General features: G+C 38.4%; 1 pseudogene; it reads left to right on the forward strand.

Moving 5' to 3' along the window:
* The first annotated feature begins 488 nt into the window (after window positions 1-488).
* Window positions 489-46,481, forward strand: LOC128572118 (Na(+)/H(+) exchange regulatory cofactor NHE-RF3-like; annotated as a pseudogene).
* The last annotated feature ends 25,608 nt before the right edge of the window (window positions 46,482-72,089 follow it).

Here is a 72,089-nt window from a genome sequence, read left to right on the forward strand (position 1 = left end):
TCCTTTATTTTATTTCTACAATGCACTATGGGCTTCCAGAAAAGAGTCTCATTCCAGAGACTCGTGATTGCCATTTCACTAGACTCTCTTGAATGCATGCAATGTAGCATTCAGTGCTGTACTCTCTTCACGATGACCCCAGCCAAGTTCATCACAGTGAGACCTTCAGCAATTGCTGGGCTACAACCTGCTGAGGGCCTCACTGATGCCAGGAGACAGCCTCAGTGCTGACCAGAGGTATGACTGTTCTTAGGACTACTTCCAGTACCCAATGTCTCCATTTGAGTTCTCCTGGGAAAGGACTTTGAGGAAGATGTTTGTATGCAGAGCTTGTGGTGGTGGTGGTGGGGTGTTAGTGCTCTCCAGAGAGATGCTTTTTTAAAAATTTCATATTATTATGTGGGTAAGCGAGTTTAGGCAGAGGGAGATGTTCAACTGTCCTCAGCTCCTTCAGGGAGCTCTGGAGCTGCCATAGCCCAGATTGAGTCATGGGTCTGGGTCTCTGTGCTCCTGTGCTATCCAGCCCCTGTGACTTATGCCCCTCTCCTCGGCAAGGACACATACCTGTGGACAAGGAAAATTCCTTTGGCCAAGAGCAACTCCTGGGGAGGACCAGGTGGGACTCACCAACAGCCAACATCCTGGAGGAGAAAAGGTGCTTTGGCTCTTAAGGGGAAGCTTGTTGGTGTCCAGTAGAATAAACTGCACACCCCCTGATTGGGTGATGACACCCTGGACAGAGAAGCAGGAGAAGTCAGCTGGAACTAAGCATAGGCTGTGGATTGGGAGGTCTGAGATCCCAGCTCTGCAGCAGGCTTGTTACCAGCAGCAGCAGCCAGAGAAGGGCAATAACAGCATAATGCACACAGTAAGTGTAGAGTAGGTTAGAAAATAATGGCAGATCCTCCTGTTTCTAACATAGGATCTTTTTACAGTAATCTGTACGTTATCTGGCACCCATGAGGATTAGTAGATTCCTGATAAATGTAGTTTATGGTTGCTTGAGAGTTACTATTAAAAATAGGCCTAACTCAAGGGTACATGTGAAATTAGTATACTAAGTGTACAATATAAATGTCTTCACACAATAACTAAGAAAATGCCGTGAAGGCTATGTTGACCAGTTTGATGAAAATGTTTCAAATTGTATATAAAACCAGCACATTGTACTCCATGTTGCATTAATGAACACAGCTGTGATTTAATAATAAAAAGGCCTGATTCTATACCCAATACTATGCAGTGTACCACACCATACCATAAATTCTGTACTGACTTGATGCTAATATTGAAATACAGTACTTAAAAGCAAATTAAGACAAAGACAAACTTCACTTGCTTTGTAAATGCAGTGTACATTTTTAGTTAAATGTTAGTCAACATACTTTTCAGCTTAACTGCCATATGTTTTTAACTTTAGGTAACACACATTAACACTCAGGAGCCTCGGGAGTGATGCAGAAAACTTCAGCTTAACAAAGGTACCAACTTTAAAATCTGATATTTTTTGGCCAGGTCATGTGCCAGTTCTTTGAGAGAGCTGCTTGTTTGAGTTCTAGATAACAGGGAATTTACTGTATTTCCTGGAAACTGTAGCATTTGGCTAAAATCCTTTCCCCCTATTTTATCTCCTTTTCTCTCCTATCCTTTGGAATTTTAGGGTGCATATTGCATACAGTTTAAGAAACATTTTATAATGGTTGAAAACAATCATTGTTTTTAAAGAGAAAAAATGTATTGCTACAAGATGTTTTTAAAAATTGTGTATATCAAATAAAAATAAAAACTATATAGAGTTTAAACAGGTTTTAACTTGAAATAAATCACAGTAAGCAGTGAATACAGGAATCTGAATGAGAGGCCTAAAATTATTTTCACAGCGAAAATTAAATTTACCTTTATAAAAAGAAAAAAAATCATTTTTAGGGCTATTTTGTGGTAGTTTCAGAACTGTATGGAAGGAAATAAGGTATTTACCAAAATGAGACGCATTTTTTATTGCTGAAAACAAATTCTATTGCTATCAAGATTTGAGGCAATTTGAGCTCCTTTGAAATTTGGTTTTATTTCCACAGATACTTTAATGCATCTGCAAATTAAGTGTCATTTAAAGGTATTCTGTCGCCAATGGCCAGATTACCTGTCCATGGGGGTATGGGGAATGGGGAAAGGTCTGTATTAATGGGGAATGGGGAAAGGGGAAAGGTCTGTATTAATGTGGTGTTTTTTCAAGTTCTTGTCTGTGGAGTGGTTCCTTTATCAATATCCTTACTTACAAATTTTCAGCAATATTGTGTGTACATTTTTTACTAGCTGAGTTTTTGGGGAGAGGGAAAGATAGCTTACATATACTCTATGGGATGTATACCCCACCATTAAGGCAGTGGTGAGGACTTCCTTGGTGTCATAAACAGACACTAGAGGGCGCATCAGCCAGCAGAGGATGGCCCGGTCGGCCGGAGGCCCCACCTGCGCAGGGGCTTAAGTCGTGCAAAGATGGTTTTGAAAAAACTTTGGGTTTTCCCATGTTTATTCACATGGTATATTCTAAGGTATTAATAATTAATTTGTAACAGTACCCTACTTTTCATCTGATGTTTTATATTGATACTCACCATGTTTAAGATTGTGAATCAGTAAATATTAATTGGGAGAATAAAACCAAATTGTATCTACATACTCACTTGGCTTTTGGACATTACAGTTCTGAATTTTCCACGTTTGGATTTTATAAAATCTGTTTTGAGTCAGTGTGGTTTAGTGGAATGCCTACAGGATGTGCTGTCCAGAACACCTTCTCCGGCCACTTAGCGGTATATGACCTTGGGGAAATTAAATGAGGTTCTCTTCAATATTTTTTGGATCTGTTTTCTCTTTTACCTTTCTACTGTCACTCCTTGGTTCAGGCTCTCATATAATTTCCTTTTTCTTGATTTTTCCTCTACTATCCTCTGCACTGTTGTTAGAGTGACCTGCCTAACACACCAATAATTTAAGGTCATCATCTTAGTTAAAATGTTGTAGGGCTCCCTGACCTGCAGAGGACATGCAAACACTTGCAAACACTAGGAGTCTCCTCTGCTCTCCCATATCCCACTATGCTCTCTCTCATCTTTGGATTTGGCATGAGGTGTTCCTTCCTGTCAATGCCTTTCCTTTTTCCTCACACCCAAAGATCCTCACCTACCCGATCATCTTCTGTGGTGTCCCATAACTCCTTCCTCAGTGCCACAACTCCTGTAGGATAGCACTTGTCCCACATATTATCACCACATGCTTCCACATCTATGATCTCAAGTGGACTCAGCACTCGGAAGACAGGGGCAGGCTTCCTCAGCTGAGAATCCCAAAACCCAGTTGAGATCTGAACACACAGAAGGCCCTGAAGTCTGCTGAGTGAATGATTGCTAGACTCAATTCAGTCTAGCAATCATTTCAAGATCCATGAAAAAGGTGATTCATTTCTCTTTCAGGAAAAGTATTACAATTTTCTGCTCATGAATAACAAAGAAGTTTTTTATAAAACCTATATCCAATGAAATTAAATATAAGACAGAAGATGAATAGATTTTTATAGTATAGTATGTTTATAGCTTTGATTCTAAGGGCAACAATTGAAAAGAGTTTTTAACATCTGAAAATATAAATTAAGTGTTCCTATTCAGTGAACTAGTTTAAGATTAGCTTCAGTTCAAGAAAAGTATATTAACTGTGATAATTTTAAATACTAAACATACCTCTTTCATAATGACAATAACAATACCCAAACTTTATAAATCCTAATCTCTCTTTGCTCCAATGAAAGTTAAATTTTGGTAGGCAATCCCGTGTTCGTCTTTTTTAAGCACTGGGGAAAGATGCTGCTAGGCCCCGAGTTGCTGGTCTGCAAATTCACTTAAGAGCCTTTGGAAAAACTGAGCTCTTTTTGTGAGAGTTATGGCCACCTCTCTTTTAGGCATGGTGGTTTTGATCAATGATGAATTAAGGGATGTGTATCTTGCTCCAGAGAAAAATGTAGCCAGTTCCTAGTGTGCCCTCCATGCACAGTTGGAGTATATGCACATAATACCAAAAAAATTGGGAGTTGGAGTATCAGTGCTAGGCCAAGTGTAGAACAGCATGTGGAGGAGCCTCTTTCTGGCCTCTGTGTTCTTTCCCTGAGGAGGCCAAGCTCTCTAGTTCTGGGGAAAGTTCTTCTTTGGGCCAGACAAACTTAGTGCCCCAGGCCAAGCCCAAAGGTTGGGGCAGGGCTAATGAAAGACTCGTTCTCTGTGACAGCCAGAGCAGCGGTTTCCTCTCCTCCAAAATTTTCAGTTAAAATTCTTGTTTCTCTCTGGCCTCCTTCCCCAGGTACAGCCGTAATTACCCATCCATAGCTTTGCCCCTGTTGTTGACCTCATGGATGGATGAAGGGGGCTCATTTCTTTCGGCTTTTGCAGAAGCTTGGCCTCCTTTTGTTCCCAGAAGGGGGAGAGCCTCCTCCATCCTGTGAAATGTGAGTAGTTTTGACAGGTGGGGGGTGGGATTTGATTAGGTAGGCACCTCCCGTTTTGCTCTTAGCTTCTAAACCAAAGTTGGGTAATCTTTTGTAAAGTGCCAGGCAGTAAATGTCTTAGCTTTGGCAAGCCATATGGTTTATGCCACAGTATTTCAAGTCTGTCATTGTAATATGAAAGCAACACCAGATGATATGCAAACAAAGGATAGTGTCTGCATTCCACTAAAACTTTATTTATAAAAGTAGGTGGTGGACCTTTGGGCTATAGTTTGCTGATTGCACTCTAAACCACCCCAGAGGGGAATTAGTGCCACAGAAAATGGCCAATAAAGCAACCTTGTAACAATAAGGACAGGGAACCAGGAATAAAAGGCACAGACATCTGTTTAATTCTCTTAAATCTTTATCTGGCTCTTTTTACCCCAAGAGTGTCTGATGTTCTAATAGATTGCAGGAGGCTGGATGAGATGTCTTATGCAGACATCCCTCTCCCCAGGGCAGGAGAGCAAAGCCACCATCTGGGACGGATTAGAGCCTACTCATGTACATTTGTAGATGTAGATGCGAAGGTTTTATCTATTGCAGTGGGCCTGTGGGAAGTGGGCTTCTTCCTACAGCGGGCTATTTTCCCCATAGAATATTTGCAAGAGAGACATTTTCCCCTCTCCCTCCTTGCATTGCGATGTATGTTGAGTGGAAAATTCTCTAACTAACACTTAATCAAGCGGCCCAACTGCCCACTTTTCCTCTCAGCTGGCCTCCAGCTTTGAAGATAATCATTGGCACCCAGCCTGGCAGTCCAGGGTCCAGGCCTGGGTGGGAGAATTCTCCTGTAAAGCTCCTACTATACCCTGGAAGTCCTGGGATGTCCACTACCTAAATTGCCAATATCACCCTATTACATACTAAATGATTTTATTTGGATGTTGTAATTAAGACAGCCGGCCAAATATTGTAAGCAAATTAAGTTTTGCCTTCTCAAATGTTCCCATGTGGTCACATGGTAGGATTCTGGTTGCAGAGTCTTTGCTGAGCACAGCACGTTCTAGTGAAGTCAGCCTTGGCTGAAACCTGAGTGCGAGGCAGCCACTGAGGCATTTTAGCATTTTCTGCAGAATTGACAAGACAGAGCTATACTTGGTGGTCTGTTGAATCGCTTCACATTTTGCTGTTAAATGAGTCCTTCTGGGATCATTCAGATGTTGGAGGGTTGTGTCTAAGAATGATGATAGCAGCTTAAAATCCTGAACAATAGCTTATATGTACGTGTATTTTCTTCCAAGAAGTCAAATTTGCCCTATAGATGGTATTTCAGTAATCTCCATTTTTCTTTAAAATTTTAAGTAATGTGGCCTGTAAAGCCTAAAAGGCAGGAAACAACAATTTATTTTGCTAATAATTTCAATATTATTGTTTCCCTTTTGCTGAGAGATCCTTTCTTTTTTGATAAATAGTTTCTCTGAGCAACTAATAGTGTCAGATCATGGGGATTTCTTATTATATGAAAACAATACACTTTGGCTCTGTTTACTTCTTCCGCTCATTTAACCCCTACTTTTTTTTTTTCTATTGCTGCAATTTTCATCACTTTAAAGAAAAGACTCATATCTAGGTCTTCTAGTTGATTTATTGATCTTCAGCATTTCCTATGCAATGGAAGAGGGGCATCGACAGTCTATTGCTTCCAGGCTAGTCTCCCTTGCCCAGTTCTCTTTTCTCTCTCCCTTCTTCCCTTTCTCTCTCAAAGAGTTCAAAGATGCAGACATTAAAACATAAATCTCCACCCTCTCACCCCAGATCCCCAGGATCCCTCTTCCGAGGTAGCCACAGTGAATAGTTTGCATGGAGATATTCTGACCCAGGCCTAGGCTGCCGTCAGAAAACAGTGTGTGGTATATTGTCTTCAATGCTCTGTCCTTTGAGCTTCCACTCAACCCTGTGTCCTGAAGATTGTTCCATGTCACCACAGGTAGGTCTATGTCAAGTAGGGCAAACTTTTTCTTGGCCTGTGGGTGGTTTCCAGAGTCCCCTATCCTCACCTCTGTCTTTTCTCCCTAAACATTAATGATCTTCCAAGTGCTCAGTGTTCTGGAGTGTGTTGGGCTGACTTTCTTTTGTCCTTCAAGGGTTTGTGTTCATTCCTATTCTGATGTCTGGGCCATGTGTCCCCTTCCCCATTTGACTCTCTTCGTCTAGCACCAGCACCAGGGCTGACTTCATGCCCTGTCCCTTTCATAAAATCTTTCAAGGCTGTACGAGGCAGGTAGCATTCTGCCCTCAGGGCCACAGAGTCCACTCTAAATTAACACTTAATAATTTTTCCTTTGCTTTCTCTTGTTTCCCCTGGCCAGAGCCTGCTATACTTGATGAAGGCAGGGACTTCAACCATCTTTTTTTCCCTACAAGGTGCCTAGCACAGCACCAAGGACTAATTTCATTTGATTCTTCCTCAAAGTGTGACCATGCACATCAGCTTGACCTTGTAGATTGTGAGTGCTTTTAGGGAAGTGGCTCTTTCCTGTTTTTCAGATTGCTCACACCCCCCAATTCCCATCAGAGAGCTCAGGCCTTGTCCTCCAGGCCATGTGCTCTGTTTGGCACACTCTGCTATCTCTCCCTGGCATGGACTTCATCCCCACTGCCCACCCCATGCTGCCCACCATGTACTAAGACTCTGTCTGATTTTTATCATGAAGTGTGGCTCCTCCCGTCTCTTCCTGTTCAGGAGACAGAAGCGTCTATTTGATTAGGGCTGATCTCACTGGTTAAATGTTCGCTGCTTCCTCCCTAATGGGGGACCCATGTTGTTGGGTAACTGCTGCAGAACAAAGCAATCCTCCAGTGTGCCCAGTCCTGAGATTTTCTCAAAGTTTTTTCAGTGTCTTTTGAAGTCTTCCATCAGCAGTGACTGAAGTGCTCGCACCTGCCCCCGCCAGCGTTCCGGTGCTCTCCTCTCACTGACGTGAATATAGTAGCAGGGTCCTTGTGTGTTGTGGATATTATGGCTTCAAATCTAACATATTAAAAACAAAGCAAAACAAAAAAAGATCACTTGGCCATCCTCCTTTTGTTTTTTGAAAGTTCTGCCTCTGGAGATAATTTTCTTGAGGTCATTTTTCTTTATAGTCGTTTAGCCCCTGGGAAACAACCCCTAAGAGGTGAAGCTGGTATGTCTTAGCCAAGTGACAAAGCAGTGGCACATTTAAATCATTATTTTGGCATCTGTACTTGAGGTGAGTCATCTTGTGTCCCCTTCACCCTCTTGGTGGGTGACAAAGGGTTTGTAATCATTCTCATGTAAAGAAAAAGCTTTTTTTCTCACATCAGTTATATTCCAGCTTTCAAAGACAAAAAAAATCTCGGGGAAAAAATAGTGATATAATATTTTTTGGCAGACAAGCCCCTATTGAAGTGGAAATTTGAGTGTTAGGATTAGGGAAAGATCAAAGATGTATATGAGATGATTGCAATTTGCAGATAAAATGTGGCAAGAAAGGATGAAAAATATTCTGAAAAGGCAGAGGTAATAAACACATCTCTTTTTTTAACTTATCAATGTTTGTGTTGACAAAATGCATTAGAGGAAATGACGTGTGATACCATACATATTTTTTTATTAGATCATAACTATGTACATTACTGCATTTATGGGGTACAATGTGCTGATTTGATATACCATTTGGAATGCTTACATCAAACTGGTTAACATAGCCTTCACCTCACCTATTTAATTGTTGTGTTAAGACATTTATACTCCACTCTTAATATATCTGACATGTACCCTTGCAATGTGCACAATAGGTGAGGTCCATAATTTCCAAGTCATGGAAGCAGCCCAAGTGCCCATCGACCCATGAATGGATTAACAAATTGTGGTATATGTATACCATGGAATATTATGCAGCCATAAAAAATATGGAGACTTTCCCTCTTTTATGTTTACATGGATGGAGCTGGGTCATATTATTCTTCAGTAAAGTATCTCAAGAATGGAAGAAAAAGTATCCAGTGTACTCAGTACTATTATGAAACCAGTTTATAATCACTCACACTTTCATACAAATGATAAAATTGGTGAGACCTCAGACATATTATTAAGTGGTTTTTGAAATCTTTCTTAAAGACAAAAACAACTACTTGGTACCCTCTAAGTGTATAGTAAGTACTTGCTGGCTCCATTTCAAAAGTGGTACAATAGATATTTACTATGATACTCCCTAAAGTTTTATTCATCTTTTAGAATTACTTTTTTTTTTTTTTTTTTAGTAAAGGTAAGAGTGTCACTCACTCTTTTCCAGGCTGGTCTCAAACTCCTGGCCTCAAGCAATTTTCCTGCCTTAGCCTCCCAAAGTGTAGGGATTACAGGTGTCAGATGCAGCACCTGGCCCATTGTTTGTAGTACCATAAAATGTACATGTAAGCATTAATTCATAGACATAAATAATAACCGTTGAAATATCAATTGTATTTTGATTAGCTTGAAAGATTATTCCAATGTTCTGTTTTGCTTTTTTTTTTTTTTTTTTTGTAAAACAATGTCTCACTCTGTCACCCTGGGTAGAGTGCTGTGGTGTCATAGCTCACAGCAACCTTAAGCTCCAGGGTTCAAGCGATCCTCTTGCCTCAGCCTCCCATGTAGCTGGAACTACAGGCCCCTGCCACAGTGCCCCACTAGTTTTTCTATTTTTAGTAGAGATGGGGGTCTCAGTGTTGCTCAGGCTGGTCTTGAACTGCTCAGCTCAAGTGATCTGCCCATCTCGGCCTCCCAGAGTGTTACACAGGCTGAGCCAACGCATCTGGCTCCAATTTTCTGTTTTAAGGATTGAAGGAAGTAGAAAAAGAAGCCATTTCAAGATATCAAGTATAGTAATTATAGTCTATAGAGGACTAGAGAAAATATGCTAATGTGTTTGTTTAGTGATACAGATTGCAAACAATTTGTGTCCAAACTGTATTTTGATATTTAAAATGCCTCATATGACCATCAGTGGTATCAAGTTTGGGGAAGCTGTGTAATTAAAGAAGGTGCTGGTAGCCTGAACGAAAGCATTTGCTTTCACCTCTTGATGAAATTTGACTTTTTAACAAGCCATATGCATGTAGCAAAAGCCTGACATTCTAAACGTCCCTCCCCATGTTGCTTTTACGTTCAGCTAGAATTAATGCTGTATCTCGGGGCTGCCATCGAAAATGTAACTCCTGAAAATTAGATTATTTTGTTGTAATATGATTGATAATGCATTTTCTGGCATAATTAGGATGGATATTGATGCTATCACTGAATCATAAGAAATGGGAAATCCATGCCATCTAGATCGCAAATTGGTGTTACATCTTTCCCAGTCTTCCCATTCTTCTCCAGTGACTGTCTCCATCTCTTTCTCTCTCCCCACCCTGCTGAAACGCAGAAATTACTCTTTTCTACAAGATGAGAAAAGTTATCTTTTCTATGGAGTAAGGATACTTTAGGGTATGTGCTAAATGTAGCTCAGGAGTAAGTTGGCACAGACTTGGAATATTAAGCAAATCTTTTGGCTCGGTGCCTTTCATACCTGCACACTGTTGCGGCGGCTGCAACAGTGGAAACAGGTGAGAGTGAATGCCTATTACCAGGACAGGAGAACGGTGACCTCAGAATTTAGATGCTCGTATAATAGTCAGGTACCTCAGTCTAGAATAAGGTGGCTTTGTTATGCTAAATTTTTATAGTGGGCCTGTATGGAATTTTAGAAGTGTAATATTATCTTCTCATTTTCTTCAGACAAAATGGTCAGTGAGCAAGGGAGGATGCAGTATGCCAAAAATTATCTAAGTGGAACCAAATGCAACTGAGAAAAACATTTGGACTTAGTTGTTTCCCAAACCTTTTCTTCGTTGTGGAATGAAATTAGCCCACACTGCTGTATAGAAAGTAATAAAGATGGGGAGGGCGTTCTGCTTTTAACAATGTGTTAGGAGAGCATGTTTTTATTCCAGCTTTTTTTTTTTTTATTAAATCATAGCTGTGTACATTAATGCAATTATGGGGTATAGTGTGCTGGTTTTATATACAATTTAAAATACTTCCATCAAACCGGTTAACATAGCCTTTACCACATTTTCTTAGTTATTGTGTTAAGATATTAATATAAAATATTGTACCCTTAATAGATTTAACATGTATTCCAGCTTTTTTCAGGTTATGTGATATACTAAGTTTTGTGACTTTAGTTACTTTCCTGGTAAGAGAAAACCAATAAAACAAAAACACTGTGCCACAGACCTGCCCCAGCATGCACTGGGAATGTGTCAGCCCCCTTAGTGTAGCTGGGTCTGGCTGGGATTCCCCAATCTTCTGGCCCTTCCATAGCCCAGTGCACTCCACTGTTACTTACAATGTAATATGGAGGCCTTGAAAAATAATGGTGAGAGTTTGCATTCTGCAGTCTAAGTTTTTCTCCTAGAAGTGGACATTTGAGGTGAGGAGCAAGGGTTTCACTAAAAGCACTTCTCAAAAATAATTTTATTTAAATAGAAAATGTAGAAAAAGCAAAAATACAAAGAAATACATTTTTCATAAAGGCTTCACTTTTGTTTTCTTGAAGTATATGAAGTAAAAAGTGGAACTCCCCTTTCTCTTTAACTACAGCTAACAGTTTAGCAACCATCACACAAGCTGTTCCCTGGGCCTCTACGTACCCCTATACCAGACACACACACAATAGTCTTATGGTACTTTAGCATGTTGGATCATACCATACATATTGTTTGATAGCATCTCTTTTTACTTAATTTTTGTCATGTATATTTTTCCAAGTTGGTACATAGAAATCTACTACACACGCACACACACACACATATATATATAAGCTTATTAAGTATCCCAATTTTGATGGATCTGCAGGTTATTTCTGAAAAGAATACATTGCAAAAAAACCAAGTACATCTTAGAAATCTCTGGTTAAATTTTCTACTTTTATAAATGAGAAAATTAAAACCCAGAAAGGCTGAAGGACTAGCATATTTAAGAGAGAATCATGAATAGAATATGTATCTCCCGGTGTCTTTCTGTTACCTCATGTTTTTAGGCATGAGGACTCAGCCTGTGTTATACCTGTGAGAGCTCAGGGAATGCCATTATAGAGGCAAGCCTTCAGCCACTGAGGTCCTCTTCCAGCTGCTTGAGAAAGGAAGACAGCCCCTACCCTTAGGAAGCTGACAGTTTAGTGGGATGGGTAGGATAAGACAGAGTATAGATAAAATAAATAAGTAAATTAGTTGCTATATTGGAAAGTGATAAAATCTGTGGAGAAAAATTAAGAGAGAGGTGAGAGTGGGGTGTTATATTGTAATTTCAATTGAGAGGGGTAGTCAGAGAAAGTCTTATCCATTGGTGACTTAAAAATGACTTTATATTCGGCAGGTTGAGGCAAGAGGATTGCTTGAGCCCAAGAGTTTGAGGTTGCTGTCAGCTGTGACACCGTAGCACTCTACCTATGGTGACAGAGTGAGACTCTGTCTCAAAAAAAAAAAATAAATAAATAAAATATAAAGACTTTATTGAGGTGTAATAAACATATAAAAAATCCATGCATGACAAAGACGACACTTTTGACATGTGCATACACCCGAGAAGCAATTACCACCATCAAGATCATGATGTATGATCAGGCTCTTTGTACTCCGCCTGCCTCTCCTGGCCACCCCATCCAGTAACTCTTGGGATCCTTCTTGGCATTGCATAGTAGCTGGCGCTGTCAAAATATTGATTAAATTGAGTTCTATGGGATATACTTTTGGGGGGGAGGGGTAAGGCTTCTTTTATTCAGCATAATTATTCTGGGATTCAGCCATCTCATTGAGTGTGTCATTCCTTACTATTGTAGTCCATCATTTATCCATTAACTGTGGGATGGCTATGCAGATTGTTCCCATTTGGGGGCTGCTATGAGTAAAGGTGGTATGAATATTCATGTATCCACATCTTTGTGTGAACAGATGCTTCACATGTCTTGGATAAATACTTAGGAATGACACAACTGTGTGAAAGGGTAGGTATGAATGTAACTTTTTAAGAAATCGTGAAACTCTTTTCTAAAGTAACTGGAACATTGTAGATTCCTGCTAGCAATCCACGAGGTCCCAATTGCTTTACATCCTCATCAGCACTTGCAAAGATCAATATTTCTAATTTTAGACATTCTCAAATGTGTGTAGTGAAATCTAAGGTTTTAATTTGCATATTCCTAATGAATATTGATGTCAATTATCTTTTCATGAGCTTCATGAGCTTTTTCTTTTTAACAAAGAGAGATTTTATTTAGGAAGACCAAAGAAAGTTTAGAGCACTTCCAAAGAGAGTTGGAAACGAGCCCCTCTTGTGAAGGAGAAAAGGTGAGCGAGACCTTCTATATAGCTTTTGATGAATTGCTTATTAAAATCTTTTGACATTTGTAGAAAATTGTTTTTTTTCCTTATAAAGTTTTTAGTGTTCTTCAAGTATTTTAAATACAGGGAGTCTCTGGGTTATAAATGAGATAGATTTTGTAGGTTTGTTCTTAAGTGACTTTGCATGTGAGTTGAAATAAGTTCATTTATCTGTAATAGCCTTCATTCATAAGTGCAAGTTGGACATAAGTCAGATGTTTGTAACTTGGGGACTTCCTGTACAGACCCTTTATCAGATTTGTAATTTGCCATGTTATTTTCTAGCCTATGTCTTTTGAAGTGTTCTTAATTTGGAAGAAGTCAAATTAATCATTTTTTAAGACTTTTGGTATTTTATCTTAGAAGTGGTTGTCTAGCCCCAAATCACAAATATTTTCTCTTATGTTTTCTCCTGGAAGTTTTAATTTTGTGTTTTACATTTAAGTTTATGCTCCTTTTTGAATAATTTTGTTTGAAATACTGTTTTCTATTCCTTTACCCTGAGTCTTGATTTGTCTTTCAAGGTTAGATGTGTTTCTTGGAGATACCTTGTGCTTTTTATCCAGTTGGCTAACCTGTGTCTCTTCAGTGGGGAATTTAAGCCATTAACATTTATTGAGAGAATTGATAATTGTGTTGGAATTCTATTCATCTTATTTTGTGAAAGTCTATGGCTTAGTTTTATCCTTGGTGCCATTGTGGAAGCTAGGTTTTGTCCTTTAGTTTCTGGGTGTTTACTTTGCTGGTGGTTCATTGCTATGGTCAGTGTGAAGAATATGTGTAAGTATTTCCTGTAGAGCTAGTCATGCAGCAAATTTCCTCAGTGGCTGCATTATCAGCAGAAGATTTGATTTCTCCATTGATTTTGAAGCTTAGTTTAGCATGATACAGAATTCTGGGCTGAAACATTGTTTAAGAAGGTTAAAGGTAGAAGATCACTCCCTTTTGGTTTGAAAAGTTTTAGCTAAAAAGTCCACTGTTACCCTGATGGATCTGTCCATGTAGGTCAATTGGCACTTACTGCAGGCTGCTTGTGAATTTTCTTTTTTTGTCTGGACTTTTGGACAGATTTGTTACATTGTGTCTTGGAGATGTTCTGTTTGTGTTGAGAGGACCTGGGGTTTGATACCCCTCTAAAAGAAGTGTTTTAGAATCTTTAATTAAACTTGATATATTTTCATTTATGATATCCTTCAGTAGGGCTTCAATTCCCTTGGGACATTCTTCTTCCCCTTTAGGGATACCTATGATTTGAATGCTTCATGAAATCCTGCAGTTCTCTGGGCCAATGCTCTGCTTTCTCTCTCTTCTTTTGTGCCTCTTTAACTCCCTGGGTTGGCTCAATAGCTTTATCCTCTAGCTTTGAGATTCTTTCTTCTTTATCTCCAATTTGTTATTGATACCTTCTACTGCATCTTTAAGTTCCCTGATTGACTTCTCTATTACTTAGGCTCCACTATGTCCTTTCTATAGTCTTCATAGCTTTTATAAACTTTTTGGTTCTGTTTTGGATTTCCTTTTGTTTTTGCCTTGTCAATTCTCTTTATTATTTTTGCCATCCATGTTTTAAATTCCCTTTCTGTCATTTCCAATATTTAATTATAGGTGGAATCCTTTGTGGTTGGTACCTCATGAGCCCGTGTGTGTGTGTGTGTGTGTGTGTGTGTGTGTGTGTGTTTGGGGGGGGAGGGTTGCTCTGTTATGGTTTTCATGTTGCTGGAATCTTTCTTTTGGTTCCTCCTCATGTGTGTTTTCTTCTTATTCACTTCTTTCCCCTACTTTTTCCACTCACTACTTCTTTTGCTTTATATTACCTTGTTTGTGAGCTTAGGTGTTGAAGTGGCCTTTTGGTATAGGGCTAAAAGGCAGAGACGGGTAAAGAGCAGGAAGGCAAGAAGGAAAGAACAAGAGGAAAAGAAAAAAATGGGAGGTGAAAGGAAAGAATTGTTAAAAGGAGAGAAGATGGACAGAAAGAGAGAAAAAAAGGCAGAAATGGTGGTGTTCAGCAGGGTGCTTTAACCACACTTGCACTTCAGGACATTAGAGGGCTGAGCTGGGTGGATGAATGCCTCAAGATCAGTATCTCCTTACCAGCCTGGGCAAAAGCAAGACCCCTGCTTCTGCCAAATATAGAAAAAAATCAGAAGTATGTGGCAGTGGGGACCTACCAATACCATTTTTCCAAAGGCCAAAGCTAGAAGGACACCCTAGACCATGAGCTTATGGACTATTTGAGCCAGACCAATGCCATAACCTCCCAGTCCTCCAAGAAATGAAAAAAAAAAATTAAAATAGATGAAGAATATTAAAAATACAATTATATGAGATGAAGAAAAGGGAAGGTATATCTTAGTTGTTTTATAAAAAGTTTATATGGGAAAGATGAGAAAAGTAGAAAAATCTCTACCAAAAGAAGAAAAAAGGAGAGAAATAAAAAAGAAAGAATAAAAGGGTCTGGGAAACTATAATAATAATGGAGGAGCCCTTTCTGTTAAAGAAAGTAAAAATGAAAAATAAAAATACAACCAAAGCAGGTGGTGCCTGTGGCTCAGAGGGTGGGGCACCGGTCCCATATACTGAGGGTGGTGGGTTCAAACCTGGCCCCGGCCAAACTGCAACAAAATATAGCTGGGCATTGTGGCGGGTGCCTGTAGTCCCAGCTACTTGGGAGGCTGAGGCAAGAGAATTGCCTAAGCCCAGGAGTTGGAGGTTGCTGTCAGCTGTGACACCACGGCACTCTACTGAGGGTGATAAAGTGAGACTCTGTCTCAAAAAAAAAAAAAATACAATCAAATGGAAAAAAAAATCATTATCCAAAAAAAAAAAAAAAAATTCTTTTACCACAAGGACATTTGCACTAGACTGTTTATCTTAGCTCAATTTATAATCACCAAACTGTGGAAACAACCTAAATGTCCAACAATCCTGGAATGGATTAACAAGTATACCATGGAATACTATTGAGCCACTATTTTTGATTATTTCTTTTCTTCTTCTAGTTTTAGGGTTAGCTTATTCTTCTTTTTCTAATTCCTTAGTATGGTTCATGAGTTTCTTGATGTGCTTTCCTTTTGTTTTTCAGATGTAGGCATGTAATGTGATATATTTACTTCTCAAGACTGCTTTTGCTCTATCACATAGGTTTTGGTAACTTGTGTCTTCATTGTTGTTATGTTTGAGGAATTTAATAATTTCCTCTTTTATCTCTTCTTGACCCCAACTATCATTCAGCATAACATTGTTTAATTTCTATGCCTTTGTGTGGGGATGAACGTTTTTGATGGAGTTGAATTCCACCTTTATTGCCTTATTGTCTGAGAAGAGACAGGGTATAATTGCAATTCCTTTAATTTTGCTGGGGTTTGATTTGTATTCTGGAATGTGATCTATCTTGGAGTATGTGCCTTGGGCTGATGAGAAAAATGTATATTCTTTAGCTTTGGGATGGTTTGTTCTGTATATATCTATTAATCCCATTTGTTCTAGGGTTATGTTTAAGTCCTTTGCATCTTTGTTTAGTTTCTGTTTAGAGGATATGACCAGTTCCATCAGAGGTGTGTTAAATTTAGTCCCTGGCTATTATGGTGTTATGGTATATCACATTGTGCAGACCCCACATTGTGCAGGTCCATTTCATAAATCTGGGAGCATTTAAGCTAGGTGCATAAATATTTAAAATTGACATATCTTCTTGTTGTATTGCTCCTTTGACCAGTATAAGTGACCGTCTTTGTCTTTCTTTTTCTTTTTTTTGGCCGGGGCTGGGTTTGAACCCATCACCTCTGGTATACGGGGCCAGTGCCCTTCTCCTTTGAGCCACAGGCACCACCCTCCATCTTTGTCTTTCTTAACTTTAGTTACTTTGAATCCGCTTGTATCTGAGAATAAAATTGCAACCCCTCCTTTCTTCTGATTTCCATTTATTTGAAATACTATTTTCTATCCCTTAACCCTGAGTCTTGATTTCTCCTTCAAGGCTAGGTGTGTCTCCTGAAGTCTCCTGGATGTCTAGTGCTTTTTTATCCAATCATCCAGCTGATGTCTCTTCAGTGTTGAATTCAATCCATTGACATTTATTGAGATTATAGATAAGTGTGGGAGAATTTTATTCATCCTGTTATGAGAGTCTGTTGTATAGATTTATCCTTTGTGCTATTGTGGAAGCTACTTTTTTAGGCCTTTAGCTTCTAGGTGTTTACTTTGGTGGTGGTCCATTGTGGTGTTCAGTGTTGAGAATAGACTAAGTATTTCATGTAGAGCTCATCTTGTGGCTAGTTTCCTCAGGGCTTGTATCTCTGCAAAAGATTCGATATCTGTGTCAATTTTGAAGCTTAGTTTAGTAGGATACAAAATTCTAGGCTGAAAATTGTTTTTTTTTTCAGAATGTTGAAGGTGGATGACCATGGTCTTCTGGCTTGGAAAGTTTCAGTTGAAAAGTCTACTGTCATCCTAATGGCTCTGCCCTTGTAGGTCAGTTGGCACCTACTCCTACCTGCTTGCAGAATTTTCTCCTTCATCTTGACTTTGGATGGGTTTGTTACAATGTGTCTTGGAGAAACTCTGTTAGAGTTGAGATGACCTGGGGTTCAATATCTATCTGAAAGGAGTGTGTCGGGATCTTTAGTAAAACTTAGGAAGTTTTCATTTATTATGCTCTTCAGTTGGGCTTCCATGCCTTTGGGACAATTTTCTTCCCCTTCAGGAATCCCTATTATTCATATGTTTGAACACTTCACAGAGTCTTGTAGTTTTCTAAGTGCCCATTCTGCTTTCTCTCTCTTCTTTTCTGCCTCTGTAACTACCTGGGTTAACTAGAACACTTTATCCTCTAGGTCTGATGTTCTTTCTTCTCCATGGTCTAATCTATTTTTGTTACTTTCTACTGCTTTTTTATATTCCTTGATTGTCTCCTTCATTTCCTTAAAGTCTTCCATATCCTTTCTGTATTCTACATATCTCTTATCTGACGGTTGGTTCTGTATTTCCATTTTCTCACCCATTTCCTTTATTGTCTTAATCATCCAAATTTTCAATTCCCATTCTGTCAAATCCATTAATCCTTTATAGGAGGAGTCTTCTGTAAAAGCTCCCTCATGGTCCCTTGGAGGGGTTGCTCTATTTGGTTTTTTTGTGGTGTCTGAATTTTTCTGTTGGTTCCTCATGTGTGCTTTCTTCTTGTTCACATCTTACTGTTCCTTTTTCTGTCACCATTTTTCCTTTGCTTCAAATTACCTTGTCTCAGAATTAAGGTGTTGAAAGGACCTCTTGATATGAGGTCAAAGGGAGGAGAAGGGTACAGAGTGAGCAGGGAGTATAACAGAAAAAGAAAGGAAGAGAAAGAAAGAATAAAAGAAAAGAAATAGAAAAAAGGGAAGAGGAGATAACAGAAAAAAATTGAAGAACAAGAGAGAAGGAAGATGGAGGAGAGGATGAGATTGATTGAAAAAATGGTATTTATCAGCATGGTGATAAGGTTACACCTGTAACTCAAGAATTTTAAGGTGCTGGGTTGGGTGGGTTCTTCGAAGTCAGGCACTCTTTACCAGCTTGAGCAGAGTCAGACTCTTCCTCTGCTGAAAATAGGAAGAGAATAAAAAGAACAAAAATAAAAACCAAGAAGGAAAAATTAAGTAAGGATGAAAAAGGAATAGAAAAATTCTGCAGTGTGATCTTGCCTATACTTTCTTTCTAGGACCAGAGGTAGAATGGTCTCTTGGCCTCCTTGATCTAGACTACTGCTGTGGCCTACCTGCCAAACCACCATCATGTCACCCCAGCTCACAGCAAAGAAAAGAAAAAAAAAAAGAAAAAGGAAGGAAAAAAAATAATAAAACAAGAACAGATAAAGGAAATAAGAAATACTGCTGAGTTAAATAAATTCAGGAGTTCATTTAAAAATTAATAAAGGAGAGAGAGGGAAGTGAAATAAAGAGAGAAAGAAGAATGACAAAAAAATAAAAATAAGAAAAGGAGGGGATATCTTAGCTGTTGCTGATGCAATTTTTGTGGTAGAGATGAGAAAGGAAGAAAAGTCTTTATGCAAAGAGAGAATGAGGAGAGTGAAATAGGGAGAGAAAATAAGTGAGGCTAAAATACTGTAACCAAAAATACAGAAGGCTTTGCTGTGATGCAAGTAAAAATGGAAGTTAAGAAAAGCACCAACCAAACAAATTAGCAAAAAATAAAACACATAAAAAAATCAAAACCAAAGGAAAAAGGGGCTCTATTAGCAAAAAATAAGCAACCTCAGCAACAAATAGAAGAAGAGAAACAAACAAACAAAAATACTAACATCAACAACAACAAGGAAAAGAAAAAAAGAAAAGTATAAAGTAAAATAAATAATTATAATTGTAATTCTGGCAGTATATTGCAACATAAATATATATTGGAAAGATCTGATTTTAGAAGAAATATATTTATGTTGCAATATACTGCAGAACACCAGGTAACTCTCTAGTTTTAGGGGACAGATGACACATCTGCTAATGTCTCTTTGATTCTCAGGCATAGACCTGTTTCTAAACTTAGTTGTCCATGATGATCGCCTGATTATTTCCTCAGCATTCAGACCCCACTGAAGTGGGATTTTAAAGCTCTCCAGAATCCTTCAGAGGCAGGTCTCACTGTGCCTCCGACAAGTTCCCATGGGATGCAGGAGTCCCTGAGCCTGTCACAAATGGAAGTCTGATCCCAGCAGGTGGAACTAAGAAGGCTGTCTCCCAGCAAGAGACCTGCACTCACGACCTTCTCACAACCTTCCCACAATGGCCACCCCCTGGCCACTGAGACCTTCCCAGTATGGCTGTCACACCTACTGCCAAACTGCTGGCAAATCTACTCCAACCAGCACTCAAATCTGGCTCCCATACACTGTTCAGGTGCACGCACTCTTCTGTACTTTCCTGTCAATGTGCAGCTTCTCACAACAACCGAAAACTACAAAAAAGCTTTCTCCCATCTCCAGAGCTGAGTGGGGAGTGGTGCTCCTCCCGGCTTGCAAAAACTTGCCTCGAGTGTCAGAGCTCCACTGCTCCAGTTCACACACTGTATCCAGTATGTCACCACCTCACTGTACACCCCAAGCCACAGCACCAGACAAGATCCCCATGCCAGGTATGACTTGGTTTTCCTCCCTTCCCCAGTTGTACTAGGAGAATTCAGCCAAAGGATCCTTCTGGTCCGCCATCTTGCTCTGCCCTCTCCTTCAACTTTTGAGTGTTGGTTGTGCTATGTGTGGTTTGGTGTTGTCATGGACAAGAATTGGGCCCTTTGTATTGATCAGTGCTGGCTGCAGGTGTTGCAGTTTTAAGTACATCTCATCGATTTTCTGAACATACTTCTCAGATGTAATGGTTTCACCAGGATTCAGATAGCTATATGCAGTTGATCAGACCTGCAGCAGACCAACAAACAGTGACCATGACTTTTTTTGGTTCTAGTTTGGCTTTGGGAAGTGCTTTGGAGGGTCCTCTCTGTCCAACTGCTGAGCTGGTCATTGAAACCCACTTTTTGTCACAAGTCACAATCCAATTAAGAAATGGTTAATAGTTTTTGCTTGGAGTCAGAGAAGACAATACTTTTTTACGTTTCCAATTTGCTTCAAATGCCAAATGACCGTGGAAGGGTTGCCATTGAGTTCTTTGGCTACTCTGTATCTTCATGTGACTAATAGCCTTCAAATGGTAGAGTTCTTAAGAAATAACCTTTTTTGTGACTCAAGGGAATAAAAAAAAGAAAAAGAGAAGCTTTTCACTTTCTACAGAAAGCACTTTTTATCTAAGTGTAGAAGTGTTTTTAAATAACTAAAATATTTTTGATAGAAATGTGCCTTCAGAAAACAACAAATTATAGAAATATAAGTATGTATTCTCTCATTTTTAAACTAAGGTAAATAAATCATTTATTCAGATAAATGAAAATATATTTCCAGAGGTCTTGCATAATTTTAATAGCTTTTAAAACAGCTCCCACATACATATACATGAATCTCATGGTGTCAATACAAATATATATAGAGAGAGACTTTCGACTTCATCCAACAGGAATTCTTAGCCAAGGCTATAAATCTAACCCATGCGATACAGAAAAACTTGGGACTGGTCTGAGAGTCCCCTGAAGAAAAAGATGTGAAATTGGCATGAATCCTGGGCAAGTAAAGAAGGAGGGAGAAACAGAGGCTATGGGAGGATACCAGGTCCCGGGATGGAGATTTCTGAGGGAGGAGAAGGCCGTCCCAGGTCCTAGGATAGCACAGAAGGTGGAAGGGTAGTGAGACGAGCTGTGGTCCTGGACTAGCTTCTGACAGGCAGGTTGCATTGAAGGGGTCAGTGCAGGTGATGCAGACAAAAGGATTCAACAGCAAAATTCTTTAACAGTGCTTCACTATTTTTATGGCCTTGATCCCTCGAGGAATCTAACTAGCTAGCTTGGTGCAGAGGATGCTGGCAGACGGGTGGACAATAATGTCAAGCTACAGTGACACTTGCCAGTGCTCCGTGGGTGTTGAATGCCTTCCCCCCAACAAGGTAAAGGGGTCAATTAAATGTTAATATCTCCACCAACCACAGATGGGGCATTTGCAGGAGCCATGGCTGTGGGAACCGAGATTTCAGACACTCCTGATGACAGCTTCTTCCTGGGTTGTGGCTGGATCTGCAGCTGCCCACAGACACTCTGAACTCGAAGCATCTTCCTGCAGATGTGCCTTTTAAAAGTTTTACTGGCATTATTGCTTTTTTACTTCTGGTAATTGCTTTAAAAGAACAAAGCTCTTTGTTTAAAGGGGGCCGAGGGATCTCATAATTGCCTCAAGGCACATGAGAGGTTCCTAGACTTTCTAAACAGTTTCTCTTTTAACATTAAATATTAAATTCCTAATGTTTGGACAAAGTGTAGATGCTCCCGAGAGAGGGGGAGGTGATGCTGTCAGGAAGATAATGCCGACAGGTAAAAGAGGCCTCCACCCTGGATGGCTCACCTCAGAACCACAGACAGATACCCCCAGAGGGGCACCGCTGACCTGTGCCCTTGGATCCCAGACGCCTTGCTGTAAGCTCACCGCATACTGGCCCCAGCAGTGTCTGGGGTTTCAGGCTCATTAATACAATTTCTGTGTTGAAACAAATCATTCATTTGTCCACCTACAATGAACCATGTAGAATCAGATCTCAAAGGAAGGAGTATTCCTGGAATCTTCACAGGCGCCCCCCCACCCCGTGCAGGTACAAGCCGCGTTAACCCTTGTCTTCCCTTCAGTGGTTGCTGTCTCTTTCCATCCCTCTGCTCCCCGCTGAATTTACTGGCTGTAAGTAATACTAATTTCAGTGACATTAAATACCATGACAGGGACTTTAGAGTGAAACCCATAAGCTAAAGGATGCAGACCCCTCATCCAACCACCACCCCCACTTTTTGTGTCAATCATGAGCAGATAAATGAGCCCATCGGCCTGAATGGTTGATGCAGAGGTGTGAAAGAGGTGGCTGGGGAAAACCTTCAATTCACTCTTTCCAGATGAAGGCCACTATCCAAAGCAATAATGTCCCCAAATTGTAGAATGTCTATGCTGTGACAAAAGGTCACCTGCCTGCAATTTTATAATGTGGACCTCAAATATACAAACATTCAGAATTTCTGCCTCTAGGTTAACTTGTCACTCACGGCACAGGAAAAAGTACATGCAGTCCAGGGAACCAAGCTACTGAGACACTTAGAAACAACCTGAAGGCAAAAGAACAAAACAAAATGCAACAATAAATGTGCATAAAACCCAGCATCTTCAACTGGCTCTCACTTTGCACTAACTAGTTCTGCACTAATTAAAATAATATCTTATGTTTGCAGAATGGTATACACAGAGCATGGAATCTTTATGTATAATTAGAAGTCATCAGCAAAATTAAATGATGAGAAAACAAAGCTTCAGAGATATAAATTAACTTCTGTGATCACGGACCTAGTGAGTGTGTGGCCACGTTGGGAGCCAAAGGCCTTTGCATCTAAATTTCACACTGCGCTACAGAGAAAGTTACAAAGGCTCTTGCTGTCTCCTGTTTCTAAAGGAACCATTCGAAATAAGTTCCTTAGAGGTCACTTTTACTTTAAAATATTACTCTAGGTATGACTCATCTATTTCTTACCAGGCCCATTGTATTTACTGTTCATGTCTCATAATCAACTTGGTGCTGAAAGTAGTAACAAGCCATTGACAATGTCAGAAGACAAGTTTTGTGTTAGAGAGAACTAGGTTTGACTTCAATCAACAACAAGTAATAATGGTGATGATTAAGAAAAAGAAAGAGAGAGAGGTTTAGACAAAGAAGATGCTCATTTCCTTTCATGTAAAAAAAGTCCTTGACTATTTCGGGAACTCCACAGTAATTTGGGACTCTTCCTGTCTTTACTAGACTCTTTCCGGCATTTCTGGATGCCAGATTTCATGGATGGCCGGCTGCTTGAGCTCCGGCTATCACACCTGCAGCCCAAACAACAGGACCACATCTAGTTCCATATGAGGCTGGCAAAGAGAATCTTCTAACTATCATGAGCTTAGATAAAAATCCAGGTTCTGTTCCTCAAGGAAAGAGAAAGTATGTATATGGAGAGGCATATTGTTCTTTGACATGGAAAATATAAAAGCATTCATACTCATCAGTAAGAAGCTTTGTGTCATTCCGATAAACATATGAAAAAAGTTTTCTTTTCATACAAAAATTAACTCACAATTTTTTGGTATTACTCCAAAGAGTTTCAAAAGAAAAATTTACTGGTGGCCACAGAGGGCTGGGGATCCAGGCTTAGCACAGCAGGTGGCCACTGGTGGTGGCTGCAGGAAGCAGCATCTCCTTGCCCTGTGGTACGGCAAGGAGTTCCTGCAGTGTGTCTTCCATAAGAGGATGGACTGGGGGCAGTAAGGTCTCAGTACCACCGCGGGCTGTGACAAAGGTTGATGAGACCCTGACACCATCTCTGCTCTTAATCCCCTCACCAACCTTGAGATAACAGCCATGTATGTGCCCTTCAGAGCTTTCCTTCCAGCTTTGAGGTCATTTTCAATTGTTTTCACAAGAATGGGGTGTGTGTATGTTTTTCTTTGTATTTTTATGCACTTCTGTTTTTATTGGAAAGATTCCTACATGAACTAAAGGTTATGTATCTATATCTATCCATATATGTGTATTGTTCCCCTGGAAAACAGTACTCAAGCAGATAGTTTAAGAACACAAATTATAGTCTCCAGATAGTAATAGTGCCGGTGACATAGCTTTTAACATCATGTTAATCAATAACAATATGTATTCCTATTCTACTTTTTCTTGCCTTACTTTATCTTATGTACCCTTGATCACATATCTTCTTACCCTTCATATTTGTCACTTTTTAATGACTTTATATCCTTTCTTTTACAGAATGGTTCAGTAAAGGCTGGTGATGTCTTAGCTGTTATGTGTAATGGGTAAGGAGTAGAAGGGGTCTTGGTAAAGAATACTCACCGATTGTTCTTTCTCTTCATACCTGTGCACATGTAAGATGGCTGGATTTACTTAAGCAACAGAGTAAAAAAGAATTTCCACAGTACTATTGTGGTAACATAAAGTATTTGTGCACACTCTTATTTTCTTTGAACACGAAATGTGAAAAGTTAATGTTGTATTTTATTGATAAAAAGGTATAGATCTTCCAAGGTGTGAATATAATTGAATTGACTACAAAATAGAGAAAGGATTAATGAATTTTAATTTACCGTTTATCACATTCGCAGTACATTTGAGGGCTGTTTGTCCTTCTGACATCTTCCATGGTGCTTCTGTGTTTCAAGATTTCATCAGAACTTGGAAGAGACTAGTCATTGAGCCATATCTTTCAAAGTGAATATCAGGCATACTATACGGAACCACTTTATTGTTTTTTCTTCTATTTCCGATCACTTGGTCATTTAAAAACAACAACAACAACAACAACAACAACAACAACAACTATGTACATTAATACCAAAAACAAACTGTTTGCTTGGTGGATTTTGTTGGCTTCTTAGAACACCTTACTATACTGGGTTCATCATTCCTGGAGAGCAACTTAAACCCCAACCATATGTGATTTCACTGCCTGTATCTCAGAAGGTGATGTGGGATTGGAATGTTAAATGTTTGCCTTTAGTTTTCGTTATCTCCTTGTGATAACATCAACTTATTTCACAGGCCAGCGTTTTGATATTTGGGACCTGGGGGCCTGCTGCTTTAGGGGGTGGAAACAAGAAAAACAAATTGGAGTCAGCCAGGAGACACAGTTGCTCCTCAACTCTCTAGCTCCTTAGCTCTCTAGCTCTCCTAGTTACACTGCTTCACTTTGGAAACCGGGTTCTGGCCTAAAGAGGATGAGAGTTGAGTCTTTGGTACTGCATGCTGGCAGGCTGATGATGGCCGGGTCATGGCAGGTCCATAGGACACTTTATAAAAGTTAAGATAAGCATGATGGGCAATATTGTTACTTAAGATAGCTTCTAAGAGACAATAAAAAGTGAATATTTTTTTCAAAGTCAGTGTAGACAAGATGTTACTTAGGAAGGTGTTAGAAGGAAATAACACACACTACCTTTGGAAGATAATTGGAACACTAGTAAAAGGGGGTAAAGGGCTGAAGACTTGCTTCCTGGTGAGGCAGCATGATCTTAAGAATTAGATGTATCTGGCTGCACTAATAGTGATTATCCAGCTCACTGATAGTACTGGGTTCTTGTTCACTCCTGGTATGTCCTGATTCTTAGCAAGCCTTTCAGGTGATTTTCAAACGTAGCTCATGCTTTTGAGGGTTTCCCATGTGCCAGATACTGTTTTGAGTGCTCTGTGTGCAGCTTATCTCACTTGGAATGTCCATGAGCTCTCTGTTATCACCCCTATTTCATAGCCAAGGAAGCCTAGACTGAGACGGCCATTGAACTTGCCTGCAGGCACACCATGGAGGATGGAGTAGGGGTGAGAACATGAGACCTGACTTTAGAATCCATGCTTCCAAGCACCCTATACCTTCTCAGCTTTATACTCTGAGAACCACTACCCAAACTAATTAACTTCTCTCAGTGTCAGTTTGCTCGTCTATAAAATGGGTGTGAGCATATCTAAAGTGGGAAATCTATAATTGGTTAAATCATGATAGTACAGGGAAGTCCAGCAGCCCTACCTTATCAGGCTACGAAGAAACCTGTGTTGATGTAATTAATAATCTATATTTGTAGTTTGCATTTACAGATGAATTTCAGATATAGGAATGACAGTGAGAATGAAAAGATTTCTTTTGTATTTTTTTATAGCATGCTTTCTGAGATGTATCCTGTGCTGAGCAATTTCATTGTGGCCAGAAGATCTGGATCCCTTCCAATCTTTCTGAATTTGTTTTCTTTCCTTTTTTAAAAAAATTTTCTGTTTCTTAGAAATTTTAGCTACATAAAAGAAAAAATTTGTTCTTCCTGGGACTGGATAATTAAAGGTCATCTAGTTTAAACGCAAGTGTCCACATAACCAATAGTAGCCACATCATCCTTTAGTCTAGCGTAGAGTGAGGAACTTCTGATTAGTTACCTACTCTCCTCTGGAAAATTCATGAATGCCTCCAGGCCTCCATTTGTTTCCTTGGTGAAGATAATTTGCCAGGGGTCTAGTGTCTTGACTTTCTGCTCTTTTTAGAGGATAAAGAGAATTACTTGTTTTTTCAATTAAAATATTTTTTAAGGTGACTAATCTGTCCTTTTAAATTGAAGAGCAGGAACTTAATTCAGCAATACGCTTACAAATTTATTGCCTGTTGCTAAAGCTAAATTTGACAGTGTGACCTTTTGTTAGTCATTTGGCAAAAAACTTTGAATCTCTGTCAAGACTCTGCTTTTTCCAGCACCACAGGGTGACTCATATGAGGTTGAAAGCAAGTAGCATTGGGTAGGACTGCCCTGGGGCACAGCTGTGACCTACATCTTTGGCTAGTTGGCTTTGTAGCTTGTTTTTACTAATACATTCTTATGAGGTCTTAGAATGATGTGAATTGATTAAATCCACAAACTTTTTTGTTAGAGGTTTTGCTACTTTCCCTAGAAAAAACATTCCTAGCATGACTGGAAAGTAGGCAGAGAGGCTGCCCTTTTCTGTCTCTAGAAGATGAAGTAATTAGTGAAATTAGTGAGGTCAGGCTGGTTGAAGGAGAAGGGGGCAGGGAGCGAATCTAGTAGACTGATAAGTTGAGAATACACTATCCACTCCTAAAGAATACAATCTGTTGTGGAAGTTGGCATAAAAGGGGAGAAAATCTAGGTATTTATTTACTAGATAGTTGTCAAGTGTCTGCTCTGTGCCGGGGCCTGTGCTACATGCTGTGGGTTCCCTGCAGTAAGCCCCGCAGAAGTGTGGAGTGTAGGGACACACAACCAAGTCATCACAGAAGCGAATGCAGAAGTCCAGCTGAGGCCAGTGCTGCGAAGGAAAAGGTAGAGGAGCAGGACAGCACAGGGAGTAGCTAGTGCCTGGACATCTTCGCAGGTGTGGTGCCGATGAAGCTTCTGCCTCGGCAGGCGCAGTCTAGGAAGGGCCTTGTGGGCTTTGTACAGAGAGCTGAGGGAACCCACTTGTAGGCAGAGACCGACATGATCAGATTGGTATTCTGCAAAGACCTTTACAGCACGTGAGAACAAATGTAGAGGGATAAGACAGGTGTGTGGAGACAGCTTGAGGATGGTCCTGAGAACAGCGACTGAGAAATCCCCAGCAACAAAAATCCATTTACAGGCAATGAGGGAAAGAGGAAGGTTATAGATGAACTGCCAGGTTTTGAGGGTCTCCAAATGGCTGGATGGTGGTCTTACTCACTCAGAGAGAGACTGCTGGAAGGAGACTCTGGAAATGTTATGCGCATGATGTTGAGATACGCCTTTCTGATGTCCTAATGGAGACAGCTGGAAGGATATCGATCTAGCTATATAGAGACAGATCTCAGAACAGCAGTTAAGATTGGATTTAGGAATTTGGGATGGATTGTATGGCTGTGAGTATTGATAGAGTATAAAAGGAGTGAACTATAAATGAATTTTGAGAAATTGCAACATTTAATGACTGGGTAGAGGAGGATGAGACAGCAAAGAAGATTGAGAGAGAAATGTAGGAGGAAAACTGAGAGCTTATAGTTTCCTGGAAGCCAAAAGAAGATGGTATTACAAGGAGTGAATAATAGCCAGTGGTGCAAATGCAGCAGATGCCAGTGAGGTGAGGACGATCACATTCCATAGGATTCAGCAACATGGAGATTCTCAGTGACCTCAGGAAGATTAAATTCAGAAATTAAAGTGAAATCCAAGGGCAGAGACACTTTTTACTCAAAGCAAGATATAACAATATTTTTGGAGCACTAACTGTAAGTTGAAAGCACAGATAAATACTGATTTCTGGCCTGGCTGACATATCCCTGAGGGATATGTCCATTGGATAAAGTCCATTGGATATTTCTGGAAAGGTTTGTTGCTTTCTGGACAAACAGTGGGGCAGGAGAGAAAGTTAGGAGTGTAAGTGTGGAAGAAAAAAAAACTAATCAGAAGACTTAAATGCTAATCTTTGGGTTTCCTTCAGCTAACTGAAACTAACAAACCCTTGGCAGGTCCAGGTATCTGTCTCAGATGCTCTTGTGTCTCTAAAGCTGCAGGTTGAGGGTTGATTTCTAGAGTCCCTTACAGTACCAGTGCTGTGAATTTTGTTCCCTGGATGCAGAAGACCTTGGGCAAAAGTCCCACCCATTCTGTCGCTAACTGTACATTATATTGGGGGAAACTCAACTGTGATTTTTTCCACTTGAAAATGAGCCTGTTTTAGGTTCCCCCCCCCACCCCCAGGAAGACACAAGGCCATTTGCAGTTTTGAAATTGCAATAGTTACAAGTTTAGTTAATAGTTAATAGTTTATTAAGGTGAGTGTCTAGTTTTGTCTGCTTAATTAAGCTAATTAGGCATTTGATATATCTTCATCATTGGATGAACTTTTTTTGGGTGTATTTTTTCTAAGATCATATATAGCATTTTGTCTTTCTACTTAACCTTTTAATCTGTGTGCCATGTGACAGTGAGCTCTGGCCATCCCCTGCTCCAGTGAGCCCACACTGCTTCCTTGAGACCTCTGTGTAGTCATGGTCTCTATATAACACCAAGGCCTGCATTTTCAGGAATAAGTACAGATGAGAATGGATGATTCCCTGGTTTCATAAAATCTCTAAGGAAAATTGGATAAATAAGAAGAAATACAAATAAATATAAAATATAAATAAGAATAAAAAATAAGAAATAAAAATTAAATAAGAAATAAAACTCAATTTTCTTACATGCCATAAGTTTTTATGCCTCATAGGAGATTCTATTGGCAGGATTGCTGAGTATCTCACAGATGTTTGGAATCACTGTGTGATGGTATTGTCATCAGTGGAAAGTCATTAAATGTTTGCTCATGTGTTTTGGTGGGTATATCAAAACCATGTAACCCTATCCTTTTTGCATTTTACACTCCATTAAAAAAATATTGAACTAGTTTGATAAAATATTTCAAATTGTGTATAAAACCAGCACATTGTACCCATGATTGCATTAATGTACACAGCTTTGATTTAATAAAAAAATATTGGAAGGTGTAATTTTGCAGCAAAGGGGCAGATATTCCTGAGTTCTAACAATTCACTGAATTCTGGAAGAGTAAAAACTTTGAAAAGTATGTCCCAATGGAAGAAATACTCAGGTGATTATAGACATTTTGCATTCTACAATGCCAGTGGAATATATCAAGACATAGTAGTGATTTAAGCTGACTGTGAATAAGATGAAAGAATCATTGAATTTAGTTTGGATGGGGTATTTAATATAAAAACTCAAATTGAAATCTGAGAATGCTATGGGAACTGTTAAAAGTTGATTCATTAGAATATGTACAGCATATATGAGGTTGGACAGTTAAGTTCCTGTACTTGTCTTAGAAAAAGTGCTACATACCTCATTGCTCAATATCACTATGGTCACCTTCGAAGTCCTCCCCTTGCAAAGCTCTGCACTAACACCAGTGCCTAGTCCACTCTTCAAAGCAATTTTAGCTCTTTTCATGGAATGGCCATCAGAGCTGTTGTTGTATGAGGTCTGACAATTAAGTTGACAATTTCATTCTAGAAAAAGTGCTACAAACTTCATTGTTGTATATCATTATGGTCACCAGATGGCCCAGGTGGTCCAGATGGTGGAGGGGATACTTCAAAGGTGACCATACTGATATTCAGGAATAAGGTATGCATTAGCTCTGCATATCATGGGTACTTTTGAGACTCTTATGCAGCTGAGTATCTTTTTTCAAGAAGACAGGCAGATACATTGCCCCAGAATGATTGGACCAGACTGCACATTAACCAACAACAGCCAAATGTGAGTTAGAGTTGTAGTTACAAGATAGTTCAGCTAAAGATGATGTAGGTATATTGAATGTGAAGGAGAGACAGATTAGTTAAAACAAAGGTAAGTATCCTAAGAGGCAGAAGTTCAGGCCTTAGATGGAGGAAGAGGGCAGAGACAGAGAAGCCATATCATGGGAAAAATGGCATCAGTTGCAAAGAAGTCATGGCATCTGCTTTCAAAGGGTGTGCAAGGTGACCCTGTTGTGCTGGATTCAGACAGTGAGGAGTATATTTCATTTCTTCTCCAGGCCTGGCTGTTTAACTTTGGAGATGTCCTCTGAGTTGCCTTTCATCATTATCATAAACCTCCAACACCCAAAATTTCCAACCAAAGTTCTCAGTTAGATTGGAGATGGGGAACCTTGGAGCTCTGGGGATAGATCTAGGCCAGAGCAAGTGTGAGATTCCCTTCAGTTTTTCCCATGAGCTCAAATATACACCTGATTTTCATATTTTAATATACACTATACCATGTATTTATTTTAATATAGGAAGACTATCATCCAGGCCACCATCCAGAACACTGACCCAATATGAAAATGTACTTCCATTTGAACAACACATTTGAAGAATTGATTTACGCAATCTGGCACATTTCTGTTTTTTTACAAACTAAATGGCCAGAGAAGACGATGACCTCACTTTTTCCCAGAAAGTGGAGGTGGTCAGTTAAAGCCTCCTCTGTGGATTCTGGTTATTAAACCATTGTCAGAGACATAACCTGCAAATATCTTCTCCCATTCTGAGGGCTGTTTGCTTGCTTTACTTACTGTGTTCTTGGCTGTGCAGAAGCTTTTTAGTTTGATCAAGTCCCAATAGTGTATTTTTGAAGCAGCTTCAATTGCCCGGGGGGTCCTTCTCATAAAAAACTCGCCCAACTCAATTTCTTCAAGGGTTTTCCCTACACTCTCTTCTAGTATTTTTATAGTTTCATGTCTTAGGTTTAAATCTTTAATCCAGTGAGAGTCTATCTTGGTTAATGGTGAGAGGTGTGGGTCCAGTTTCAGTCTTCTACAGGTTGCCAGCCAGTTCACCCAGCACCATTTGTTAAATAGGGAATCTTTTCCTCACTGAATGTTTTTAATTGGCTTGTCAAAGATTAAATAACGGTAAGTAGCTGGATTCATCTCTTGGTTCTCTATTCTGTTCCAGACATCTACTTCTCTGTTTTTGTGCCAGTACCATGCTGTTTTGATCACTATCGATTTGTAGTATAGACACCATGGAATATTATGCAGCCTTAAAGAAAGATGGAGACTTTACCTCTTTCATGTTTACATGGATGGAGCTGGAACATATTCTTCTTAGTAAAGTGTCTCAAGAATGGAAGAAAAAGTACCCAATGTACTCACCCTTATTATGAAACTAATGCAGGACCTTCACATGAAAGCTATAACCCAGTTACAACCTAAGAATAGGGAGAAAGGGGAAAGGGAGGGGAGGGAGGGGGGAGGGAGGAGGAAGGAGAGGGATTAACGGGATTACACCTGCAGTGCATCTTACAAGGCTATATGTGAATCCTAGTAAATGTGGAATGTAAAGGTCTTAGCAAAATAACTAAGAAAATGTTACAAAAGCTATGTTAACTAATGTGATGAAAACGTGTCAAACGATCTATGAACCAAGTGTATGGTGCCCCACGATCATACTAATATACACAGCTATGGTTTAATAAAAAAAAAAAAAAGTTAAAGCCTCCTGTGAAGTTTGAAAAGGGTCATCTGCAAGCCACGCCACAGTCTTTCTGCTGCATGCAGCTGGTGCCGGGACCCCGTGAGCATCCATCATGCACCCTCTCTACTACACATTCAAGACTCCTCACTATTAGCCAGCACTTCAGCTGTCTAGGTAGTCTGCAGGGGCAACCCAGGCCTTTTGCCCTGATGAGTCTGAACTCTTAGTTGCCTCACTGTTAGTGATGTGTGGATGCAGATATTGCTATTTACAGCTGCCACACAACAGGCAAGCTTTTGGAAGGGCCTGTTGGCAAATGTGCAGACATGGAGAGATGTATAAACTGAACTTGCCAGGACAGCCACTGTATACAGTGGTTCATACTCACTGATACTTTTCTTTTCTCAAGTGATGTTTCTTAGATGCATTTCTAAGTAGAGTTCACATATAAGGCAGATCATTTCCAATTTCTGTGCAGCGTTCTAAGTATATTGCTATGTCATAGTTTCTTTAGTTAAGTAATGAGATATTCATTACCAAAGTATTTTCTGGCTCACAGCTTGAGGTATCCATCTTACTTGGGTGACACTTCTTCATCTTCTTTCTGGTTGGATATTTAAAAATATCCAAGAGAAAATAGTTACATTTTTAGACACAAAAATCTACTTGATGTGTTATCAGCTTACAAAACAGAGAATATAGAACTATAACATTTCAAAACCAGAGATCTTAATAATAATCTAAATCTGTTGCATATATTGAAAAGTAATTCCAAAGATCTAATGATGGGCTTATGATAGTCATAATAAGATGCACTAATGCATGCATCTAAGTGCTCAATATATGTTAAGGACTATGCTGAGCTTTTTGTTGGTGTGACCTTCTATGATATTCATCAGCAGTTATCTACAATTTACAGAAGAGAAAACATATCTAACCAGTAGTGGAAGTGGGCCTCAAAGCTGAGGTTGTGAGATAGCAAACCCTATCTCATAAGGCCGTACACACTACCTTCCATGTACAGTGAGGCCACCATGAGTTCAGCCTCAGTGTGAAGGGAAGAGGTACAGGAACACGCTTCGATGACAAGACGGAAGAGCCCTGCCTGTCTACTTATGCTGAACACATAAAAGAGGAAAACTGTCCTGAGCCAACTCTAAGAACCAGAACTGAATTCAGTACACAGACCATATGGCTACAGCCTTCCAAGTCTCATGGAAGCATTTGAAAGCACTTTACCTCCAAAACAACTTAAAAAGATCACTCTAATCAGCAACTGAACAATTAAACTATATGTTGGCTTCATTAAAATATTTATACTATAGTTGGATATTGTTTCTGTCTTGAAATATTTTCCCCAAGGATATCATTATTTTGCCAAGTAGATTGATATATAAGCAGAGGTGGGATATCTGATACATGGGTGTATTCATTGGATAGAATTTATTGTATTTCCTTTGGAGATGTTGTGGAATAATGATTAGAAATGAGAAAACATCAAATCACATAACAATCATTGACTCTTTTATTAAACATTTATTCAACTGCTGTTAGGTGGTAGACATGCTGTTAGTGGCTGTGGATACAGGTAGTGCAAAGTACTATTTTCTTATGTTGTACATAGTGGATGGTTTTAATTGTTTCTGGGGAGGCATTTCCACAGTGTCTCTACAGAAGTAGTGTTTTTACAAAGTATTTTCCCATTCTGTGCTATTCTTTGTATTCTTTACAAAGTATTTTCCCATTCTGTGCAAAGTATTTTCCCATTCTGTAAGAGCCTGAAACAATTGCATCAAAGAACGAGATCTCATCTTACGATGATAGAGTCTTAGATTTGGAAGTACATCATAAACACTTTTCCATTCTACACATAGAGGAGTGAGGCCGGGAAGTGAAATGACCCAGAAGAGGGCACAGAACTATTTAGGGATGCAAGCCTGAGTGAAACCAAGTCTCCGATTTCTACCTTCTCTTTATCTTGATATACCACTTGGAAAAGGCACATATGGTCATCTTCAAGGTGATAAATTTATTTTAATCCATTCTAATATATAATAAGTTATGACTATCTCCTATGAAGCTTGTAGCCTTTCAAAGGGTTGAACATGCATTGCCAAGAAATTCTTCATTATAAACTAAATAGCTTATTGTTTTTCTTCTATGAAAAAGTAGGACAATTAATGGTTTACTTTTGATAATGATAAACAATAAATTTATGCAAACTTTAGGAACTTTTGGGATATGTTTTAAGATTGCTTAAAGCAACAGAATTCAGTTTTAGGTTATGTATATTACTGTCAGGTATGACATACGTATGTCAAATTATATATATATCATATATATTATATACATATATATAATACATAGTTGGTCCTCAGCACCTGTGGCTTTTGCATCCATTGATTGAATCAACCTCAGATCAAAAATATTTGATAAAAAAGTATAGTTGTGTCTGAGCCAAATATGTACAGACTTCTTTCTTGTCATTATTCCCTGAGCAATGCAGAAGCTTTTACATCGCATTTACATTGTGTTGGGTGTTTTAAGTAATTTAGAGATGAAGTATGTGGGAAGATGTGCCCAGGTTATGAGCAAATACTACAGCATTTTACATGAGGAGCTTGAGCAGCCATGGATTTGGGATCCTGGGGCTTGGGGGCCTGGAGTCAGTCCCTTCATGGATACCGAGCACTTACTGCATATGTCCAGTCTAGGCTGTCTTCAGCTTTGGCTGCCTTTCCTTCCTTGGCATATGTATACATGCACAAGTCTGATATTTCCATGTAGACAGATGGTTTACCAGGAAGTCTCTTGGGGAACAACACCTGTCATGGGTGAGGCAAGCGGGATTGGATTGATCTGGAGATAATTTGAACCACGCAGCCTCAGCCTATCTCCTGAGAAGCTCCGGGGCCAGCCTGGCTCTTCAGAGTCATCCAGCCTTGAGACAAGAGTCCAGGCCCCTACATGCCTAGGCTGTGGAAGGGGCTGCCACTGGGCAGGGAGCATGGGCGAGGAGCCACCAGTGAGATGATCCAGCAGTTGAGAGCTGCAGCCCCTAAAGACCACCCTGGACAACCTCAAGAGCAAAGGGATTGGCCTGGGACATATCTGCTGTTTCATAAAATAATCTTTGGAAGATGAGTGGCTGAAATCACATTGAGAAAATGAGAGTTGGGCAGTTGGTGAATAGTTGTTATTATTATTCCATATAAAATAGTAAAATTATTCTATTTAAAACAGCAAGAGATGAGTTGTAATTTGAATATGTGTGCTACGTTTGACAACAAGGCAATCCAGATTATTCTGCCACAAGAGAAATGTGTAAATGATAGGAACCAGCTGACCCTTCCTCTTCGATTGCCTGGGGCTAGGGCTGGGAAACTAAACAGGCCTTGCTTGCAGATCAGTTGCTGTACTGAACGGTTTTTTATTCAAGATTAACTTTTCAGGCAGGACTTTGGAACTTGGTCCATTTCTCTACTGACTTACCAATGCCTGGAAAGAGACTAAGAAATAATAATGTAAATCAAAGGGCAAGGGCAAGGAGATGGAACGTCTGGGGGGACAACCATCCGAAAAGATTAAGCATTTCCTGTGCACGTTGGTCTCAAAGCCTGATGAAAAATGCTTTGGGGTCGTTGATCCTGCTTAAGTGAGAGGTGGAGAAATTAGTGAAGAAATTAAGAGTTTTAAAAGGAATAACTTTAGATTTGGGAAGGTGAATAATTTAAAATGTCATTGTTGAAATTTGAAAGAACTCAGATCTCTAATGTCCGTTTTATGGACATAGTGACTATTTTCTATCCAAATTGTAACAGTAATTATTTGTGACATATTTGAATCATCTTATTTGGTCCCTAGGATGTTGAAAATCAGAAAATGTATCATACACGAATTATTGAAAGAAAAGGTGTTTTGTCTGGATCTTTCCTAAGAACAGAGCTGGTAATATCCTCGAACAGGAAATTCTGACTTATACAGAAGGAAATAAGGTTGTGAATATTGTCTTGGCCCAGAGAAAAGAACAGGAAGCAATGAACAGATGCAGGGAAAAAGGTTTTGGTTCTGGACGGAGGGAGGGGGGTGGGGCCTTGGTGTGTGTCACGCTTTATGGGGGCAAGACATGATTGCAAGAGGGACTTTACCTAACAATTGCAATCAGTGTAACTGGCTTATTGTACCCTCAATGAATCCCCAACAACAATAAAAAAAAAAAAAAAAAAAAAAAAAGGTTTTGGTTCAACCTAAGAAGGGACCTTAAGACATTAGGGTCAGGGAGAGATCTTAGGGGTAAGCTCCCCTCCCTCGGGCTCCCTCACGCAGAGGCTGGGGCACATCTGCAGGGACTCTGAGGAGGCATCTTCTTGACTGAATGGGGCAGCAGGCCGCATCTCTGCTAATGGTTTTCCTTACCCCAGGAATTTATTACTTTGGGTCCTCAGAGATGAATTTTTCACCTGGGAACCTGGTTTCATTTTTGATTTTAGTTACTATCATCGTGACTATGATGAGTTTGGAATGTAAAGTGGTGTTCATTGGACTGGGCCTCCTCCCTTGCAGCTCTGAGGTCAAGTGCAGCTTGGAGAATGGGACAGGGCCTGGTGGTAGAAAGATGTGGATCTGGAATCAGGCAGTCTCATATTTGAATTCTAGCTGTTATGCTGCCTCGGATAAGTTATCTCACTTTCCTAACCAGTAGATGACTTTGCATAATACTTAACTAAAATACTTATGTAGCAACACTTCAGTTAGGTGAGAGGAATTACTTAAAAGAGCCTACATTTTAATCTAGCCCAAAGTAGTCATCCAGAAACGTTAATTTCTCTCCCTCCAGCATTCCTCCCTTTTCTTTTCTCATTACAGTCCCTGTGTGATCACACATAATGCTCAATATTCAGCTCCACTGTGGTACTTCCTTTTGCCAAAATCAGATATCAGAGATTCACTGTAGTTGAAAAATATGGAGTCCAGGAGGTAAAGTGCTGCCCGGCCTGATAGTTCTCACCTTCAAACCCAGTGCGTCACCTTTTCACTGAGTTGCCACCTTTGCTTCTTACTTCTCTTCATGACATTGTTGTCCCATCCTCTGTCTCTGGTCCTATCCCTGGGCCCACAAACAATGTAACCTGATCATTCGTACCCTTATATTAATTTGAAATCAAAAAAAAAAAGTTCTAGGCATGGCAGCACATGCCTGTAGTCCCAACTGCTCAGGAAGCTAAAGCAAGAGGAACACTTGAACCCAGGAGTTTGAGGTGGCTGTGAGCAATGATGGCACCATGGCAGTCTGCCCAGGGTGACAGAGTGAGACTCTGTCTCAAAAAAATAAAAAAAATAATAAAGTCACATAGCATTAATTTTGCTGAATTCTGTAGGTTACAAGTGACTCATAAGCCTACCCAGATTCAACAGAAGGTGAATTGGACTCCACCTCTTTTTTTTTTTTTTTTTTTTTTTGAGTCAGAGTCTCAAGCTGTCACCCTGGGTAGAGTGCCATGGTGTCATAGCTCATAGCAACCTCCAACTCTTGGGTGCAAGCAATCCTCTTGCCTCAGTTTTCCTATTTTTAGTAGAGACAGGGGTCTCACTTTTTGCTCAGGCTGGTCTCAAACGTGTCAGCTCAAGCTATCCACCCACCTCAGCCTCCTAGAAGGTTAGGATTATAGGCGTGACCTGGAATCCACCTCTTGATGGGATAGTTAATGGCTAGGTCTCAAATGAGCACTTGGAGTAGGAGGTACTGTTGAGTCTTATTTGTAAAACACAGTCTACGGCCTCAATGATACTGAAATCAGGAATTACAAGCTCATCAGGTACTCAAACAGTTTCTTTACATCTATTTCATTCTTTTCCCATTCTGACTTGGTTTTCAGTCTCCTCTTGGGACAGGGGAGAAGAATATGTTATTCCATGTTCTTCAATATTATGTCTTCAAAATGAGGATAGCAATCCCTCCTAATTTTTTGAGAATTAATGTGATACTCTAGATAAAAGACACCAGAATACATTAAATTAGAGTTGTATAACTTCAGTTCTAAGCTTCAACAAGAATAATAATCTAATTTTCCAACTTTTATCTGGTGCCCTTACTGGTTGAGTCTGTTTTGCTGAGACCAGTATCCTGGGCCAAAACACACACTTTGGGGCTGGGGCTCTCTTTAAACCAAGAACACACTCAAAAAGGGCCTACCACGTTTCTTTTTACTTCATGCAGATTTTCCTTCCTCTAACTTTTACTGTGTTGTTAGACCTAGAATTTCCATTCACCCATTAAAAGTGTGCACCCTTTTAGAATTCCCCAGGTATCCTTTGCAATTAGCAAAGCCTACGTAAATAGTTAATGAAACTCATTAGACTTACAATAGAGATGGCAATGTTGCTTTAGCAAAGTAGTTTGGGAGTATCAATTTGTTTTTATTTCTTAAATGACTTTTATTTGAGGCAGGCCTAGGACAAATCTTGAGGTTGGCAATTTTGTCTCAGTTTTCTTTGCAATGTTCATCATCTTCTGGACTCACTTAAACAGACTGTTATTCTGACCCACTTCTAAGTAGGCTATAACATCAAAACTAACATCAGAAACTTCTTCGTGATGATAGTCAAGATATGCACATAGAATGCAAACTTTATGGGGGCAGATACTTGTGTTCCTTTTATTTATTGCTGTATCATCAGCATCTGGTACAGTGCCTAGAGCATAGTGGATGCTCAACAAGTATTTGCTCCGTGTGAGACATGCAGTTTCATGTGCTAGGCCTCTAAGGAATGTTTACATTTTTGTGCCCAGTGCTTAAAAACTTAAAAGAATGATAGAGTAGACTGCTAACCATAAACTTTACAGTGAGTGATATCTGTAATTAGATGTTGACCTCAGTATCCCTTAAAAACACTTAGGGAGCTACTCTGACTCCTTCATCTGTGCATTTGTACAACCCACTTTCTCCCATATTCTTGGTCACTATCTATTGATATCTAGCAAGAAGAGGTGAGATCCAGAATTTGGTGGTTGTGTGATGTGTGGACCGGTGACCCACAGTGGTAATTACTGCATGATTTGATAGTCTTGGTTTTGCCTCACCTGTGATGTCCAATAGTCTGCTTGACTGAGTGTGGCCTAGTATCCATCCTCCATCTTTTTCTTCTTCATTGGAGAGAAGGTTTAGAAGCAGAAGCTAAAGGGTTTTTTTCATATGATTTTGTAAGACTTTGGATGTGCAAAATGTTATTTTGTGGCTTAGATAACAAAATTCTGTACAAAAATGGACAGAAGGAAATTCTGTTCATCTCCACCAAGACCCAGTGCTGCTCTGGCCCACCCAACTGGCCTCTTTAGGAGGTCATATTTCTGCTTTTATGGCTGAGTGCTGACCTGATGGTACCACTACACTCAGTCCTTTCTGAGAAAAGGGCTGGCGCAGTCCATGACCCTTCCAGGACAATGGATGTTTGAGGTTTTAGGTACAGACTTACATTATACAAATAAAAAGTCAGAAAGAATTGCAGAATTGCTGATGTTATGAATAAAATTATGAAGGAAGAATTCTATTGAGTTTTATGCTAACATTTGTTATGTTATTCCCATCTTTACAATAGCAACTTCCAATTTTTCCCATAAATAACTAGTCCTATATGATTTTCTCTAAAAATGATTCTGTTATTGAATAAGTTTTGGGGGTGTACATCATACTATTTTATCTTCTTGGAGATTTTCAATGTTTATTACCATATTAAGTCCTAAAGAAATATTTAGTAAGGAGATACTGCATACCTACAGTATCCAAATACTTGGATACCTACAGTATTCAAGACTTACATGACCAGAGAAGCTCTCAACCACATTTTTTCCCCCCAAGAAATCATTAATGTCTCCATTAAACTAATAGGCTCAGATCACTCTTAGGAAACCCTGTCTTGGAGAAGCCAGAACTTTAAAAGCAAATCTTTTTTGTTGTTGTTTTCTTTTAAAGTAAGGACCTCTTTTTTTGTGCTTAGAAGAATTTCTGAGGAAATGTTCCTCTTCCATGTTGCTGTTGCTGTTACCATTTACTGAGTGCCTTCCATAGACAGATTAGGCAGGGGGCCGGGTTTTTACATACATCTTCTTAAATCCTCACACTATCCCAACCAGGAGATTATGAAAGCAACTATTCCAACAATGAGCAAATTTAGGTTCATAGAGAGTAAATAATTTGGCTAAAGTCCAAGTAAACCTAAGTTTGTCTGCCTATATGTGCTTTTTGACAATACAATATTGCCTTTCAAATAATGCTTTTTTACAACCCAAGGTCACCCATCTTCTCATTATTCCTTCACATAACTCCTTGTTTAGTACTTAACTGCTTGCATGTGCGGTGGTCTTGTGAGCAAGAAGGTAATTGTAGTGATGGATTATGCATAAGCTCCTTGAATAATGGATTACAAACGGGACACTAAAAGGTCACGTGTTCAGTTGCTGATATGAGCATGAGAAGGGGATGATGTGTCAGGAAAGGACAGTAGCTAACAAACGCTTCTCTCTGTGAACTTGCTGAGCAGCAGATCTGACAGAATTGCCTCTGTAGTTCTCCTGACTCTCTTCTCCCCACCTCTCCCCACTCTGGCCCCAACTCGCTTTTCAGCCATCTGAAGTTGCCTGCACATCATGCTTATAGCTCTTGTTGTTGGCTTTGGGAGAGTTCCTTCTTTTAATGCTGCATTGAAACCCACATTTGGGCTGTCGGAATCCAGTGCCCTTGTGTCAGTTTTCTAGGTGGTCATCATGTTTGAAAATCTAATTACAGCCATTACATTTTACAAAGCTGTGTGTGAAACTCTCCATTCATTTATTTTAAAAACAATTTGCTATGTGTTTAAGGAAGAAGATTATGATCTTTTCAGAATAATTGTATTTAATGCTGGTCAATTTTCTTTTTATCTGAAGAAAATTTGGCCCTGATTTCTCTAGCTGGAAGATATTTTGCATCAATTATTGACTAAAGTTCTGTGATTTTGTGACTTGGGTGATGGTATATGGTTGGTGAGGGAATTCTCATATATGTCCAGAGATTTCTGTTTCTCTTTGATCGTGTTACTGTGAGTTGGACTTACAATTACTCCATAGATCAAGGAGCAGGCTGCAGCCAGCTGGAACATCTTTAGAGTTTGCCATAGAATGTGTTCTTCACAATCACTTTCAGATAATGTCACCAGAATTAATTCACCTTCAAAAATACTGAGACAAAAAGAAACCACTTCAAAAAACGTTATCATTTGAGAAATTTAAGGTGCTATATCTAGTGTATAGGAAGTTTCAAGATGCCAAACGATGTTGTGAGTTTCTCAGGTGCCTCGAGGATATTCCAACTTCAATAAAAACGAGTAACATAGAAGTGAGAACTAAACTAAAAATTACCTTAAAAGTTTCATATTTTGATTTTAAAATGAATTTATTTGGTTATTGACTTTCATTGACTATTAAGTTGCCAAATCCTGATTTAGGTATATCACACACTTAAAAATCTTAGAAAGAGCAGCAGTTAAAGAGGGAAAGCACCACATTCTCAGAAGACTTTGAGAGTCTAAGACATTTCTCAATTCTAATGAGAGAGAGAGTAAAGCCATGGGGTCATCTTTTATTTTGTTTAACTTCTGAACTTGTTCTCTGAAGTCTTCGTATTATAGTCTACTAGCAAGGTCTACTCCAGAAGAACACTCTTTCACAGAGGTGTTTTTTGTTATTTTTATTTTATTTTATGTTTGTTTGCTTATTTGTATTTTTAGGTATTTGTGTTAGAAGTAGTTTGAACAGCAGGAACTTCTCCCGTTGGTTTGGTTAGTTAGGAGGTGAATGAGTATCTTCTGAAGCTGTGGTTAACCATGGTGCAGCGGTGCTGTTTTCCTGAAAACTCTGCACATTCTGCCTTTCCCTTCCCTGGCCCAGGGTTGTTTTGGGAAGTGAGGATGCTGTGTGGCTGTGGGCCCAGAGGTAATCGTATCTTATGATATAAGTGAAATCAAATGTTTTGACTCATTTGAGTCATCCAACCAGAAATTGAAAAAAAAAAATAACTGAATGAAAACTGACTTGAAACATAATCTTTATTTCATCCCTGAACCACAAACCTATGTAAATCTTTTAGGTATTGTTAAGAACAAGAGAAGGCAGGTAACACATATTCATTTTAAATCGAAAAAGATGCTTGCTTCCTGCTTCGAAGGTGTGGAACTTCATAGAAATTTCTGACTTCCCAAGGAATTAGACTTATTTGACTGTTCAATCTCTGCTTTTAGAAGACTGGTTGCTTCTTGAGTAACTAAACTGATATTTTACAAGTCAGTGTAGAACCCAGAGTTAAATCAACATTTTCCAGTCAATTCTGGAATGGACCTGGGGTTAGTCAGAGTTAAAGTGAAAAGGTAAGATGCATGCATGAAAAAAGTCATATAAAATTTTAGAATAGCCTCATCTACAGGTTTCCCAACCCATAAACATGCTCAACTTTTCTTTATCATAAGAAATAGTTTATTTCTTTAAAATGCTTATGAATTTTATTCTTTGCTAATGTGCATTTTGTTAGCTGTATTAATTCCTTCCAAACAGTGTGTTTACCCCTAGCATGGCAAATCTATGTATGTTGGTTGGAATTATTTTATAAGCAAAATATTTTATAAATTATTTAATTTTCAAAAATATCTGTGTGTTGCTGCTTAAGGAGTTGCTACTTTTATAAAATTTAAGTTGGATATCTTGGGAAAATAAGTGATGGAATAAAATGTTATGTTGGATTAGCTGTGAGTAAGAGTATAGTAAAAACATACGGAACAAATAGTAGAGTCTTTACTTGGGTTGATTTCCAGAATATTTTTAATATCTTTCTTCACTAAAAAGATGAATATTTTAGATAATGTTTTATAGATGTGGTTTATGCAAGAAAGATATTGCTAACTCCATATGCAGACCCATGTTTAAAGAAAACGTCTTATCTTGGATCAAAAGAGTAGCAAAAATATATATTTACATAGTTGTCCTTAAAGAAAAGTGGTTCCCTAACCTGCAGTTCTGCTACCAGCTTGGATTTGAACAAACAGGTAGGGTTCTATTTTGCTAATTAGGAATCCTTTTCCCACTTAACCTATAAAGTGGCGATTCTCAACGTTTTTGGTCTTAGGAGTGGTTTACACCCATAAAATTATTGTGGGCTCTGAACAGTCTATATTAATTTACTGTATAGAAATTAAAAACAAGAAACTCTAAAATTTCTTCATATAAATATATATATTTAATATAAATATATTTAATTAAAACATTTTAAATAAAAATAACTATATTTTCTGAAAAGAAGAAAATTTTTGTGAGAACAGTGGCATTGTTTAACATTTAAAAAATATTTTTAGCATATTGTCTCTTTAATAACAGAGGGTAGATGGATCCATATTTGCTTCTAAGGTAAATATTTGTGCTATATTGTTTTGGTTGAAGTTTAAAGAAAAGTCTGGCCTCCCAAAGATGTATATAATCTGAAAAGGGAGTAGTATCTTAATAGACTTTCTAGATAGGTGTGGGTATTATTCTTTGATACTACATCAAAACTCAACAAGTGGTAGTTTCCTAAAGGCTAGTTAAAATGTATAATCTGGAACCATACCAGTGAAATTTTCATATTGGTTATGTTAAATCCATGGGTGTGTCTTGTACTTTGAATACATCTTTTTCTTTTACTGTGAATACTTTTTGTAATATCATGTTGGGTTCATAATCTAAGCAGGCCTTCCAAATGTTGTCCTATTTTATTACATGATAATAAAATCCCCACATTTGTTAATATTCTTACTGATCTCATCAAAAAGCCTTTGAGTATTATAATGATGTTAAGTTTGCCATGATAGATATAGTTTCCCAGTTTTTTCTTAATAATTCTACTTTTATCATTTAAAAATAGTGTTATTTTTATTGAAGTCATGTACTTTGTTCACTTTTAAGAAAATATCTGCCATCTGAATAATAATAATTAATCTGTCAATCATTGTCTCACACATTATTAAAAGCAATGTCCCATGAAAACAGAAGTTGGATCGGCTCACAACTCAGACAACTATACGGGTGTTTTCCCTTAAGACAACTATTGTCTTCTCTATAGAACAGAAGTGCTTTATGAGAACTTCCCATTTGTCTTGCAGAGTTTTTTTTTTCTTTTTTTCAGAGAGAAGAGATAGCGTTTCATTGGGTTTCCCAGACTAGAGTGCAGTGTTGTAGTCATATAGCTTGCTGCAACCTCCAACTTCAGACTCATGTGATCCTCTGGCTTCAGTCTTCTGAGTGGCTAGGACTACAGGCACATAAAACCATGGCCAACTGTTTTTTTTAATTTTTCGTGGAGATGAGGTCCCACCACGTTGCCTAGGCTGGTGTTGAACTCCGGAGCTCAATTGATCCTCCCACTGCCGCCTCCCAAAGTTCTGGGATTATAGGTGTGAGCCACTATCACTGGCCATGTCTCACAAAATATTAAAAAGATATGTGAATCCTAGTAAATGTGTAATGTAAAGGTCTTAGCAAAATAACTAAGAAAATGCCACAAAAGCTATGTTAACTAGTGTGATGAAAATGTGTCAAACGGTCTATGAACCAAGTGTATGGTGCCCCATGATCATAGTAATGTACACAGCTATGATTTAGTAAAAGAAAAAAAAAAGATATGTACTTGAGGGTCAAGATTTAATAAAATAAAAAAATTATTTCTTTCTCAAAATGTTCTTAAGTAAAACTGACTTTTTGACTTTTTAAAAAACTTTGAAGGCTTTGATGGCTGAGCAATCCAGTGAGTTCTAAGACCTGTGCTTGCCAACAGAGACAAGGTCTTTAAGTGAACAGAGTAGCTCCTCTTCCTTCCCGAAACAGAAATGGTTCCACCTTTAAGTCCTGAGCATGTAAACTGTCTAAACAAAATGAACAAGGCTATGGCTTCTTCCTGAGAATCAAAAAAGACATTGATGGCCACCTAGTTCAGGTGGTTGAGAAGGGGAGCCCCGCAGAGAAGGCTGGCCTCCAGGATGGAGACAGAGTTCTTAGGCTCAATGTTGTATTTGTGGACAAGGAAGAACATATGCCGGTTGTCGACCTGGTCAGAAAGAGTGGAAATTAAGTGACTTTACTATTCTGGATGGGGATTCCTGTGAGAAAGAAATGAAAATACAGGTGGACTTAAAAGAGTTGGGTCAAAGTCAGAAGGAGCAAGGTTTGAATAATAAACTCCCTTGTGATGACTGGGCGAGTGAAGACTTGGACCCAGCCATGACCCTGCTACCTAGCGAAGGAGGGGAACAGCTATGGCTCTCTCTGCAAACTGTCCCAAGGTAAAAAGGGGGTATACCTGACCAATATCACAACTCCGGTTGTGGCCATGAAAGCTGGGTGCTGGCCTATGACCATGCTATCAAAGTGAATGAGGAGAACATAGAAGATGTCAGCCATGAGGAAGTGGTTGAGAAGGTTAAGAAGTCGGGAAGCCATGTCATGTTCCTGCTGGTGGACAAACTGACAGGTGCCACAGTGAGCAGAAGATACAATTCAAAAGAGAAATAACCAGTTACCCCTCCATCCCTGAGTTGCGGAGATGAAGAAAGGAAGCAGTGACTATCGTTTCTATCTGAGGGCAGACCCAGAGCAGAAAGGTCAACTCATCAAGTACATACATTCTGGAAGTCCAACAGAGGAGGATGGCTTGAAGAACAATGACCTGGTATTTGCTGTCAGTGGTGAGTCTATGGAAACTCTGAATCATGACAATGTTGTGGAAATGATTAGAAAGGTTGGAGATCAGTCTTCACTGCTGGTAATAGAGAAAGAGATGGCAGTAGATATAAACTGGGTCGTTTTTCTCCATTTTTCTACTATCAAACTGGGTCGTTTTTCTCCATTTGTCTACTATCAAAGACACTTGCCTAGTGTCTCTGTCAAGGAGGATCCGGCTCTGGTCATGCTTCTCAGGAGGCCTCAAATACAGGTACTATGGTAGATCATAAGCCTCGGCTGGATAAAGGTGAAAATGGCTATGGCTTTCACTTCAATGCTATTCAGGATCTGCCAGGCTCATTCCTCAAAGAGGCGCAGAAGGACACCTCTGCTAGTCTGGCTGGGGATGAGGATATAATCATGGAACTGAATGGGGTGAATGTGATGGATGAACCCTATGAAATAGTGGTGGACAGAATCCAGAGCAGTGGGAAGAATGTAACACTGTTAGTCTATGGAAAAAAGGCTTATGACTATTTTTAAGCTAAGAAAATCCCCATTGTCTCCTCCATGGCTGTGTTACTGGATGCTCCCCGAGATTCCAAAGAAAGGATGTTAGTGGCACCAGAGCATGACTCATATGTGGCAAAAGATCAAACCCACAGCACAACCTCACATTCCTCTTCGAATTCTGAAGATAACAGAGATATGAGAACAAATAATTGCTTTGGCTGATAGCCCTTTCTGGTTATTTAGACAAGGAATGGGTTGCCATCTATTTATTCTCTGGAAACCATTCATCATGTGTGATTGTCTTCTGTTATTTCTTAGGGATGGGTGGCTGTTGCAGATGGCTTATTTATGGTCAATTTAGGAAGATCTAAGGCAGGAGCCAGATTCTTTTCTTTCTTTCTTTTTGCAGTTTTTGGCCAGGGCTGGGTTTGAACCCACCACTTCTGGCATATGGGGACGGCGCCCTACTCCTTTGAGCCACAGGCGCCACCCAGATTCTTTTCTTGAGATCTCTTCCAAGGTTCAATTTTATGTTTCTCTGTATGATGAGGCTCCTTGCACACCAAAGATGATTTGTAAATTGTATATGTGAGAGCTGCTAATTAAAGTATCTGAGAATATAAGCCTTTTAAAATTATGCTTTTGTAATAATGTGGTTGCTAGAATAAATACCATTAAAATGCAAAAAGAAATTCAAACTTTGAGTGTTTGGTAATGAAGAATACTACTACCTGCACAATTTTGTGCCACTGCACCAAAATGCTCTTGCATACCATCAGTGCAAATGTTGACACAGTGGGAAAGGCAAATAAAGTCTTAGTAGTATCATAAGAAATTTAAAAAATTATTAAAATAGTGTTATTTACAGTATATAAAATATTAAAATATTAATAATTATTGTTATTTGTTACCAAAACCCTTGAATTTTCTTTTTCTTTTTTTTTTTTATTGCTTGGGATTCACTGAGGGTACTAAGAATTAGGTTATACTGATTGCATTTGTAAGGTAAATTCCCTCTTATAATTGTGTGCCACCTCCAAGAGATGTGTGATACACCGTGATACACCCCAACCACCTCCTTCTGTTGCGTGACCAGAGACGCGAACGAACAGCAGCTTTACCGTGGGTGTAAACTCGCTCCTGTAATTATTAAGTCAAGAAACGGACTACATGGGATGGGATAGTGTGTAGTGAAATTCTTTATTCAGGGTTTTGATTTTATACCTTTCTAGTGAGGTACCCACTTAATCTATTATCTGTTAGTTTCACCATTACCTCATTTTACCTATCTGAAATTAACTTGAAAGGAAATATCCTATTACCATATCAACACAATCACTTTTGCAGTAAACTTCTTCTTCTAGACACTGACTAATCTCTGGGCCGGTATCTAAATAAAGATCACAAAGAAGAAAGTAGCCACAGGGGAACAGAGTTAATGGAAGAGTATCTTCAAGCGTTCACTCAGTTTACTCAGTATGAAGTAACGACTGTCTCTCCTCAGGGCAGAGCAGCTATAGACCTCTGACAATATGTTGTTAACATACGTCAACTCTCTGGCCCTATCTCTGAGGAAGGGCGGCATGCCCTTTGATCTCAGGCTTCACGGGGTGCACAGCTTCAGAGAATGGGCTTGTGGAATTTTTAACTCCAGGCAAGCCAACTCTGCGGGTGTCCCAGCGGGGTCCAGGTAACCTTAAGCCTCTGGAAAAAAAGCAAGCCGTTTTAAACTCACACTGAGTTCACTTTGTGTGCTGGATGTAGGATATGTTTATTTCTAAATATTATCCTACACCTTCCTCCCATCTCTCCACTACCTCATTCCCCTGCCCTCAGCATGTTTAGTTCATCTACTGCCTTCATATTAGAATTGAGCAGCTTCCATTCTTGTTCTCCATTCTTGTGATGCTTTACTAAGAAGAATGTGTTCCACGTCAATCCAGGTTAATCCAAGAGATGTAAAGTCTCCATCTCTTTTAATGGCTGAATAGTATTCCATGGTGTACATATAACACAGCTTGTTAATCCATTCCTGGATTGGTGGACATTTAGGCTGTTTCCACATTTTGGTGTTTGTAAATTGAGCTGTGATAAACAGTCTAGTGCAAATGTCCTTATGATAAAAGGATTTTTTTTTTCTTCTTGGTGATGATTTTTTTCTACTGGATACCCAGTAATGGGATTGCAGGATCAAATGGGAGGTCTAATTTGAGTTCTTTGAGGATTCTTCATACTTCCTTCCACAAGGGTTGTGTCAGTGTGCAGTCCCACCAGCAGTGTAAAAGTGTTCCCTCCTCTCCACTTCCACAACAGCATCTGCAGCTTTGAGACTTTGTGATGTGGGCCATTCTCACTGGGGTTAGATGATATCTCAGGGTGGTTTTGATTTGCATTTCTCTGATTATTAGGGATGATAAGGGTTTTTTTTTTTTTTTTTTGTATGTTGTGTTACCCATGTCTCTGTCTTCTTTAGAGAAGATTATATTCAGGACTCTTCCCCAGTGATGTATGGGATGGTTGGGTCTTTTTTGTTGCTGATTAATTTGAGTTCTTATAGATCTTAGATATCAAGTTTTTGTCTGATTAATAACATGCAAATATCTTATCCCATACTGAAGGTTGTCTGCTTGGTTTTTGTTTCCTTTGCTTTGGTTTTTGTTTCCTTAGCTGTGCAGAAGCTATTCAGTTTAATTAAGTCCCCTTTGTTTATTTTTGCTGTTGTTGCAATTGCCATGGAAGTCTTTTTCATAAAATCTTTCTCCAGGTTGATATCTTTAAGTGTTTTCCCCACAGTTTCTGCGAAGATTTTTATTGCTTCATGCCTTAGATTTAGATCTTTTATCCATCTTGAATCAATTATAGTGGGTGGTGAAAGGTGTGGGTCCAGGTTCAGTCTTTTACATGTGGTTATCCAGTTCTCCCAGCACCATTTAGTGAATAGAGATTCTTTTCCCCGGTGTGTTTTTTGCTTAATTTACTAAAGCTCAGGGGGCTATAGTTTCATCTCATGGTTTGCTGTTGGGTTCCAAATGTCTGTTATTTTTTTGCCAATACCATGCTGTTTTGATCACTATGGCCTTCTAGTACAGCCTAAAGTCTGGTAGGCTGATGTCTCTGGCATTGTTTTTATTACTAAGAATTGCCTTGGCTATATGGATTTTTTTCTGGCTCCATACAAAGTGAAAAATTATTTTTCAAAATCTTGAAAGTATGATGTTGGTATTTTAATGGGGATTGCATTGAATCTGAAGAGTGCTTTGGGAAGTATAGACATTTTAAAAATGTTGATTCCTTCCAGCTACAAGCTATTTCCTTTCTTACGGTTTTCTAATTTTCTTTATAGAGGTCCTTCACCTCTTTTGTTAGGTATATTCCTAGATATTTCATTTTTTGAAGCTATTGTGAAGGGAATTGTGTCCTTGGTTAGCTTCTTATCTTGATTGTTACTGGCACAGAGGCTACTGATTTGTGGGCATTGATTTTATATCCTCAGACTCACTTCCAGGAATCTTGTGGTTGAGTCTTTGGGGTTCTCTAAGTATCATGTTTTGAGTAAAGAGCAAGAGTTTGATCTCTTCTGCCCCTGTTTGGATGCTCTTTTTTTCCTTCTCTTGCCTGATTGTATTGGCTAGAGCTTCCAGAACTATGTTGAATAGTAGTGACAATAGTGGACAAACTTGTCTGGTTCCAGTTCTAAGTGGAAAATCTTTTAGTTTTTCTCCATTCGGTATAATATTAGCTATGGATTTGTCAGTTTAACACTATATTCTTTAGTGTTCTAATTAGAAAAGGATGCTGAATTTTCTTGAGTGCTTTTTCTGCATCTATTGAGAGGATCACATGGTCTTTGTTTTTGCTTCTGTTGATATGGTGAATTACGTTCATGGATTTGCATATGTTCAGCCAGCCTTGCATCTCTGGGATGAAACCACTTGATTATGATGTATGAAATGAGAAGCTCTAATCTATTGGCCAGGATTTTATTGAGAATTTTTGTATCTATATTCATTAGTGAAATTGGTCTGAAGATATCCTTTTTAGTTGGGTCTTTTCCTGGTTTTGGTGGGAGAGTGATGTTTGCTTTGTAGAATGTGTTGGGTAAGATTCCCTCCTTCTCCTTCCAATGTTTTGGAATAGTTTCTGCAGTATGGGTAGAAGCTCTTCTTTGAAGGTTTGATAGAATTCTGATGTGAAGCCATCTGGACCTGGGCATTTTTTTGTTGGGAGATTTTTTATTGTTTCTTTGATCTCAGTGCTTGAAGTTTGTCTGTTCAGGATATCTTTTCATTCTTGGCTAAGTCTAGGGTGAGGGCATGATTCCAGGTATTGATCCATTTCCTCCACATTGTCAAATTTTTGGGGATAGAGTTTCTTATGGTATTCAGAGATAATCTCTTGTATCTCTGTTTTATCTGTTGTTATTTTCCATTTATCATTTCTGATAGAGGTTATTAGAGATTTTACTTTTCTATTTCTAGTTAATGTGGCTAAAGGTTTATCTATTTAATTTATTTTTTCAAAAAGCCAACATTTTGTTTCATTAATTTTCTGAATGATTTTTTTGTTTTCAATTTCATTAGTCTCTGATTCACTTTTGGCTATTTCTTTTCTTCTGCTGGGTTTAGGATTATATTACTCTTCTTTTTCCAGTTCCTTAAGATGGTTTGTGAGTTAGTTGATTCTGTTTTTCAGATATGGGCATTTAATGCAATAAATTTCCCTCTTAGGACTGCTTTTGCTATATCACACAGGTTTTGATAACTTGTGTCTTCATTGTTGTTATGTTTGAGGAATTTAACAATTTCCTCTTTTATCTCTTCCTGAACTCAACTATCATTTAGCATAAGGTTGTTTAATTTCCATGCCTTTGTGTGGGGATGAACGTTTTTGTTGGAGTTGAATTCCACCCTTATTGCCTTATTGTCTGAGAAGGTATACTTTCAATTCCTTTAATTTTGCTGATGTTTGATTTGTATCCTAGGATATGATTTAGTTTTGAGTGTGTTCCATGGGCTTATGAGAAAAATGTATGTTTTTTAGCTTTGGAGTGGTGTGTTCTGTGTATGTCTATTTATCCCATTTGTTCTGGGGTCACATTTAAGTCCTTTGTATTATTGTTTAGTTTCTGTTTAGAGGATCTGTCTAGTTCTGTCATAGGTGTGTTAAAGTCCCTGGGTATTATGGTGTTATGGGGTATCATATTGCTCAGACACCTCAAGGTCTGTTTCATAAATCTGGGAGCATTTGAGTCAGGTGCATAAATATTTAGAATTGAAATATCCTCTTGTTGTATTGTTCTCTTGATCAGTATGAAGTGTCCATCTTTGTCTTTCTTAACTTTCGTTGCCTCGAATCCGCTTATATCTGACAATGAGATTGCAGCCTCTCCTTTCTTCTGATTTCCATTTGCTTGAAATACTCTTTTCCATCCCTTAACCCTGAGTCTTGATTTGTCCTTCAAGGCTAGGTGTGTTTCCTGGATACAACATATGGATGGCTTGTGCTTTTTTATCCAATCAGCCAGCCTGTTTCTCTTCAGTGGTAAATTCAGTCCATTGACATTTATTGAGAGAATTGATAAGTGTGGTGGAATTCTATTAATCTTATTTTGTGTAGTTTTAGTCTTTGAATCATTGTGGAAGCTAAGTTTGGACCTTTAGCTTCTGGATGTTTACTTTGGTGGTGTCCATTCTGTTGGTCAGTGTTGATAATAGATCTAGGTATTTCCTATAGTTTATTGCCAGGATAACAGATGGCACTGTGGATTTTTTTAGGGGACCAAGAACACAGCTGACAACTTCTCTCTAGTTCCCAGGCATGGTCTTACTTTCCAACTTAGTTGTCCTTGGTGATGGCCTGGTTGTTTCCTCAGCATCCAGACCCAACTGGGTTTGGATCATAAAGCTCTCCTGAATCCTTTAGGCAGGTCTCACAGTGCCCCCTGACAACAATTCCTGAGGGGTGTGGGAGTCTCTGAACCTGTCCCAGAAATGGAGTTCTGATCCCAGCAAGTAGAACGAGGATGGCCATGCCTTAGGTCCCCAGTAAGAGGCTGACCCTCACAACCTTCTCACAACTTTCCCATAATAGTGGCCCCCGAGATCCGGGGATGTTCCCAGTATGGCTAACCCACCTGCTATCAAACCAATGGCAAATCCACTCCAACCGGCATTTGAATCTGATTCTGCCCACTCTTCTAACTTTCCAACCAATGCACAACTTCCCCTGAAGAACTGAAAACTGCAGAAAGGCTTCCTCCCATTCCTGGACCTCCATGGGGTGGGGAGTGGGGGGCAACCATTCCCACCAACTCCTAAACACTTGCCTAGTGTGCCAGATCTCCACCCTCTGGATCATACACTGTCTCCAGTATATCATCACCTCACTGCGCACCCCAAGGTATGACTCTGTGTAAGGTCTCTACACCATGTATGGCTTGGTTCTCTTTCTTTCCCCAGTCCTGTTCAGAGAGCTCACTGAATGATCCTTCTGGTGTACCATCTTGCTCCACCCCCAATATTAAAATTATTATAGAATTTATAATAAAATATAAAAACAAAAATATGAGTGTGTCTTAGGGAACATGCAGGGATTGGTGGATCATACTTTTAGAACCTCTGCTCCGAAAGTTCCTGAAGGGTTATTTATTTATTTATGTTTTTTGCAGTTTTTGGCCGGGGCAGGGTTTAAACCTGCCACCTCCGGCATATGGGGCTATTGCCCTACTCCTTTGAGCCACAGGCACTGCCCTTATGAAGGATTAAATTGTTTAATATATGCAACACATTTGCACAGTGTATATGTGTAAAGGACATAAAGGATCCCTTGATTACCATTACTAATTTCCCCAAGGCTGGTACAGAACCAAAAATGCCTCAAGCACATAGATGTGTCTGGATCTTGTCTCAAGAAAGTTGGTAGTTAGTTTAGAATTCCTTGAGAGGGCACAGGTGAGAATTAGGATTGAATGGAAAGGATATAATCAGTTGGATTTGCACTAAGTAAATGTCCATTTCATTTCATTCTAGTTTTTATCACAGGGAAGCCTGTCAGGCTAGAGAACATCTTAAACACTATGTTGTTGCCAACTGAGGTATAGCAGTCCTAATGCTAACCTGCCCTGGCTCTGACAGTTGGTTTGTTGGCTCATCCAAGGGGGCAGTTAGAGCCTGAGAATCCAGTCCCACAAGTCCAAAAAACTGATTTGTGCCACAAAGGCAATTTGCACTCCAGGATGGTTAGTAATGGAATTTCCTTGTGGGAAGACTAACACATCTTTGAGATTGTATGAGGGGAGAGAGAATTATGTTGATCAATATTATGTCCAGAAAGGCATTCCCTTGAATTCCTTTGGATATGGCTAGCTTAAAGGAGGCATGAGGTTTTTGTGTGTGCTTGTAGTTTGGTTTGCCATGAATTCTGTTATTTCTCTTGGTAAGTTATGGGAAGAAGTGAAGGATAATTTGACTGTGCTCTACTCACCTTTTATTTGCTAAAAAGCACACACACAAAGGAGAACAAGACAGCCTGAGCCTTAATAATGGTGCTCTGCCTGTTTCTGCTCCAGGATGTCAGCAGTTTCTCTCTTTGCCTGAGGGAGCTGAGGAGCATTTGTAAATAATTCGATCCTAGAAGATTTATGCTTTTAAAGTAATATTCTTTTATCTTCCTACTAATCTGTCTGATTTTAGACACTCAAGCAATATCAGATCATCTGTTAAAGTACAGGCTTTGGGAGAATAATGAAATACGTAGGATTGCATAATCTTAAACATGCTGACACATATGTATTTTAGAAATAGGACGTTAACATTGGGATATAGTTTAATGTGAGGTTACCCTAAAACAAAACATATGCATAAAAAATACAGTTCAAATTGTTGATGTAAATGCCATTTTCAAACATAGTTTCACTAGAAAATGTAAATGCATTCATTGGATAGCATCTAAGATTACTTATAGCTCAGTGATTCTAGGGCTTTTTTGGTTTCAGTCATGATTCATGGATGACGTTAGCACACCGATCTAATGTGGCAATGCCTTCTCTACGCACACCTTTGTGTGCAGTGTCTGTCTGTCTATCTGATTTTGAGGATATTGGTATCTATGATCCTGGTCAGATTCTCAGAACCTCTGATGTACCCTCTATGGCTTCTTTCAGTGCTCATATCCACCAACAGTCATGCCAAGTTTGCCTGTGGCCTTCATAGTAATGGGAGGACTGGTGAGTCTGAGTGGACCTGCCTCAGCTGCCTGCTACATTCAGCTCTGTCCCTGTATTCATAGACACCCAACACTTCTTGCTCATTCCTTTAGGAATATCATGGGGAAATGCTTCCAATGCAATGTGTTTGCTTTTTCAATTCTGTGCTTTCTTTTTTCTAAATATTGATTAATTAATTTTAAATAAAAGGAGATAAAATATCTTTTTTTTTTTTGTGATTTTTTGGCCGGGGCTGGGTTTGAACCCGCCACCTCCGGCATATGGGACCGGCGCCCTACTCCTTGAGCCACAGGCGCCAACCGAGATAAAATATCTTTAAAGATACATATTGAGCCAAAAACTTTATGCTATTATCTATAAAACAGTGACTCAATGTAAAAACAAAAAGGTATGAAAACAATATCAAAATGAATATAAAGTGAAATCTTACCAAATGAGATTGATTTTAAGAGAAAAATTCATAAAGACAAAAAAGTCACCATTTAATGATAATGGATAAAGGATATAGGTTTAGTAGATAAAACTGATATAAATGTTTATGAATCAAAATTATTATTGTAGGTTTCTTATAAGTGCTATTTATCTAATTGAAGAAGTTTCATTCGATTTCTAGTTTGCTGAAAAGTTTTATAATTGTGTGTTGGATTTTTTCAAATGGTTTTTATGCAGCTATTGAGATGATAAAATTTTCCCTTAAGTACATAAGCATTCTGAATTATAGTCATTTATTTTTGAATGTTGAAGTAACTGTATTTCTGAAATAAACTGAACATGGTCATGATGCATTATCCATTTTAAATATACTTCAATTTAACATGCTAATTTTCTTAAATTTCAGGTTAATATGGGGTACATATGATTATGTTATTTAAATTGTTCTTTGAAAGGCTAAAGTCCACATTGTAGTGTGCCCTTCATTCAGGAAGTGCTTTCCTGAGAAGCAGGGAAGAATACTTTTTAAACTCTACTTGTTACTTTGCTAATTCTAAGAACTCTCCTGAGACCTCATTTTGGACCAATCAGCATAGAGGAGGTGAGGTATTATTTTTAAATAAATGGATCATTTTAATTGTCATTTAGAAGTGGTTGCCTGTCACACCAAGCTAGAGTATGTGGGGGTGTACATTGCATGAAAACTAATGTTTTTAAATTTTATTAAGCCAGAGCCTTACTTTTCTTTTAGAATTGAATACCTCAAGGCTTTCTGACACAAATATCCCAGGTATTCATTTTAAAACAGAAAAACTACTTTTCCACTCTTCACGCTGCAACTTTGGGAACAACACAACTATGACTTTGTCCTATAATATATGTGCTTTAGCAACAAAGTCTTTTACTATGAAATTGACCCAAATACGATATAGTACCACTTGGAATTGTTCAGATGACATTTTTCTCTTGCAATTAAAAAAATTTTGCTTATCATAAATTAATCAAAGCAAGGCAATTAAAGATAAAAAAGTTCAGATACAAAATCTGTGTCAAGTGTCCATCACAGGGAATAAAGGTTCCCACTGAAGCCCTCTGATGTCTTTGCAAATCTTTCTAAAGCATTGTCACCAAATTTTGTTTTCTTGTATTTGTTTCTTTATGAATAATGTGCTTGTTTCATAAGCTTTCTAATTTGTTTTGACCCTAAGGAAGTACTTTATGTTGGGTATTGCATAAAGTTTATCCAACTGAAAATAAGTGCATGAAGTCCAAAAAAAAAACCGCCCCCCCCCAAAAAAAACAAGTCATGAATTTAACATGGATTACAACTTTTAACAACTAAATAACAAAGTTTACAGCTTTAGAAACATTTTCTTTTTATAAGACCTGGGGCTCTAGTCATCCTTGCTTTGTCACTGATCATCTTTGTACCCAAATGACCGTTTCAGCTCATTCTCTCAGTTTCCTCCTCTGTAATACAAAGAATTGGGACTAGATTCCTTGTATGGCTCTTTATCTCTAAAATTCTATCCTAAAATGGATGTTGGAATCCACACTCTGCTACCTGGTATAATACCTGTGCAATACACCCACCTTCTTTGAGTGTGAGCAGGAGTGTGACTCGCTTCTAAGCAGTGACTAAAAGACATACTCCCTCAATTAGATTAGGTTGGATTGTAGAGTTAATAGGCTGTCACTACCATGATCACGTCACACTCTGTAAGACTCTGTCTTAGCAGACTGGAGGGAGAGTCTCACTGGCCCCGAAGAAGCAGGCAGGCATTTTATGAGAGGGATTGGGAGGACTTCCACCTGGCCAGGAGCCCTGGTGGCCTCTAGTTGCGAAGATCTGCCTGCACCGATAACCAGCAGAAAACCTGGACTCCAACTCCTGCCACCATAAGGAACTGAATTGTTCAACATTGAGGTGAACTTGGAAGGAGATTCCATTATTCTCCAGCAGAACAAAGGCTGGAGATTAGTTAATATCAGTGTACTGAGGTTATTATCAGTGTACTTAGTTTTTCCATCAATTCCGCTGTAGTGCTTCAGAGTCCAATCCAGGATCCCACATATAGTAATGATGTTCCTGTTCTCTCCTGTGGTTGGGGACAGTTTCTCATTCTTTCCTTGCTTTTCATGACTTGACAGTTTCGAGGAACACTGGTCAGGTATTTTGTGCAATGTTGCTCAATTTGGGATGGTGTAATGTTTTTCTCATTGTTAGACTCCTCAGGAGTGAATATTGAGAAAATTGTTGGAGTGAAGGCAACGTTCCATATTTTTTATTGTGGTGGTGGTTATGTGGATGTTTACAATTGCTGAAATTAACTATAGCATAAAAATGAGTATATTTTATCATATATGTTATATCTCAGTAAGTTTTTAGAAATAAATATTTCATATTTACATACATGGTTATGTATATAAACATATCAATCAGGGTTAAATAATATGCAGCTGATTCTTTACCATAGCACTGCCCAGAATCTTGAGAGAATAGTCTAGAGGTGCTAATGTTTCCTGTCAGTCTTCATGCATTAGATAGTGTATGCATGATTCCCAAACTTTTTAGAACATGAGATTCTTTTTCTAACACCTCATAGAAACTGAAACACAGATTGGGAAATTGTGCTTTATTTATAGCATATTTGACTGTGTAGGAAAGATAACAAAAACATTGAGAGTTGTTCAGTTTTTCTAGTACCCCTGGCTAAAGATTGGGAAAATGTTTTTGTCCATTGAAGTGGAAATATTTTTCAGGTTTAGTGTGTTTTTGTCTGTGAATGTGAAAAAGTAAAAATATTTCAGAGGTGGAACATAGTTTTCATTTAATCTGTAATCTTAGAACCTATTTGGAAACAGGCAGGGTGGGGGTCTTCAGTGGATGGAGGGATGGATCCAGTTCTACTTTCAGCCTGGCCTTGAGTGGAGAAAGCTGCTTGAGGTGTCCAGGCTCTTTTTCAGCCTTCGCCATTGCTGAGTGCTCCAGCTCTGGATCTGGATGGAATTTGGAGAGGTGTGAAGTGCTAGAGTCAGCTGCTGAGGACCCAAGGGTATGGCCCTTACCTTATAAGTGGGAGGAAGAAAGTAGGGTAATGGTCTCTAGAGATGGTACTGGGAAACCCTGGGAACTCCCCTTGGTCATACAGTTATTTGTTGATGTGGTTCAGTTGGTGGCTACAGAAGGTTTTCTACTCTCTAAACAAATCTACCTGAGGCTCTGAGGGCTCAAATAGCTATCTGCTTAGAGGTTGAATTCGTGGGTAAAACATTAGTTGATTTTTTTCTTGAGTTGTGTTTCAATGCTTTGACAAGACTTACTGGCAGATTATAATTTATGACTTGTTTTACATGATTTATGGGTCATGTCTACAATTTTATTGATAAAATAAACATTCCTCACATATGCATCTCCATTATACTCTTAAATATTGAGACAGTTTTGAATGCTTTCAATTTTTCTGACTGGGCCTCAGACCCAAAGTCTGCAATAATAACGATTTGTAATGCTTGGAGGGTGTGCAAATGCAGTTGAAAGTATTCAACATATTGTCACTGTGTTTGCTGCTTCTTGTCCAATAATGTGTTGAGAGACATGGCCAAGTATGGTCTTGGTGACTGTGATGTGTGCAGGCAGATGGTCAGGAACCAGTACCTAGAAATGAAAGTGCTGACTTGAATGGGGCAGGTTTGGAATTCAGACCCAGCTACAGATGCTGGTCTGCTACAAAAGTCTAGTCTGGCTACCTACATGTGGTACCTTGGCTAGATGGTGTATCAGGGATAGGATAAAGACCTAGGGCTGCCCTGGAGAGAGGTGCGGGCTACTGGTCATGATTGTGAGGGAACAAACAATAGACTAAGAGTTTACCCTTGAGGGAGGTTGGCTGTCCTTGGGGCAGGTCTTCCCAAGAATGCAAAAGTCCTGGTAGCCTCATGCTGGTGTTTGGTTTTATGGCTCAGAATGTGATTGTTAGTGTTCTCAGAGGTATTTGAGCTAGAGAACTGATTCATAAAAAATTCACCAGGTAGTAATGATTAAAACCAAAATACTATTTTATTACTTTATAATACAGTAAGAACTCAAAGCAGGATATATATTAGTTCCAGCAAAGTTCAGTTTGCTTTCTCTTTATAAGGCAGATCTACATAAGAGCCAAGTTATAATCAGAAGCTCTTGGGGAACCTGGGTGCCTAGCAGGAGGGGTCTGATATAGTAGTCTCCTACCAGCATCCCCTTAAAGGGTTATCCTGCCCCATGAACAGGTTCTTGCTGTCTAGGGACAAGGCATCATCTCCTGTGCACAGGGCAGAAGACACAGTGTTAGAATTTGCTCCTCGCTTGCCTTTCTCTCTGTATTAGTAATCATTCTCCTTCTTGTCATAATATTTCTTGAACTAGGCTAAGTAAGATCTTTCTCATTCTGGTCAGGTATTACTAGCCTGAGAGCCATGATGCCTCTTGATGGTTCTGACCTATTGAGTGTTTATTTTAGGATTTAACTCTTAGAGACTATCCACTTTCCACATTCCTGGGGTAGGGAAGTTCTGTGAGAAAGACTCCCTCATTGTTGACACTACCTACTAAAGCACTACCTTTAGTGCCTAAAGAAGCAGAGTGATGAAGGTGCCAAAAAGAGACATGTTTAAAAATCCAAGCAGTGACAAGAAAGCATAAAGAGAGACTAAAACAGCACTGCGTTCACTTGCACATCACTGTAGGCATCCAAACTGGTTGAGGCACAAGCTGATCTGTGACTAGATTGGGTACTGCCGATGGCAGGCAGTAGAAACAGTCTTTATCTTTTCTTCCATTCCTTCTAACAACTAAGGTTTCTTGGCTTCCATAAATAGTCACTAAAATACCATCTTCCAGGTTTTCTTATTAATAACAATTTACATTGTGTATCTGAAACATTCCATGTTTACTTGATGTTGTGGAGAGTGCTTGTCATGTCCATCTTCTAACTCAGAGACTTGTTTTTTTAATCTAGATTTACTTTCAGATTATTGGAGTAGATATATTCCCTCTTACTCATCAACTCCATCTTGATTTGCTCCTACAGAGATTTTTTTTTTTTTGTCAGTGTTTACCTTCTTTTGGTCTCCTTTTCCTCCCAATGGGATGATGTTAGATGGATACTTCATTTTCTTTACTGATTGCCTCACTGAAACATTTGCTTCACTTAGAAGAATTGGCAAGTTGAAAAGCTTCTTAAATATTTCAGAAAAATAAATGGCAGATAAATTTCCTGAATAGTTAATTATTGGAAGTTCTACTTCTGGGAAGATGGAATAGATGTACTTTTTCCTATGTCTCCCACCAAGTACTGCTAAAAACTATATATATATGTACACACACATACACACACACACATGGAAAAGTGGGGAAAAGAAAGCAGGCTGGCTAGGAATGTGGCAACCTACAAAACAGCATTGTGGTAGGTTCTCTGAATTTTCTTTTGCCTCATATATTCTTGACTTGGAACTGAAGAAGTTAGCAACCTGGAAACACCAATGGGCACAGATGAAAAGAGCCCCAGTAAAAGCCTTCTCTCTCTAATCAAAGGTCTGGGAAAGAGGCAGCCACACAAAGCAGAAAAATTATAGATAGTAAATGCTCTACTGCTGCCAAAGACCAAGATTAAAACTGTGACCTGAATAGGCTGAATGGGGAGACTTCCACTCTTGTCAGGCTGCAGTGAAGAGCCCCAATACCTACACTGGGGTGGTGTCAGAGGACGCTTAATAGAAATTCAGGACTTTCCCCACTTTCCTGAGGAATAATGAGGCCCTGTGGTGTCAGGGAGGTCATGTGAGAAGTGGAAATGAGGTCCTCTTGCCACTCCCAGACATGGTGGAATCAGCAGAACCCTAGCAAGAAGCCCCCTCCTTCTGTCCAAGGATCCTTTCTTCTCCATGAAGATCCTTTCTTCTCCATGGGTTTCAACAGAATCTGAGGGGAAACATGGACTTTACCCTCATCAGGTGGTAATGAGGCAGCACTCTCCATCTGCCTCTGTTGGAGTGATGTCAGAGTCTCATCACATACCATGCTAAATGTTCAGGTTTCAAAAGAAAATTACTTATCATATCAAGAATCAAGAAAATCTAAACTTGAATGAAGAAAATCTAATTAATAGATACTAACACTGAGATAACAGAGGTGATAGAATTATCTGACAAAGATTGTTCAATAAGCAATTATAAATAAATTATTGAAACAAATAAAAAGTGGAAAATTTCAGCAAAGAAATAAATTATGTAAAAAAATAACCATATGGAATTTTAGAACTGAAGAAATAACCAAAATCTAAAAATTAAGTTGATGGGTTCAATAACAGGAAAGAATTAGTAAATTTGAAGAAAGAGCAGTAGAAATTACTCCATCTGAACAAAGAGAAAATAGACTAGAGAAAAAGTCTCGTGAAACCATAGGACTATAACAACAACAACAACAAAAAAAAATCTAATATTTGTATCATTGCAGTCTTGGAGAAAGGGCTGAAAAAGCAAGGAAATAATGGCTGAAAACATTTCAAATTTGACCAAATTCACAAACTTACAGATTCAAGTAGGTTGGAGGCTCTGTCATAGGGTACACCCAAAGAAATCCATACCAATGTGCATCTTAGTCAAATATTTAAAACATAAAGACAAAATATTTTGTAAATCATCAGAGAGAAGACATCTTATATATGAGGGGGTGTGGGGGGTAGGGGGGAAACACTTCAAATGATAATGGAATTCTCATCTGTCAACCTAGAAGTCTGTATCTATTGAAAATGTCCTTCAGGAATGAAGAGGAAATCAAGATGAAGAGTAAATTTTCAGATGAAGGAAAATTAAGAGAATTTGTCACTAACAGCTTTACTCTAAAAGAACAGAAAAGAAAGTTCCCTGAAGAGAAAGCAAAAGATAAGAGAAGGAAACTTTAAACATCAGAAAGGAAGAATAAAACAAAGAGAAAAATGTGAGTAAATACTAAAGGGGGGGGAGAGAGAAACACATCTTTTCCTCTTGCTAAATGACATTTGATAGTTAAAGCAAAAAAATTATACTATCTGATTATGCCCAATTTTGCAAGACAATTATAAATGTGTGATGGTAAAGGGTGGTTTTACCACCCTTCACTTGAACTGGTAAAAGGTTCACCACCAATAGACTGTGGCAAGTTTTTCTTTTTGTGTATGTGTGTGTTTGTGTGGAAATATAGACTGTGAAAAAATATTTGAAAACTACATTTTAATCAATGTGTTAGTATATAGAATGTAAAAAACATTTCAAATTTCAACCATAAAAAATATTCAATTAGAAAATATGCAAAGACGTGAATAGATATCTTACCAAAGAGGATATGCAGATGTTAAATAGATGAAAAGATGTTCAACATCTTTAGCCATCAAGGAAACTCAAATTAAAATCACAAATGCTGGTGAGAATGTGGGGAAACTAGACCACTTACATGTTGCTGCTGGTGGTAATGTAGCCACACTGGAAAATAGTTTGTCAAATTAAAAATACCCTCAAAACCTAAACACGTAACTAACATATGACCCAGCAATTGCATTCTTAGACGTTTATGACAGATAAATGAAACAGTAATTTTTATTTATTTATTTATTTTTTATTGTTGGGGATTCATTGAAACAGTAATTTTTAAAAACAGTAATGATGTGGGAAGAGCCAGTCTCCCTGATTTCAAGATGAACCCTTCTTTTGTTGAGACCATGTGGTATTAGGAAAGGGATAATCATATACATAAAAGGAACACAATTGAGAACTGAGATAATAGACCCAACTGAGTTTTGGCAAAGGTGCAAAAAACAATTCAGAGAAGAAAGGATATGTTCTTGTTCCTTAATGTTCACACAAAAATCTGTACCTCAATTTTCATAGCAGCTTTATTCCTAATAACGCCAAACTGGAAACAGCCCAGATGTCCTTAACTGGGTAAATGGTTAAACTAACTGTGCCGTTTCTATACCATTGAATTTTAGTCAGAAATAAAAATAAATTGTTTAAGTACAGATAACTTTGGCTGAATCTATAGAAAAGGCTAGGGTTAAAATCCTACCCTCAAATATTATATATTGAAATGATAAAATTAAAGAAATAGAAAATAGATTAGGCTCAAAGGAGTAGGGCACTGGCCCCATATGCCGCAGGTGGCAGGTTCAAACCCAGCCCTGGCCAAAAACTGAAAAAAGAAAATAGATTAGGTTGCCCAGAGGTAGGAGGGAGGCCCAGAGGAAAATAGATGTGGCTATAAAAAGACACCAAAATTAATTTGAGTTCTCCATAGATCCTACTTATCAAGCCTTTGTCAGATTCGTAATATGCAAATATCTTTTCCCATTCTGAAGGATGTCTCTTTACTTTGATGTTGTGTCCTTAGCTGTGTACAAGCTTTTCACTTTAATTAAGTCCCCTTTGTTTATTTTTGCTGTTGTTGCAATTACCATGGAAGTCTTTTTCATAAAATCTTTCCCCAGGCTGATATCTTCAAGGGGTTTTCTTACACATGCTTCATGCCTTAGATCTAAATCTTTTATCCATCTTGAATCAATTTGTGTAAGTGGTGAAAGGTGAGGGTCCAGTTTCAGTCTTTTACATGTGGTATCCAGTTCTCCCACTACCATTTATTGAATAGGGATTATTTTCCCTAGAGTATGCTTTTGCTTGGTTTATCAAAGATCAAATGGCTGTAACAGACTAGTTTTATCTCTTGTTTTTCTATTTGGTTCCATATGTCTATGTCTTTACTTTTGTAACAGTACCATGCTGTTTTGATCACTGTGGACTTGTAATATAACCTAAAGTCTGGTGGAGTGACGCGTTCTGCATTGTTTTATATTGTCTTGGCCATATGTTTGTTTTTTTTTCTGGCTCCATATGAAATGAAGAACTATTTTTTACAATTCTTCAAAGTATGATGTTGGTATTTTAATGGGGATTGCATGGAATCTGTAGATTGCTTTGGGTAGTATAGGCATTTTTAACAATATTGATTCTTCCCAGCCAGGAGCATGTGTGCTCTTCCATTTGATAATGTCTTCTGTTATTTCTTTTCTTAGGGTTTCATAATTCTCTTTATAGAGGGCCTTCATCTCTTTCATTAGGTATATTCCTAGGTATTTCATTTTCTTTGAAGCTACTGTGAAGGGAATTGTGTCCTTGATTAGCTTCTCAACTTGGCTGTTATTGGCATATACACAGGCTACTGATTTGTGGACATTGATTTCATACCCTGAGATGTTACTGTGTTTCTTCATCACTTCCAGGGGTCTTGTGGTTGAGTCGGTGCGGTTTTGTACGTATAAGGATTATATCACTGGCAGGGAGTGAGAATCAGACCTCTTCTGCCTCCTTTGGATGCTCTTACTATCCTTCATGGACATTGATTATATATCCTGAGATGTTACTGTATTTCTTGATCACTTCCAGGAGTCCTGTGGTTGAATCTCAGGGGTTCTCTAAATATAAGATCATTTGATCAGCAAAGAGCAAGAGTTTGACTTTCTCTTCCCTCATCTGGATGCCTTTTATTTCCTTCTCTTGCTTCAATGCCTTGGCTAGAATTTCTAGCACTATGTTGAATGGTAGTGGCAATAGATGACATCCTTGTCTGTTTCCAGTTCTAAGTGGAAAAGCTTTCAGTTTTACTCCATTCAGTATGATATTAGCTGTGGGTTTGTCGTAGATGGCTTGAATCAGCTAATGAAATGTGACAACTATGCCTATATTCTTCAGTGTTCTAATTAGAAAAGGATGATGAATTTTATCAAATGCTTTTTCTACATCTATTGAGAGGATCGTATGGTCTTTGTTTTTGCTTCTGTTGATACGGTGAATTACATTCATAAACTTATGTATGTTAAATCAGCTTTGCATCCCTGGGATGAAACCTACTTGATCATGATATATGATTTTTTAAATTCATAGCTGTAAATTGATGGCTAAGATTTTATTGAGTATTTTTAGTGAAATTGGTCTATAGTTCTCCTTTTAAGTTGGGTCTTTTCCAGGATTTGGTATCAGGGTGATGTTTGCTTCATAGAATGTGTTGGGGAAGGTTCTTTCCTTCTCAATGTTTTGGAATAGTTTCTGCAGTCTGGGTATAAGCTCTTCTTTGAAGGTTTGATAGAATTCTGTTGTGAAGCTGTCTTTTCCAGGGCTTTTGTTGTTGTTGTTGTTGTTTTCGGAAGCTTTTTAAATTGTTTCTCCAATCTCAGTGCTTGATATTTGTTTGTTCCTGAGATCTCTTTCTTCTGTGTTAAGTCTAGCAAGATAGTGTGATTCTAGGTATTGGAGCATTTCCTGCACATTGTCAAATTTCTGGGTATAGAGTTTCTTATAGTAGTCAGAGATAATCTCTTATATCTCTATTTTATCTCTTGTTATTTCCTCTTTTTCATTTCAGATTGAGGTTATTAGAGATTTTACTATTCTGTTTCTAGTTAATCTGGCCAAAGGTTTATTGATTTTATTTATCTTTTGAAAGAACTAACTTTTGTTTCATTTGTTTTCTGAATGATTCTTTGGTTTTCAATTTTGTTTATTTCTGATTTAATTTTGGTTATTTCTTTTCCTCTGCTAGGTTTGGGATTAGATTGTTCTTCCTTTTCCATTTTAAAATGATTCATTAGGTTGCTAATGTGTTCTCTTTCTGTTTTGTGGATGTAGGCAGCTAATGGGATACATTTCTCTCTTAGGACTGCTTTTGCAGTATCCAGCAAGTTTTGGTTACTTGTAGTTTAATTGCTATCATCAAGAAATTTAACAATTTCTTCCTTTATCTCTTCCTTGACCCAACTGACTTTGAACATAAGATTGTTTAGTTTCCATGCCTTTGTGTGGCATTGAAAATTTTTGTTAGAGTTGAGTTCTACCTTATTGCTTGGTGATGAGAAGATACATGGTATAATTTCAATTCTTTCAATTTTGTTGAGGTTTGATTTATATTCTAGCATATGATCTAGTTTGGAGTATGTTCCATGGGCTGACAAGAAGAACATATATTCCTTAGCTTTGGGATGGTGTGTTCTGTATATGTCTATTAAACCCAGTTGTCCTAAGGTCACATTTAAGTCTCTCATAACTTTGTTTAGTTTCTGTTTAGAGAATCTGTCCAGCTCTGTCAGAGGTATCCCTGGCTGTTATGGTGTTATCATATCATATTGCTCAGACCAGTCCAGGTCTGTTTCATAAATCTGGGAGCATTTAAGTTGGGTGCAAAAATATTTAGAATTGAAATGTCCTCTTGCTGTATTGTACCCTTGATTAGTATGAAGTGCCATCTTTGTCTTTTTTATATTTATTTTTATTTTTACATATACATGTATTTATTAGGTTTCCATTTTTTTGCCTTCACAAAATTAAAAAGGCTTAAAATGTAATAACAGTAACAATGTTTAAGGGCTAGAAACAAAAACTTCATAAAGAACGAACATAAATACTGTCAGAAAAGGAATCAATTGCTATATCAAAATATTAAGCCATAATAATAATAATGATGATGATGCAAAGAAAGTAACATTCACATTGTCAAATAAGAGTGTGTCTATTATAGAATGCTTTGACTCTGAGATTCAGTATAGAGTCATCAGTTAACTTCTTATTTTTTTTCAGTCTCAAAAAATAGACAACTAATATTTATAAATAAAAGTAAAAGATAATTTGGAAAAATTATCTTTTACTTTTATCTTTAATTATCTTTTAATTATCATGCCAAATCTTATAGACAATAGAAAAAGAAGAAATACTTCAAAATCACTCTACTTGATCTGGGTATACCTGATATTAAAATTGGAGAAAATATATTATTATAAAGGGGAAATTATAAACACATGTCACTATAAATGAGGATGCAATGTCCTAAACAACATATTAACAAGGTGAATTAAAAATTAATGTTTAAGTAATGTACTTTGATTAAAATTAAATCCAATTTATGTGAGAATTAGTCACTATTTTATTTTATTTATTTATTTATTTATTTATTTATTTATTTATTTATTTATTGTTTTCTTTTCCTTTCCCTCACCCCTTCCCTCCTTATCTGTCTGGTCTCCCCTTCCCCCATGCCTCACCGTGTCATTAATTGTCTTCATGTCAAAATTGAATACATAGGATTCATACTTACATTCATCTTTGTCTTTTTTAATTGCTTTACATCCACTTGTATCTGAAAATAAGATTGTGACCCCTCCTTTTTTCTGATCTCCATTTGACTGAAATAATGTTTTCCAACTCTTTCCCCTCAGTCTTGTTTTGTTCTTCCATGTTAGGTGTGTTTCCTGGATACAGAATAGGGATGGGTTGTGCTTTTTTATCCAATCAGCCAGCCTGTGCCTCTTCAGTGGAGATTTTAAGCCAATTACAGTATTGAGAGAACTGGTAAATGTAGTGGAGTTCTAGTCATCTTATTTTGTGAAAGTTCGTTGCTTACTTTCATCTTTTGCATGACTGTGGAAGCTGAATTTTCTCTCCTTTAGTTTCTGGGTGTTTACTTTGCTGGTGGTTGGTCTGTTGTGGTGGTCAGTGTGGACAATAGGTCTAAGTGTTTCCTGTAGAGCTGGTCTTATTGTGGTGAATTTCCTCAGTGTTTGCATATGAGTGATAGATTTGATTTTTCCCTCATTGCTGAAACTTAGCTTAGCAGGATACAGAATTCTGGGCTGAAAATTGTTTTGTTTAAGATTCAAGGTAGATGGCCATTCTCTTCTGGCTTGAAAATTTCCACTTGAGAAGTCTTTTGTCACCCTGATGGATCTGCCTCTATAGGTCAGTTGGCACTTACTCCTGGTTGCTTGCATGATTTTCTCTTTTATCTAGACTTTGGAAAGTTTCATTACAATGTATCTTAGGGATGTTCTGTTTGTGTCAAGATGAGTGATGGGTTGTGGCCAAAAGGCAGCAAGGAAGCTAGAACCAAATTTGCTCACTATTTTGGCAGGCATGGGTGTGGGAAAAGTAGGTCTTTCTTCTTGTGGCACTCTCCTGTGGGGTGAGAGCTCCTGTGGTTCACTGTGCAAGGAGTCCCCAGTTGGAGAAGAGGTTGCCCTTACCCTTCTTCTCTGGGGTCTTGTAGTATGATCTGCCCCTTAACTGTCTTCTGTTCTCTTCCTTTCTTCTCTTCATCCTCACAGTTTGTCTTCATGGCATTGCTGAGCTCTTGATTGCTTCTCTTTGTGATCTACCTCCCTAATTTCAATTACTATGAGTTTGCTTCAGTCCAGTTTTCCTCCTTCTAGATGAGAGCTCCTGACAAAAATTGCCTCTACTTGGCAATGCGACCCCATCACCCTCTAAATGTTTTTATGTAAAAATTTTGCTTTAAAGGCATTGTCTATTCTAAACATCACAGGACTTTTAGAGTCAGCTTCTGAGGACTGCTTCTTCTCTTGCCAGTGTTATATTTTACCTAATTCCCCCCCATGTGAATACTGGAATTTGTGGGTGGTTTTACATAGAGACTCTTTTTTCTGTTATTCTGTTCTGAAGAGTATTTACTTTTGTTCCTGAATGCAATTTAATCATTTTCTCACCACTTTATACATGTGGAAACTACATTTTCATTTTGTTATGGTGCAAAATATTCAGATTTTCTTTTAGTCTTGGAGTTCATCTGTATTTTGGGTACATAAAATTTTTTTCCTAATTAATGGCATCTCTTGAATTTCAATGGAAAAGCCAATTCTTTCTAACTTTATGGGATTCAAATTTCAAACTGCCTCCCTGGTGGTGGGAATCATTTAAAACTCTGCTTCCCAAAGGCTCAATAAAAATTTTCCCACTGTCTTAGAAAAAAATAATTCTGTCTAGATTTTTTTGCCCTGATGTTGTTGCTTTTCTCAGGGGTCCTGTAGTTCTTCTCTTACACAGCTCACGGGTAAGTCAGTTTTACACATACGTGGGTAGCATATGTTAATATTTTATTTGAAGGCTCTTTGCTCTTGCATCCCTCCTTTTTAGGATTTTCCTCCTGAATTTCCAGTCTCTGGTAGTCATAAATTCCATCTTTTGACACCTCATCCCAATAAAACAGTAAATGTTTCTCTGATCGAATTCTAGCTATCATAATAATGTGTGGACTATGGATTGTTTTCAGGGTAAAAAAGGTATAAATGTAGCTCCTACTCAGTGCATTTTTTCTTTCAAATGCCAAAATTCCTCCAGTTTTAGCCTGGTTTTATTCATTCTCCAGTGCTTCTGATACTTGTGTTCTTAAAAATATTTTATCACAATACTATTATCAGAACCAAAACAAGAATATCAATAATTCCTTAAGTATTACCAACTAGCCAACAACTTCTCCTGAGTGCCTATTGCTTTCTATAATATAAGTCAGGATACAACTAAGTATTTTCTGTATTTTAAATTATTTCACATAATTCTTTTTAAACTATAGATGCCAACTCCAGCTCTGTTTTTTTGATTCCTTACAATTATTTTTTATTTATTTATTTATTAAATCACAAACACATAGATCATATATCCATCAATGCATTTATGGGGTGCAATGTACTGATTTCATATAGAATTAGGAGTGTTTACATCACACTGGTTAATATATACCTCATCTTGTTTACTCAATTATTATGTTAAGACATTTATACCCTGTACTTAATAGATCTGACATGTACCCTTGCATTATGCACCATAGGTGTGATCCCACCATTCACCCTCCCTCAACCTGACCTCCCCACTTCCCTTGCATCACCCCTCCCTCCTTCATCCTGGGCCATAGTTGTGATCTATTCTTCATATGAAAGTGTGAGTGATTGTAAATTGGTTTCATAATAGTACTGAGTACATTGGATAGTTTTTCTTCCATTCTCAAGATACTTTCTAAGTAGGATATGTTCTAGCTCCATGCATGTAAACGTAAAAGAGGTAAAGACTCCATCTTTTTTTAAGGCTGCATAATATTCCATAATATTCCATGGTATACATATACTACAATTTATTAATCCATTCAAGGGTCGATGAGCACTTGGGTTTCTTCCATGACTTGGCTATTATGAAATAAGCTGCAATGAACAATCTGGTGCAAATCTCTTTATTAAAAGTGAAAGTCTTTTTCTTTTCAAATGTTTATTGAAATACAGGTAAAATTATGTAATGTGTGGAATCTATTTTTATATAATGAAGAAGAAGGAGTGGGTAAAAATATATCTGAAATGACATTGATGATAGTTGATGTTTGTCTGTTTGTTTTTTGGCCGGGGCTGGGCTTGAACCCATCACCTCCAGCATATGGGGCCGGCGCCCTACCCCTTTGAGCCACAGGCGCCGCCTGATAGTTGATATTTGTGTGATACATTGTGTGATGATTACATGCCAGTTCATTATACTGATTTTTATATTTTAGCCTGCTTGTGAAAATTTCCATAATGTGAAGTAAAAATGTTTAAATTAAAAAAATAAAAATATTTTATCCAGAGTTTATAATTGTTATGTTCAAGAAGATTAGTTTGATAAAAGATATTCCACTCTTTCTAGAGGTCTCCATAACCTTTGTTTAAATATTAATTTATTGTTTTATAGTTTACCCAATCAAGTAGGCAACATATTCAAACCACAAACCACATGAGCATAAGCCTGTGGTTATAAATTCTCAGGAATAAGTCTTTATCTGAATCAAGAACTCAGGATGAAACAGACCAATTTATTTGTTACTTCACTGTGCAGAGTATAATTTTTTTATTCACAATTTCATTGATTGTATGGGGTTATAAAAGTTCAAATTTCCTATAAAGATCTCCAACCCTGGAATTAGTGTTGCTTCACATGACACAGCTAAACTCTTGTTCCTGTGAGGCCATTAATACCAAATCCTTTTGGTATTGATACCAGCAGCTCCCTCTAAAACCACAAGAAAGATAGCTTACCAGGTTTATTCTACAGTTTCTTCTTTGTTTACTTTTAGGTCAAACTATTTACTTAATATACCATTTTGATGCCTAATAGGACCTGTGAACATTACATCTAAAATATTATACAGCTCCTGAATTTTTCTATCACCTCTCTCTTTCCCCTAGGCTTCTACATCTCAGAGCAGTAACATCATTATTCATCCATTTTCTTGAGACTTTTCAATTATTCTCTAAAGTACATCTTAAATATGTTCACTTATCTTTCTCCATTGCCATCCTTCTGGTATCGGCCTCTGGCACCTCCTTTGTGGATTGTTGCAATGTCTCCAACTAGGCTCTTTATCTCACTTTCCCGAACATATCCTCCATAAGCAGCCCAAATAAACTTTTTAAATGGAGACCCTATTATGTCACTTCACTAAAAGAAGTTAAATGATGCTACATTGTTCTTAGGGTAATATTCAAACTCTTATCATGGGCCCCGCATGGCCAGAATCACACATACTTTTCAGTTTGCCTCACTCACCCCATCCCTCAGGACATGCTGGTTGGCACACTGGTCTTCAGACTTTTTCTTACACCTACAACTTTGGAAAGATGCATTTTTTTTGGTGTTGGCAAATGGAGGTAGCCTATGTCAAATCCTTGACTGTACAGGCAGTGATGACGACATCATCCAACATAGTAATTGGGGACATGTGACCCTGAACAACAAAATTAGGATAAGTCTGGGTCAGTCGCTTCTGGTTTTTGAAGGTTGAAGCGATATGTAAATTTGTACTTATACCCTGTTTCCCCGAAAATAAGACATCCTCCGAAAATAAGACCTACTTACAGGAAAGATAAGACATCCCCTGAAAATAAGACCTAGCGCATCTTTGGGAGCACACCTTAAAATAAGACATTTTCGGGGAAACAGGGTAGTTACTGCTATGGGCCTAACCAGAGAAAATGTTTCACAGAGTATTAACCCTCAACAGTTAACATTTACAGACTGAAAGAATGCTGGGACAGATGACTTTGCCGTCCTTGCCATTCATAAAGCAATGAATTTCTTCTTTGTAACGTTCAACTAGAGTAGAGGCCAGAAAATCTTTTCTCAAAATCTCAATGTAATATTTTGTTGTAATAGGTAAACATTTTAATCTCTTCAGGGTAGGCAGTCTTTGTTGCAGTGACTCAACTCTTATGTTAATTGCAAAAAAATTTTTAAAAGCCACAGATGCACGTAAATAAATAGGCTTTGCTATGTACAAATGGACACAAAAGTTCGAATTTACATAGTATTCC

Source organism: Nycticebus coucang, chromosome 19 (genome assembly GCF_027406575.1).
Source record: "Nycticebus coucang isolate mNycCou1 chromosome 19, mNycCou1.pri, whole genome shotgun sequence".
In the NCBI taxonomy this organism is placed as follows: Eukaryota; Metazoa; Chordata; class Mammalia; order Primates; family Lorisidae; genus Nycticebus; species Nycticebus coucang.